Source organism: Miscanthus floridulus, chromosome 4 (genome assembly GCF_019320115.1).
Source record: "Miscanthus floridulus cultivar M001 chromosome 4, ASM1932011v1, whole genome shotgun sequence".
In the NCBI taxonomy this organism is placed as follows: Eukaryota; Viridiplantae; Streptophyta; class Magnoliopsida; order Poales; family Poaceae; genus Miscanthus; species Miscanthus floridulus.
The window spans coordinates 122,338,493-122,399,630 of NC_089583.1; the positions used below are offsets into that span (position 1 = coordinate 122,338,493).

General features: G+C 46.6%; 5 protein-coding genes and 1 long non-coding RNA gene across 6 annotated transcripts; 5 read left to right on the forward strand and 1 right to left on the reverse strand.

Moving 5' to 3' along the window:
• Positions 1-5,209: 5,209 nt before the first annotated feature.
• Positions 5,210-7,062, reverse strand: LOC136552945 (triphosphate tunnel metalloenzyme 3-like). Its single transcript, XM_066544522.1, has one exon. It carries the CDS (start codon positions 6,736-6,738, stop codon positions 6,094-6,096), a length of 645 nt encoding a protein of 214 aa, XP_066400619.1. The 5' UTR covers positions 6,739-7,062; the 3' UTR covers positions 5,210-6,093.
• Positions 7,063-34,685: 27,623 nt separating this feature from the next.
• On the forward strand, positions 34,686-37,089 carry LOC136552946 ((+)-neomenthol dehydrogenase-like). Its single transcript, XM_066544523.1, has 6 exons — positions 34,686-34,909; positions 35,414-35,458; positions 35,542-35,788; positions 35,870-35,947; positions 36,191-36,376; positions 36,511-37,089. Exons 1-6 carry the CDS (start codon positions 34,854-34,856, stop codon positions 36,889-36,891), a joined length of 993 nt encoding a protein of 330 aa, XP_066400620.1. The 5' UTR covers positions 34,686-34,853; the 3' UTR covers positions 36,892-37,089.
• A 110-nt stretch (positions 37,090-37,199) lies between these two features.
• Positions 37,200-40,745, forward strand: LOC136552947 ((+)-neomenthol dehydrogenase-like). The gene is made up of 6 exons (XM_066544524.1): positions 37,200-37,768; positions 38,883-38,927; positions 39,003-39,249; positions 39,340-39,417; positions 39,627-39,812; positions 39,933-40,745. Exons 1-6 carry the CDS (start codon positions 37,608-37,610, stop codon positions 40,311-40,313), a joined length of 1,098 nt encoding a protein of 365 aa, XP_066400621.1. The 5' UTR covers positions 37,200-37,607; the 3' UTR covers positions 40,314-40,745.
• LOC136550609 ((+)-neomenthol dehydrogenase-like) lies at positions 40,319-43,910 on the forward strand. Its single transcript, XM_066542237.1, has 8 exons — positions 40,319-40,349; positions 40,759-40,854; positions 40,959-41,340; positions 42,206-42,247; positions 42,337-42,583; positions 42,709-42,786; positions 43,040-43,225; positions 43,358-43,910. Exons 5-8 carry the CDS (start codon positions 42,410-42,412, stop codon positions 43,724-43,726), a joined length of 807 nt encoding a protein of 268 aa, XP_066398334.1. The 5' UTR covers positions 40,319-40,349; positions 40,759-40,854; positions 40,959-41,340; positions 42,206-42,247; positions 42,337-42,409; the 3' UTR covers positions 43,727-43,910.
• Positions 43,911-50,107: 6,197 nt separating this feature from the next.
• LOC136549246 (subtilisin-like protease) lies at positions 50,108-52,788 on the forward strand. Its single transcript, XM_066540489.1, has 2 exons — positions 50,108-51,903; positions 52,668-52,788. The coding sequence occupies exons 1-2, from the start codon at positions 50,108-50,110 to the stop codon at positions 52,786-52,788; spliced, it is 1,917 nt and encodes a 638-aa protein (XP_066396586.1).
• A 408-nt stretch (positions 52,789-53,196) lies between these two features.
• On the forward strand, positions 53,197-53,797 carry LOC136552948 (uncharacterized). The gene is made up of 3 exons (XR_010782893.1): positions 53,197-53,397; positions 53,476-53,584; positions 53,718-53,797. It is a non-coding gene; the product is annotated as an uncharacterized lncRNA (long non-coding RNA).
• The last annotated feature ends 7,341 nt before the right edge of the window (positions 53,798-61,138 follow it).

Below are 61,138 nucleotides of genomic sequence, written 5' to 3' on the forward strand. Positions count from 1 at the left end.
CTGAAGTTTTATTACTGGAATTTTAATCTGGACGCAGCCTTCCTAAGCTGTAACCTCAGGCCTTAAGCAACATACAGTACCTTTGAGTTGAACCATGCATGGTGCCATGCCAAGTGGATGAAATTAAACTTGTCTGCAAGATCAGGACGGAGATTTGCACCAACGTGCGTGCAGTGTCTGCTCCATCCTTTGATGTGTTTGTTCATTCATTCAAGTCAACTAGCAGACCAGCCTGTTGCTGCAAGTTGTAATCAACTAATCATATAATATATATATACCCCTCTAATTAATTAGTAGTATATATAAAGTTAAATAAATGGCAGCAATGATCAGGTCAATGCTTTACATATTATTATCAGTCTTTTCTATGATGATATGCCTCGTCTGATGTACTACACTATATGAGCACTGATTTGTTTAGCCCAACTTGACTCCCTTGAAGGCTCAGCTAACATTAATTTGATAACATTTCTTAATCTCTCTGTCTCTGTCTTTATTTTTTTTGTTTGAAACATAACATTGTCAACGACGAATATAATCCTCTCACCCGCCCACCCACCCTGTTTCCGGGGAGGGATCAACGCATGTAGCAGCAGCAGCTCGCTCGATCGCTGCACTCTGCACATGCTGACATGCATGCCGATGATGGAATTCAGTTCAGTTTACAGATAACGAGCCCTCCTTCCTTCCATGGCCGCCCGGCCTGGTGCTCCAAGAACAAGAACAGTGTTGGTGTAGGCACGCACATGCATGGGTCGCCTTCGCCTTCCGCCCGGATCGCACAGGTTCAGTGAACGACGCTGGGGGGCGGGGGCACGTGTAGGATGGGAGGGCGCGGGCGCGGGCGCGGCGGGCGATGGAGGAAGTGGCGGTGACAGGGACGTGCTCCCTGGCCGTCGGACACGCCAGGATCTGATCGGATCACGGTGGATCCGGTTCCCGTGGGGAAACCGGAGGCACGGATCTTTGGGAATTGTGGGAGTTTGGGACCTCGCGCTCGCCCGCTTCCGCTTGCTTGCATTTGCATTTGCATTGCTTCAGATCGAGTTCGTTCAGACTTCAGAGCTCCAGTGCACTGCATCTGCAATTCTGCATGGCTGAAGCAGCAGTAGTAGTAGGACGTACTACAAGTTGCCAGAGCTCCGTTGCCGTTGCTTGGATCCGGTGGCAAATCATCATCAGCATTCACCTGTCCATGTTCAAATAACTTGGGACCAGTTCTTTAGTTTTTCCCTGAATTACTACCTCACCTGCAAACACAGTGATACCTGGTAATTGGACCGACCTCTAGTAGCGTGTCGAACCCTGGCTTGCAACAAAAAAGAAAGAGTAAACTCAGTCTCTCACTGTGTACCCGTCTTCAGAGATACACGCACTGCAGGCACGTCCAAAAAAACAACCAGCTTACCCTACAATTCAAGAAAATTTATACTTAACTGTAATGTCTCGGGGAGGTCTTCCCCCAAAATGTCCAAAGTTTTTCTGAATTAATTACTACTACCTCACCTCGTCACCATACTCATAGTATAGTAACCTTGGTGTTTGCTGCCTTTTGGGCTGCGGATTCGCTGGATACGAGATTGGTTTTTTTTTTTTGAGAAAAAAGGTTGGATTTCATTAAAACAGAAGTTTTACCTCCAGCCCCCTGACAGGGCACTCCTGAAAGAAAGAAAAATTACAAATGAATTCACTGAAGGAGCACCCAGAGACTGTCGCCGTCGCCGACCATTGTTGCCGCAAGCCCGATCTTCCCCACCTCCCGCAATGAAGACGTAGGATGAAGTTCATGGCCGGATCCTGAATCGACGAAGAGTCAACTTTTAAGAAGGCCATCAGTAGCACACCGAAAGCATGCGGTTTATCCGCTGAACGCTCAGGCCAAACCTCGATTTCACCAGGATCAGACGCCGGTCGCCTCACCGGCCAACCCCAGCCGACAAGCAACTGACCCGCAAGGGGGATCGAAGAACACCAACCCGTGCAAACGAGAAGGTGGAGAAGTACCTCACAAGGCAATTTCACTCGATGCCGCAGCCATCAAAATCACCTTGAAGGGTCAAAACAATCCTCCAGGCTCCAGCAACCACGTCGAGGGCTATGGTGCCAGTGCCGCCACTGACGATATGGGCACGGACGGTGCAGTGAAACTCACAGAGGATACAAACACCAACGCAGACGAAAACATCGTTGGTGCTGATCCCTCTGTATATAATACCATCATTGTGCACCACACATACAACGACAGCCACCCGGCCCCAACCACCTCCGACATAGAAGTCCGAAAGGAAACAAAAGAGTCCTGACAAGCATCCCACCGGGAACAAATCTAACCCTGACATTATTCTTGGGAAGAACAGGAACCAAGGTACAGAACCAAGCACGTCGATGACGTCGTCGCCGGAACCGTCGACATCGCCCAATCCGCCTTGGGAAGAGAAGATCCACACCACAACCAAGCTGAAGAACTTTTCCTCAACGAGGAAAAACCCACCCACAACAGACATGGATCGGAAGGAAAACTAACATAGCTCCTAAAAAACACATACTAGAGCTAAGTATATACACCCATACCTCAACTCTCCGGTTCCCCACACCTCCAGGGCCAAGAAGGCCACCGAAGGCGCAGGGAACCGGCAAGGATGAGCCGGATCGAAGGAACTCCTTTTCTGTCACTACAGTAGCGAGCGAAGGAGGAAGAAGACTCTGGAGAGGAGAGGATAGGAGGCGACGATGGTCTGCTTCCATACGATACGAGATTGGCTGAGGGCCTGTTTAGTTCCCTCCCAAAATGCCAAATTTTTCAAGATTTCCCGTCACATCGAATCTTTGAACGCATGCATGAAGCATTAAATATAAATAAAAAATAAAACTAATTATACAGTTTATACGAAATCCACAAGACGAATCTTTTAAGTCTAATTAGACTATGATTGGACACTAATTGCTAAATAACAACGAAAACGCTACAGTAGCATTTCGCCAAAAATTTCGGCATCCAAACTAGCCCTGAGCACCCGAGCATTTGCTGTGGGCTTGGCCCATAACAACACAACGGCCAGTTGCCATGACATGGGCCCAAAGTGGAGCGATTCCTACAGAAACGGCCTGCATACAACCCCACAGAACGTTGATGACCCCCATGGCCCCTTCTCCCTTCCCTTCCCCCGGCAGAAGGACGTGCGGACGGGACTAGCGTCTGGACATCCGCGTGCATACCGCTGCGCCTGCATCACGTGGAGGCCCACACCGCTCCATTTCCCACGCCCACGCGGGGGCCACGTCTCGATCTGCGCCCGCTGCTCATGCCCCCTCCACATCCACGGGCATGCACGTGGGCCCATTAGTTGCTGCAGACGGCTATGGGTCCCACTGCAACATGTGCAACAACAGATCTACTTTGCAACATCTAGATGAAACACTTGCAACATATGTCCAAAAGAATTTTCATATACGTCTGAAACACCAGAAAAACACGTATAGCCAGTACAAAACATATGCTATGAAACACTTGCAACATATGTGTAAAGCATATGTAACATTCAGATGAAATATTTACAACATATGTGAAACATATGCAATAACTAGATAAACACTTGCAACATACACGTATAGCAATGACAACATATGCAACATCCACATGAAAAACTTGCAACATGCATATGAAACACCTGAAACACTTGAAACATACGTTTGCAACATACACTTTCAACGCAATATCTTCTTGCTGCTTGGGCAAATCAAGGCTTGTCCACGCGAAGCTCGACGCCGACACGAACCACGATGCCACGGAGGTCGCCAATGCGAGCTCACCAGCGGCACAGAGCTCACCGACAACACGCGGCTCACTAATGCAGAGCTCATCAGCTTGCCGGCGATGAGCAGGGAGCAGGTGGGGTATGGCCGCGACACGCGTGGGGCGGGTGGCTGCGCAAGTTCAAGACAGAGAGGAGATGCACAAGCTCCACGACATCTTACTTCTCCCTATTGCTTTGAAAGAAGAGACGGAGGAGAGAGATATGAGATGGAACCGGAGAGGATAGATATTTGTGTGGTGGGTACAGTACGTGGACAACATGAGGTCACGTAGCGTCTGTTGTCCGGGCACGAGACGGATGCCAACGGTGGAGCATTACCGCGGAAAAAACCTGTCAAACCCAACATCTCTAAAAAAAAAGAAAAATAAAACAAAGGTATCGTGATTGCTATTGCTACGAGATTGATGAAAACTAAAAGTACAGTAGTACTAGGCCACAAACGCTCCCCAAATCCAACAAAGGTACATCTCCCCAAATCCAACAAAGGTACATATGAACCGGAACATATGAACACATTGGGAGTACAATTTACCGGAAAAAGTCAGTCTCCACTGGATCAATATTATAAATCATGGCTTCATAGGTATTGGCTACTATCTCAATACTTGTTCGCCGAACCTGTTTAACAGCAAAGCTTATGGACACCATCTTCAATTTGACGCTGTAGGAATTCAACAAATTACCTCTCATCGATATAGATGAAATGATGCTGGCTTCCAACCTCAACCTTTCATCACAGGGCTAGAGTTAACCTAAGTTATAGGGTTACTCCATTTCCCATTACAGTTTTATAGCTACAAAACCCAGTTTCATCGAAATAGATGAGATAATGCTGGTTTCCAACCTTAACCTTTCACCACAGGGCTAGAGTTAACCTTTTTCTAACCTAAGCTATAGCATTACTCTTTTTCCCATCATTACAGTTTAAGAGCTACAAAACCCAGTTTCATCGATATATCAGGCTGTTGTATAATTTGCTCAAGGAACCAACTTTTACATTTTCAGTACAGGTCTTAGACACCACATGCTCATAAGCTTTGCTGCTAATAGGACAAGAAGACTATATGAGTTAATATCAATCTGTCCCTACAAGGCTACAACAGAATTCGCAAGATCTTTTTAGATGAGCAAGGAAAATCAAAGATGAAATTTGGATAAAAGTATGAGATTTTCCCAATGCCCATGGATATCTGGAATTGATTTTAAATCGCAATCTGTATGTCTGGTCAAAAACATCTTTTTTTTTTCCTTGAAAACTTCTGCCCTATTAAGTGCATTGGTAAATTTGTAGCATATTTCATCGAGAGCCCAAATGTTATTAACATCTATATCAACAAGGTCTTATCCTCCATGCTGCTATGTATAAAGGCAATAGCTATTCTTCACACGCCTATATTTTTTCATTTTTTTTCAGGCGATGAACAGAAGCCATTGGATGATAATCTAACAACACTAGATCAGGTTGCACTGTTGTTCTCCAACCTGCGTCTCTTCTTCCAGTGACCCCACAATCCCCCGCCTACCGCCAGCCTCCTCCCGTCACGAGTCTTCTTCGTTGCAGCATCCCTGCCACCGAGTCTGCCTCCGCTGCTCCACGCCGTGGCCGAGCTAACCGGGTGGCGCCACCGCCCTAGCTCTTCCTGTCCAGATGTCCACAGCATCCCGCGACAGGAGGCTCTCGCTGCCTTGCTGCCCCACCATCGAACCACCAGTCCTCCCTTCCCCTCCGAAACCTCCTCTCTAAGACCGGTGAATCCATTTTCCCTTGGTACCCCGGAACCTTAAATCCCTAATCTCAGAACCTCAATTGGAAGCTATACATACACGTTCTTCTGTCGACTGAAATAGGAGATGCGTATTAACAAACTTTGCTTGCTTGTGGTTGTACATTGACTCTTATATTGCACTACAACTGTCTCGGTCCATGATTATCCGTCTCCTATCAATATAGTGTTGCTCATGAAGCTATGATATGTAAATTTGCCCTCACAAGGTAACAATTCTGAGCTACAAAATGAAGGTACGGTAGCTGGTGGCATGGTCTAACTAGGGCTCTTGTACTGAAAGAGTACCAAGTTAGTACACTACACAAGATGGGTTGGCCTGCCCCCAAGGATTTTGGGAAAAATCGAATTTGATGAGGCTCAGGATTATGTCAATTTGCCACAAAATCAAAGCATTCACCAAATATGAGAAGCCACACTTATATTTTGTTATTAATCAAAGCGTCACTGCCATTCAATTCAAGTTGTTCAATGCAGCTTAATGGAATGCCTAGTCAAGGAAGCAGCTTCCCTGCCATGAAGCAAGCGAACTTGTTGCTCCGGGAGTACTCGTAGGGCACGCCGGCCACCGTGAGCAGGCGCTCCAGCACCTCCTTGACCCGGTCAGGCTCCGCGGTCTCGCACTCGAGCTCGTAGCGGGTCCCGAAGTCGAACCTCGTCTCGTCGAGCTCCAGTACGAGGCCGCCGCCACCGTCCTCGAGCTCGTAGTCGTAGACAGCGCGCGTGTTCCTGAAGCCGCCGAGGCAGACGAAGGGCGCGGCGTCCCCGCCGACGCCGTACTCGGCGGCGATGAGGCGGATGATGGGGGAGTCGAGGCCGCCGAGGCGGGCGGGGTCGTCGGCGCAGGCGAGGGCGAGCGCGGGGTCGAGTGGCTCCTCGATCTCCTCGACGCGGCTGATGCCGGCGTCGATCCGCGGGCGGCGCTTGAGCGCGAGGACAGCGCGCGAGGGGGCACGGTCGTCGGACCCGTCGTAGAGGCGGACGCGGAGAGCGGCGGTGGCGGCGGCGAGCGTGCGCGCGGAGGCGTCGAAGAAGAGGTTCCGCTGGGCGTGGGTGCGGCGGAGGCGGGGCGCGAGAAACGCGGACAGGCGGCGGTGCGCGGCGGCGTCGGGGAGGCTGAGCTTGATCTCAACCTCCATGGGGAGGATGGGGTGGTCGGGGGGCCGGGTCCGGGGCCGGCGGGGTGGAGAGGCCGATGCCGATGCGTTGCGCCTAGGAGGGCGCGGCGCCGGGCGGCGGGTGGAGGAGGTGGAGGAGGGGATTGGAGGTCTGCGGGCCCGGGCCCGGGGACGGAGTGGTGTACCCGGCCGGATCCTTGATTGTGGCTGTTGGGGTGCTCCCCGCGGCGGCGCGGAGGTGCTCTTCGAGCTCGTAGCGGTCGTCGGAGCTGAGCTCGATGCGGGTAGGGTTGCGGCGCAGCATTGGCGGATATGATGAGATCGGGATGAAGGGCGGGGCACTGGTTGGTGGTAGACTGGTCCGATTTTTTTTTAACCTTTTCTGAAAGTTTTTCACAAATATATCCACGAAGGTATCATTTTAAAAAATAGACTCTCACATCGGCACCGTCGTTATTGGCACCTATCTTACACGTCTCGGCGTCAGAGTCTTTGACGCCTAGCTCTCGGGGCCACGGCGACGTGGGGGGCTGACCTAGCAGCTAGCACGGCGCCATAGATCTTGGCATCTAGCTTGGCGCCGAGCTAGGCGCCAAGGCCATTGACGCTTAGCCGGCTGACTAATGGGCCCCCAGTCTCTATCATTTCTTTCATTCTCCCTCCACTCGGCCCTACTCCCTCCCTCTCCCTCAGTCCGTCGCCGCCGCGCCTCCCGCGCACCACCGCGCCGCCTTCCCTCGGCCACCCGCGTCCCCAGCACCAGTGACCCCACCCCGCCCGCGACCGCCCCCCACCCCCCTGCTGCGTCGGCAGGCCCACAACCGCGCCCCCCTGCTTCGTCGGCGGCCGCGATCGGCCGCCCCCTGCTGCGCCAGCCGGCACTTGGGCAACGGGGGCCGTGCCCAGGTGCCCGGGCCCTGGTGTCTGCCTCCCTTGGCCGCATGCCCCCGCCCCGCCTTGCCACCGTGGTGGCCGGCCAGGAGGGTGCCTTGGCGCACCAGGAGCGCATGACAGCTTCCCCGTCGGTCGCCTCTACCTCCTAACGATCGGCTTGTCTCCCGTGCACCGGCTGCGCCTCCCCTACAGTGAAGCAAAGTATATTAGTTTGTTAATTTTCTTCTCATTTGACAATAGTTAGTTAGTTAGTTAATGTGGTAGTGATTTAGATATGTAGAAAGATATTTAGATAGATATGTAGATTGATGGATGCTTTACATAGTTAGTTAGATAGTTAGTTAAATAGTTATATACTTAGTTACATAGTTAGTTAAATAGTTATTTGACATAGTTAGTAGTACTTAGTAGTGAATTGATAGTATCTATTTAGTTAGTTATGACGTACTAGAGATCTTGTACTTAGTATGTTTCACTTATATTGGATTAAAGGAAATGTGTTTCGTTATGTGTATGAACTAGATGGACAACCTAGTTAGCATATATCATGGAGGCACCGTGAAAAGATATCGCTATGGATATGTTGAGTTTGTTGAGATGCAAAACGTGCCTGTGTTATTCAATGAGAAGCCTTCATTTAGTGAGTTGGTTGCAATGGCTCGGGAGGAGCTATATTGCCATGGAGATGATGGCATCACAGTTGAGGGTGAACTTCACCTAGGTTCCCCTCCCAACATCCTAAGAAAGATGATCCCAATTAGGTGTGCGGATCAGTGAGAGAACTATGTGAGATCGGCTATGAAAAGCCAGTTCCAAAGTTTGGATGTGGTTGTGCGTCGGGTGGTACTTGATCACATCTCTCATGGGTTTTCCCTAGAAATGGGTCAGCAGACACACTTTAACCCTCCCATTCTGGAACTTGATATGGATGTAGAGGTTGCACCTATAGTTCCCGATGCTCAATCTGCCCCCACTGAGGTAGTTGGAGATGCTTATCGGGCTCATGATATTGTGGCAAATCCTCCTCATGAGACCCCTTTGACACAGAATCATCCAAGTAATTGTCTTATCCTCATCGTTATTGGAAGCTTACCTCCTTCCTTACATCCATTTTTCTCATTCTTTCCTCGCATTTCTACTTCTGTTGCAGGAGACATTCCTAACAATATGGATGTACCCCCTGTTGCTACTCAAGTGCACTATGGAGATGGATTCCGTGGCTCCAATAGTGTTGAAATTATGAATGATTTGGAGCCATATGAGATGGCAAGGGCTCTTAATTCTAATGATGATCGTCCTGTTGAAGAGCTAGTGGAGAGTGACGTTGGGATGCTGAGGCGTATCTTTCTCGACCATCATGATCCAAGAGTTCATGAGTTCAGCGATCTTGCTTATTCCGATCAGGCGTGTGCAGATGGACGTGATGATGAGCTGCTAGAAGCTACTGAGGCCGGCCCTAACATGGTAATTGAGAAGGGTAAGGTATTCAAGGACCTTCTAGCATTGAAGAGGCGTTTGCTGGCGTTTGCAGTGATACGAAAGAGACCTTACAAGGTCTTGCATTCATATGTGGAGCGCCCTTACACAGTTGTGTGCGACAAGGAACGCTGTCCATGGAGGGTTTGTGCAAGGAAGCAAAAGGTCACCGAAAAGTGGAAGATCACAAAAGTTGTTGGGCCACATAATTGTGCTGACCATGTGCTCACACTGAAGCATCGGTAGTTAACATCTACCCTCATTGTCAAGCGATTGATGAGAATATTGCAGGGAGAACCCAACATGAAGGTTAGGACAATTATCAGGACCGTTGAGGCGTTGTATGGATGTTATGTGATAACTTATGATTAAGCTTGGAGGTCTAAGCAGCGAGTATGGAAGATGATATATGGGGACTGGGAGGATGGGCATGAGCAGCTGCCAATACTTTTCAATGCAATCAAAGTGGTGAATCCAGGCATGCATTATGAGTACATCCCAAAACCACATGCATGGAAGGATAGGAGACATATATTCTTCTGTGCTTTCTGGTGCTTCCCTTAGTGTGTCGAGGCCTTTAGGCACTGTCGTCCTATCTTGTCCATTGATGGTACGTTCTTGATTGAGAAATACCAGGACACACATCTTATAGCCATATCCTATGACGCAAACAACAAGTTGGTTTCTTTGGCATTTGTTTTGGTTGAGAAGGAGAAAAATGACAGTTGAGGATGGTTCTTGAGGCTAGTCCGGATACATGTGGTTGGACCTGGCAGGGAGGTTGGTGTCATATTTGATATGCACCAGGGCATACTTAATGCCATGTTAGAGCAGATAGAGGGGTATGCACCTTTGCACCATCGTTGGTGTACTCGACACCTTACCGAGAATCTACTCCAATGGTGTGAAGGATAACTTTGATCTGTTCCAGGAGGATGCTCGACCGCTTGAGGACAAATACTTTAAAAAAAAGTTGGAGTAGGTCAGAACCGTATCAAATGCAGAAGGTAGACAATGGTTCACAGGTTTGATGAGAGATTTGGAGAAATAGACAAGAGCTCATGATGCTGGTGGATGGAGGTACGAGTTTCAGTATAGCAACATGGCGGAGTCATTCAATAAGTTGTTGTTGGGGATATGTTGTATGCCCATAAATGCAATCATTCAATTCACCTTCTATAAGCTTATTGCCTGGTTCAATGATAGACACGCCCATGCAATGAAGTTGTAGAGTGATGGAGAGATATGTGCTCCAAAACCAAAGGCACACCTAGAGAAGGCAAATAAAAGGGCTGGCACACATGAGATTGCATGTTTTGACCTTGCCATATGGACTTATCAGGTCGAGCATAGGGGCAGTATAACGTCCAACGATGAGGTCCAAGAGTCAAGGATGCATGTGGTAGTCCTCTAAGATTTCACATGCACTTATGGTAAACAAAGGCAGTACGACTTTCTATGTTCTTATTTGGTGGCAGCAGCTAGGTATCACAACTACAATATCGAGAGCAGGATACCTCACGAGTTCAGTGTTAACACGCTTATGCACACATGGAGCCCTCGCTTCATGCCTTTCTAGGACCCTAGAGAGTGGCCTCCATATGACGGGCCAAAGTACATTGCGGATTTAGCTTACTGTTGGAACAAGCGTGGATCTAGGAAGAGGACGAGGCACAGGATGGTTATGGATCAGATACCCGGAAGAACGAGGCGTGGGAGAGGAACCCCATTTCTTACTGACCCCGAGCAGTATGAGTGTGGCAAGTGTGGTAGACTGGGCCACAATGCACGCACTTACCATTAGCAAATTAGCGAGGTGCGACTATTGGTTGTTTTCATTATTTTATATTTATCATATTCATTCCATTAATTATCCATGTCTCAATTTATACTTCTCATTGTGTTATTTACTTGTACATATCTAAGTTTATATTTCATTGTATATTGAATTTCTATTTTATTGACTTTTTTTGTAGGATGACGCAATTCCACCTGCTCGACCCGGCGTACGAGGAGACCCACTGAGGACGTCTCATAGCGGAGGGGTAGGTAATAATCTATATGTCTTGTTCAAATTTTTGTAAGCATATATGTGTTCATGAAGTAACGGGAGACTATATTTTATTCTATGCAAGACCTTCCGCTCCTTCATCCTAGAACCCACAACAGGTTCTTGGACATACAGTACGATGACAGGTACACTCCTTTCCTGCAAAGAGCTAGCCTAGATGTCATCTCTTTTTAGGTTTGTCGTGGGTTGCCCACGTTCAACTCAGCGGCCTTAACTGCGCTGGTTGACAAGTATTATCTTCAACCATTGCCTCCATTCATAAGCATTGGTTCATGCGCTTGCATTTCTGATATGTAATCTTGCTTTGTCTAAAATGTAGGTGGCGACCAGAGACTCATAACTTTCACTTGCATTTTGGAGAGATGATAGTCATGCTCTAGGACTGTCAGAAGATACTAGGTCTAAGGATTCACTGCAACACAGTGACTGGGCCGTATAGGTCAGAAGGTTGGAGAGCACGAGTAGAGGCCTTCCTTGGACATAAGGTTGGTGAGCAAGGGGCTCGCACTTCTGGAGTTCTAATCTCCTGGCTCCGGTAAGAGTTCGCATAGTGCCCTGAGGAGGCAGACGATGAGACAGTTGGGTACTACTACAGGGCGTGGATCCTACACTTGTTTGCCTGTGTTCTCTTCCTCAATGCAATAGGGGACACTATGTTGTGGATTGTAACACCCCGGTGTTATGCCTGCACTTAGGCATTTCTAAGCATACATATCGTGCATCATCAAGCATCCTAATCATACATGCGTAATCTTGCATATAACAACTGAAACATTACTTCGAAACATACGAAACATGTTGTGAAAAGTAAATGATGCATACACTTATTAGAGTTGTTTTGCTCTGATTCTTGCTTGCTAGGGTAGTAGAGCTTGTTTGGTTATAATTATAAATCATCTAGAATTGTTTATCATAATTTTTGGAGCAAGGTTTGTATTCAAATTAATTCAAAATTTTGTTTCCAAAGTAATTTCCCAAAATTAGGGTTTTGAGTTAAAATTTAACTTTGATTCTATAATTTAAAATCTAGATAGAATTGGACTTTGGTCATAAAAGCAAAGTTGTAGGGAATTAAATTCTAAGCAACCTTCATTTTTGGTACATTTTTAAAAGAGGTCATTTTCTTGCTCAAAATAATGTTTAAAAGTGGGCATTTAAAAATATCTTGAAAATATAATTTGAAAATCTTCATTTCCTTTTTCCTGGGCCGCCGCCTCGTTTCTGGCTCGACAGCCGAAGCCGGCCCAGCCAGCCTCCCACCCGCGCGCCTCGCGCTTCTCCCGCGCCGGCCCACAGCGCCCCAGCCCAGCCCAGCGCGCCGGCTCTTTCTCCCGCTCGCCCGCACTCGCGCGCCCGTCGCAGCGCCACGCCGCGACCGCGGCAGAGGAATCCCGCCGCGTGGCGACTCCGCGCCGTCGTCGCCCGCCGCGCGGCAGCCATGGCCTGACACCGCGCCCACGCGCCCGCCTTCACCTGCTGATGCCCGCGCACTCGCTCACTCGCGCCCACGCTCCCTCTTCTCCCCTCCAGAGCCGAGAGCTCGAGCTCCGCCCTCGCCGCGCCCGCCGCTCCGCCGACGCCAAGCTCTCGCACCGCCGCATCATTTTCCGATTGCTCGCGCCCATAGCCGTGCCTCGCCTTCCTTCGGCTCACGCTCGCGCTTGCGCCGCCTTCCGAGCCCTGGGTAAGCTTTCCCCGCGCCTCGCCACCGACGTCCATGGCGCCGTCGTGCTCGGCCGCCGTGGAGCGCCCTCTTCCTCCCCTTCTCAGCCGTGCTTAGCTGCCTGCTCGCTTGCGCCATAGCCTCGCACACCTATTGCGCTCGCTTGCTTGCGCTGCCATGGCCGAAGACGGCCGCCGGCAGCTGGCCGAGCCGCGCCGTCGCGCCAGCGCGCGCCCCGGCGTGTCGCCATGCCTCGGCTGGCCAGGCCGAGCCAGGCCGTGGGCTGACGCCCTGATTGGGCCGTCTCCCCTCCCTCGCGCTCGGGCCACGCAGGCCGGTGATGGCCATGGGCCAGCTGATCCCTTCGGGCTGGCCCAGCATTTCTGAAAGGAATTGATTTTCATTTATTATTTGTTATTTGAAATCAAAAATGGTTTGAAAAATGTTTGGATGATCAAACTTGCTCCAAATTTGTTGAAACAAAATTTGCTAGGTTCCTTATCACCAGATCTACTTGGGAAAATTATTGCATGTCATGTTTGGGATACTTTTCTATGGAACTTTATTTAATCATGAATATTGCTGATAACTTGAAAAATATGTAGAAAAATCTATAGGATTCAGAAAAATATGATTCCAAGTTTGTTAATCTTCTAGTGTCATGTACTTCTTAGGAAAAATATGTTTCATGCATGTGTTGTGGGAAAATTTTGAGGTGTAGTTCAAATACCTTTAATTGCTGAATTCTGTTATTTTTGTTAGAGAGCAAACTTTGTATAAAACATGCATGTGATAATTTTTGTACAGTCATTATATGCTATTAAGAACCTAGGAAAAATACTAATTCTGTTGTTTGACACTTTTCATAGTACAAAGTAATTTCATGCTCATTTTTATGCTATAGCTTGTCATTTTTGTGTAGGATAGTTTACTTATCCAAATGCCATGAAATTTTTATGGTAGTCTGTTTAGGGTAGTAGTATGCTACTGTAATTTTCTCAGATTTTTAGGAACATTAGAAATATATGTTGCTATTCAAACCTATTATTAATTAGAGTTTAAGCAAGTGTTGCTTTAAGTGTGATTAGGAAATTAGTAAAGCTTTGGTGTATCTTTGAAGCATTTCATAAGGTATGTTAACTTAACATATTAGTAGTAGAAGAGAATGCAGTAGATGACATGTGCTTGTAGTATAGTTCTTGGATGATGTTGACTACCTTGCATTTCAACATATCCATTACATTCATCTCCTTCGATGCACCGTTTGCATAATCACTTACACGCATTGCATCATACAGGATTACAAATCGAGAACCCAGTCATCATACCCGAGGAGCCCGAGGAGCAGCTCGAGGTGCAGCAGCAGGAAGTGCCAGAAGTCGACGAGGAGGACGTTGAGGAACTTCCGGAGTGCCCCGATCACCGTCCGAGCTCCTTCGAGAGAGGCAAGCCCCGGAGCATTTTCTCCCGGTTTGCAATTATTTAATTAAATACTTTACTTTAAATTGATGCATTACGTTCAGGAGTTGTTTGCAACCGTTGCTGCATTATACCTTGCTTACCTTTGTTATACTATATCCTTGTTACCCTGGTATCCGCAGTCGAGTCAATGCTTAGCTGGCTTAGACCGATAGAAGTCGGGTGATTTCCTGTCACCTGCGAGCTATAGGTGGTTACCTGGATCTGCTTGGATGACTATGAAGTCATGGTATAACTAAGTGTTAAATGAAGTTGAGACCGGACGGAGACTTGCAGAGTTTTGGACTGTAGTGTTTCCGTCTGTGTCGATTAAGGACCGACCGTTGTTGGGCCTCGAGTCATGTTGAACGCATGCCTTACATTTAGCTGGCCGGATAAAGTACCTTCCGACCGTGAAGCTGGGAGATTTTTCGGGCTGAGTAGATTGCCCGCAACGCACTGTACCGGAGCAGGTGTGGTAGGACACGGGGGCGGGATGATAAGACCAAAGTGCAGTCGGTCGGCCCCCGGGTACATGTGGTTCCTGGCAAACTCGAGATTCCTGGAAAGTTGACTCGGTGATCAATATCTCACTTTAGCGGGTGAGTGAGGTTTGTGTAAGGAATAAATCACCAGCTGGTTAGGAATCGATTCGAATCGTCATCGCTCCTGGATAGTGAGCACTTGACTTGAGTTACTTCATCGTAGTAAATGTTATAGAACACTTGGACAGTTATAGTGAATATGACAGTATGGAAGTTGCTTAATGATCATTGATTATCATTATCTGCTTAATCACATGTTTACTCTAGTATAGGTGCAAATCTAGTTGACAGGTTAATAATAATTAACTTGGCAATAATGCTTTTAGAAAGGTTCTTGAAATGCTAAAAATGCTTCTTTCTGCAAATAAGTCAGCTACCCTACTATAAAGCCCTTCATAATCCTTGGTGTCTCTTATTTTCGGTTATGTCGGGTAAGTCTGGATGAGTACCTTCTCGTACTCAGGGTTTTATTCCCACTCTCGGTGATGCTCTCGGTGATGCTCCAGATTGGGATGGTTGGCATTTGGAGTTTGAGGGTCGCACTCCAGCTGAGGGTGCAGAGGGAGCAGCCTTCCGTGTCATCAGGGACATTATGAGCAGATTTCCCAGTGAGCTTGCTGCAGCTCTAGCTGGTACTTTTCCTAGGGATGATCCTCGTGATGCCATTTGGGTTCAGCCTCCGGGAAGTGCATTGGTCAGAGGTCCAGCTGAGGGACAGGCTAGCGACAACCAGGCAATGAGTGCTATGTTCGCCGCCATCAGAGCGTATGAGGGTCTCGAGAGTACCTACTGGACTTTGACTGGCTTGCGTAGTGAGGATAAGCTCAAAGGGAAGAAGCAGAAGAAGAGACAGGCACGAGCCATAGCTAGCTTGCAGGAGCAGTTGGCTGATATGAACTTACAGCGAGATCAGGCGGTTGAGAGAGGTGATAGAGCTATGCAGCGAGTGCATACGTTGACTCAAGCCAACAACAATGCAGACCGCATGATTGGACAGTTGGTTCAGGAAAGGAATGAAGCCTGGAACGCAAGAAACCTTCTGTTGCAGAGAGTCGATGAGCTAGAAGAATACAACGGTAACCTGCACGAGGAGTTTCACGCGCTCTACAATGGGGTTGGCCCATATGCTCCACCGAACGCCGCCGGCATGGACATCGACGACGACAACCAGAACGAGCCTGTAGTTTCACCAGGAGGCGATGGTGACGTCTCCGATCCCGACGATGGCCCCGAGGAGTAGGCTAGTTGCTTCACGCTAGTATCTATGCCTTGTCGCGATGACCTTATTTTTGTTGGCATGTAATCTATCGTATGTGGCTTCGAACGTATGAGACTTGGCATATGGTTGGAACTTGATTTTCGAATGCGATATCTGAACACATAAAAAGTCCAGTGTATGTATGCTGGCAATGTGATTGTATGGACGCAATGTTTGCCGTTGAAGTAATTCGATTAAGTGCTGTTGTTTTAATTGGAATGCGATTGTTGTGCCTCTGTTTTTATTGTATGAATTTATTCTCTCCAGTAAATTCAGTATGGCATAATTTTTCCTTCACTCGCAATTATTACAGCTTCACTCAATCATACTTGTTGCTGAAATATGCAGATGACAAACACTCGCTGAACCACGTATGAGGCCGCTGAGCCAGGTGCCAACGGTGCGGGGACCGGTGGTGGTGGTGGTGGTGGAAACCACGGCAACAATAATGAACCCCCCCATGAACCGCATTTGCCACCTCCTCCCCCGTTTACCCCTGAGATGTTCCTCACACAGCTACTCGGGAGTCAGCGCAACACAGAACAATCTCAGAAGAACATGGAGGATCTTCTCAGAACCATCGCCAACAACGTTCAACGTGGTAACAATCAAGGTGGTGGCATGGGAGTGAACCAATATAGCAGCTTCAAAGATTTCATGGACACCAGGCCACCAGTCTTCAAGGAAGCAACAGAGCCACTCGATGCTGAGGAATGGATCAACACGATGGAAGATAAATTCCGTGTGTTGAGAATGACTGAGGTGCTGAAAACGGAATATGCTGCACTTCAATTGCAAGGACCGGCGGGAATGTGGTGGAAGCACCATCGCACCACCTTCCCTCCAAATGCTCAAATTTCTTGGAGAGAGTTTGCTGAGGCCTTCCGTGGAGTCTATATTCCACCCGGACTGACAGAGATGAAGTTGGGAGAGTTTCTGGCATTGAACCAGGGCACCAAGACCGTGACACAATACCTGCATGCTTTCAACAACTTATGTCGCTATGCTCCCGACATGGTTGACACAGATGCTAAGAGAATAGCCAGCTTTAAGAGGGGTCTCAATCCAAAAATGATGAAGCATGTTGGTACCAACAACCGCGTCAGATTCAATGACTTCATCAGCGACTGTCTGAAGCAGGAGAAGAATAACAACGCCAGCACCGCAGCCAAGACACGCAAGAGAGCCTTTGAAGGAGGGCCGTCTCAAGCTAGAGCACCTATGGGAGGTCGTCCCCCATATCGCCCATCGGCACCTGGTGCTAGATTCCGGCCACCTCAGCCAAGAAGCTAGAATTTCCGTGGACCTCAAAAGCCATACAAGATGGCAGTACAGCCCAACAAAGCAGCCGCAACTGCAGTGCAAGGCAGTTCCAAGGGAGCTGTGGGATCTGCCGGGACAGTAAGAGGACCCTGCTATAACTGTGATCAACCCGGTCATTTCTCGAGGTTTTGTCTGTACCCGCCCAAGAAGAAGCAGCAGACTTATAATGCTAGAGTGCATAGTACAATAGTGGATGAAATTCCAGAGGGAGAGCCCGTCACTGCTGGTAAGTTTCCTGTCAACGAAAACCATGCAGTTGTTCTATTTGATTCTGGATCATCGCATTCTTTTATGAGTCAAGCATTTGCACAGAAACACGAACAACTATGCACAGAATTGGGTTATGGTTACCGTATAAGTTCAGCAGGTGCTGATGTTTTGACCAACCGGATGGTTCGAGGGGCAACCCTTGAATTAGGTAGCAGGAAGTTCCGAGTGAACTTGATAGTTATGCCTGGGTTAGTCTTGGATGTCATTATAGGGATGAATTGGATGAAGAATTGGGGAGCAGTTATAGATACTGGAAGTCGAGTACTTACCCTTAAGGATCCCCTAGGTAAGGGTACTTTCCAAGTACCATTGCCTCGAAGAACAGACCTTATAAGTGTTACATGCGCTACAGCAGTCATTCCTATTCACCAGATTCCGGTAGTGTGTGAATTTCCGGATGTATTCCCGGATGAGCTACCTGGTCTTCCGCCAGATAGGGAGATTGAGTTTGGAATTGAGTTAGTCCCCGGAACAGCTCCGATTTCAAGGAGACCATATTGGATGCCTCTAGATGAGTTAGCTGAGCTGAAGAAGCAATTAGAAGATTTATCAAAAAAGGGGTTTATTCGGCCAAGCAAGTCTGAATGGGGATGTCCCGCTTTGTTTGTGAAGAAAAAGAAAGAGGGCACGTTGAGAATGTGCGTAGATTATAGGCCACTCAATGCTGTGACCGTCAAGAATAAATATCCCTTGCCACATATTGATGTTCTGTTTGACCAATTATCCAAGGCCAAGGTGTTCTCAAAAATAGATTTGAGATCCGGTTATCACCAGATTAAGATTAGACCACATGATATACCAAAAACTGCATTTTCCACCAGATACGGGTTGTATGAGTATCTTGTCATGTCTTTTGGCTTGACAAATGCTCCTGCATATTTTATGTTCTTGATGAATACAGTTTTCATGCCAGAATTGGATAAGTTTGTGGTAGTATTCATCGATGACATTCTGGTGTACTCCGAGAATGAGAAAGATCACGAAGAGCATCTGAGAACTATCTTGACCAGACTTAGAGATCATCAATTGTATGCTAAGTTTAGCAAATGCGAATTCTGGTTGAAGGAAGTTCCTTTCCTTGGTCACATTCTATCAGAGAATGGAGTTTCAGTCGATCCAAGTAAGGTGCAAGAAGTTATGAATTGGAAAGCACCGACTACAGTTCCTGAGGTTAGAAGTTTCTTAGGATTAGCTGGTTATTACCGTCGCTTTATACCAGATTTCTCGAAGATCGCCAAACCAATGACAAGCCTCCTTCAGAAGGATCATAAGTTTGTGTGGACAGAAGAGTGTGAAGCAGCTTTCCACACTTTGCGGAAACTGTTGACCACTGCTCCTGTTCTAGCACAACCAGATATTGAGAAACCATTTGATGTGTTTTGCGACGCATCAAAGACTGGATTGGGTTGTGTCCTTATGCAAGAAAGGAGAGTCATTGCTTATGCATCACGATAGTTGAGAAAGCACGAGGTCAACTATCCAACACATGATCTTGAACTTGCTGCGGTTGTGCACGCCCTAAAAATTTGGAGACATTACCTACTTGGTAATGTGTGTAATATTTTCACGGATCACAAGAGTCTTAAGTATATCTTTACCCAACCAGAGCTAAACATGAGACAACGTAGATGGTTGGAATTGATCAAGGATTACAACTTGAATGTGCAATATCATCCTGGTAAAGCCAATGTAGTGGCAGATGCTTTGAGCAGAAAGTCACATTACTTGAATGTGCAGCCATTACTTGAAGATGGATTTGATCTAATGCATCCTGCTGTGTTACATAGTATTCAGATTAGTTGCTCTTTGGAGAGTAAAATAATAGAAGGTCAGAAAACTGACAAGGGGATATTCCACATCAAAGAGAAAATAAAAGAAAAGCCGTCTCAACACTTTAAAGTGGATGAACAGGGCGTGTTGTGGTTTGACAACCGTCTTGTGGTTCCTAAGGATCGAGAGCTTAGGAATAAACTCATGGATGAAGCTCACCTTTCTAAGCTATCTATCCATCCCGGAAGTAGTAAGATGTATCAAGAACTACGATCTCGTTATTGGTAGACCAAAATGAAGAAAGAAATTACAGCATATGTTGTCAGATGTGACACATGTTGTCGAGTGAAAGCCATTCACATGAAACCTGCCGGTATGTTGCAACCCTTATCAGTCCCTAGTTGGAAGTGGGACAACATCAGCATGGATTTTATCACGGGTTTGCCCACTACTAAAAAAGGACATGATTCGATTTGGGTAATTGTGGATCGTCTTACCAAGACCGCTCATTTCTTGCCTGTCAAAACAGATTATCGACCACCTCAATATGCCGAGAGATATATCGCAGAAATTATGAGGTTACATGGAATACCAAAGACCATAGTGTCTGATAGAGGCTCACAGTTCACGGCTCATTTTTGGGAACATTTGCACAAAGGCTTAGGAACTAGTTTGATTCGCAGTACCGCTTATCATCCTCAGACAGATGGTCAGACTGAACGAGTAAATGCTGTTTTGGAGGATATGTTGAGAGCCTGTGTATTGTCTTCTAAGGGATCATGGGAGTCATGGTTACCGTTAGCTGAGTTTTCTTATAATAATAGTTATCAAGAAAGCATCAAGATGGCCCCATTCGAAGCTTTATATGGCAGAAAATGTAGAACACCATTAAATTGGGTCGAGCCTGGTGATAGACGGTATTATGGCATTGACTTTGTAGAAGAAGCCGAGAAGAAAGTTCATATTATTCAGCAGAATATGAAGGCTGCCCAATCACGTCAGAAAAGCTATGCAGACAAAAGAAGGAGACCCCTTGTGTTTGAAGTTGGTGACTATGTTTATCTGAAAGTCACGCCAATGAAGAAGAAAAGGTTTGGAATCCGAAGAAAACTTGCTGCGAGATTCGTAGGACCATACAAGATCTTGGAACGAAGAGGTCCGGTAGCCTACAAGTTAGAGTTACCTGAGACAATGAGTACTGTTTTCCCAGTTTTCCATGTATCACATCTCAAGAAATGTTTGCGTGTTCCGGAGGAAAGAATAGAACCTCGAGGTATCCAACTCAAATCAGATTTGGTGTATCGTGAACAACCAGTCCGGGTGTTAGACACTAAGGAACGTGCTACTCAGAATAGTGTGGTGAAAACGTACAAGGTACAGTGGGATCATCATGATGAGGGAGATGCAACTTGGGAAACAGGAGAGTATCTACAAAAAGCTTATGAAGAATTTTATAACAAATGGTTCATAACCCAAATCTCGGGACGAGATTTTTATAAGGGGGGAGGGCTGTAACACCCCGGTGTTATGCCTGCACTTAGGCATTTCTAAGCATACATATCGTGCATCATCAAGCATCCTAATCATACATGCGTAATCTTGCATATAACAACTGAAACATTACTTCGAAACATACGAAACATGTTGTGAAAAGTAAATGATGCATACACTTATTAGAGTTGTTTTGCTCTGATTCTTGCTTGCTAGGGTAGTAGAGCTTGTTTGGTTATAATTATAAATCATCTAGAATTGTTTATCACAATTTTTGGAGCAAGGTTTGTATTCAAATTAATTCAAAATTTTGTTTCCAAAGTAATTTCCCAAAATTAGGGTTTTGAGTTAAAATTTAACTTTGATTCTATAATTTAAAATCTAGATAGAATTGGACTTTGGTCATAAAAGCAAAGTTGTAGGGAATTAAATTCTAAGCAACCTTCATTTTTGGTACATTTTTAAAAGAGGTCATTTTCTTGCTCAAAATAATGTTTAAAAGTGGGCATTTAAAAATATCTTGAAAATATAATTTGAAAATCTTCATTTCCTTTTTCCTGGGCCGCCGCCTCGTTTCTGGCTCGACAGCCGAAGCCGGACCAGCCAGCCTCCCACCTGCGCGCCTCGCGCTTCTCCCGCGTCGGCCCACAGCGCCCCAGCCCAGCCCAGCGCGCCGGCTCTTTCTCCCGCTCGCCCGCACTCGCGCGCCCGTCGCAGCGCCACGCCGCGACCGCGGCAGAGGAATCCCGCCGCGTGGCGACTCCGCGCCGGCATCGCCCGCCGCGCGGCAGCCGCGGCCTGACACCGCGCCCACGCGCCCGCCTTCACCTGCTGATGCCCGCACACTCGCTCACTCGCGCCCACGCTCCCTCTTCTCCCCTCCAGAGCCGAGAGCTCGAGCTCCGCCCTCGCCGCGCCCGCCGCTCCGCCGACGCCAAGCTCTCGCACCGCCGCATCATTTTCCGATTGCCCGCGCCCACAGCCGCGCCTCGCCTTCCTTCGGCTCACGCTCGCGCTTGCGCCGCCTTCCGAGCCCTGGGTAATCTTTCCCCGCTCCTCGCCACCGACGTCCATGGCGCCGCCGTGCTCGGCCGCCGTGGAGCGCCCTCTTCCTCCCCTTCTCAGCCGTGCTTAGCTGCCTGCTCGCTTGCGCCATAGCCTCGCACACCTATTGCGCTCACTTGCTTGCGCTGCCATGGCCGGAGACGGCCGCCGGCAGCTGGCCGAGCCGCGCCGTCGCGCCAGCGCGCGCCCCGGCGTGTCGCCATGCCTCGGATGGCCAGGCCGAGCCAGGCCGTGGGCTGACGCCCTGATTGGGCCGTCTCCCCTCCCTCGCGCTCGGGCCGCGCAGGCCAGTGATGGCCGTGGGCCAGCTGATCCCTTCGGGCCGGCCCAGCATTTCTGAAAGGAATTGATTTTCATTTATTATTTGTTATTTGAAATCAAAAATGGTTTGAAAAATGTTTGGATGATCAAACTTGCTCCAAATTTGTTGAAACAAAATTTGCTAGGTTCCTTATCACCAGATCTACTTGGGAAAATTATTGCATGTCATGTTTGGGATACTTTTCTGTGGAACTTTATTTAATCATGAATATTGCTGATAACTTGAAAAATATGTAGAAAAATCTATAGGATTCAGAAAAATATGATTCCAAGTTTGTTAATCTTCTAGTGTCATGTACTTCTTAGGAAAAATATGTTTTATGCATGTGTTGTGGGAAAATTTTGAGGTGTAGTTCAAATACCTTTAATTGCTGAATTCTGTTATTTTTGTTAGAGAGCAAACTTTGTATAAAACATGCATGTGATAATTTTTGTACAGTCATTATATGCTATTAAGAACCTAGGAAAAATACTAATTCTGTTGTTTGACACTTTTCATAGTACAAAGTAATTTCATGCTCATTTTTATGCTATAGCTTGTCATTTTTGTGTAGGATAGTTTACTTATCCAAATGCCATGAAATTTTTATGGTAGTCTGTTTAGGGTAGTAGTATGCTACTGTAATTTTCTCAGATTTTTAGGAACATCAGAAATATATGTTGCTATTCAAACCTATTATTAATTAGAGTTTAAGCAAGTGTTGCTTTAAGTGTGATTAGGAAATTAGTAAAGCTTTGGTGTATCTTTGAAGCATTTCATAAGGTATGTTAACTTAACATATTAGTAGTAGAAGAGAATGCAGTAGATGACATGTGCTTGTAGTATAGTTCTTGGATGATGTTGACTACCTTGCATTTCAACATATCCATTACATTCATCTCCTTCGATGCACCGTTTGCATAATCACTTACGCGCATTGCATCATACAGGATCGCAAATCGAGAACCCAGTCGTCATACCTGAGGAGCCCGAGGAGCAGCTCGAGGTGCAGCAGCAGGAAGTGCCAGAAGTCGACGAGGAGGACGTTGAGGAACTTCCGGAGTGCCCCGATCACCGTCCGAGCTCCTTCGAGAGAGGCAAGCCCCGGAGCATTTTCTCCCGGTTTGCAATTATTTAATTAAATACTTTACTTTAAATTGATGCATTACGTTCAGGAGTTGTTTGCAAACCGTTGCTGCATTATACCTTGCTTACCTTTGTTATACTATATCCTTGTTACCCTGGTATCCGCAGTCGAGTCAATGCTTAGCTGGCTTAGACCGGTAGAAGTCGGGTGATTTCCTGTCGCCTGCGAGCTATAGGTGGTTACCTGGATCTGCTTGGATGACTATGAAGTCATGGTATAACTAAGTGTTAAATGAAGTTGAGACCGGACGGAGACTTGCAGAGTTTTGGACTGTAGTGTTTCCGTCTGTGTCGATTAAGGACCGACCGTTGTTGGGCCTCGAGTCATGTTGAACGCATGCCTTACATTTAGCTGGCCGGATAAAGTACCTTCCGACCGCGAAGCTGGGAGATTTTTTGGGCCGAGTAGATTGCCCGCAACGCACTGTACCGGAGCAGGTGTGGTAGGACACGGGGGCGGGATGATAAGACCAAAGTGCAGTCGGTCGGCCCCCGGGTACATGTGGTTCCTAGCAAACTCGAGATTCCTGGAAAGTTGACTCGGTGATCAATATCTCACTTTAGCGGGTGAGTGAGGTTTGTGTAAGGAATAAATCACCAGCTGGTTAGGAATCGATTCGAATCGCCATCGCTCCTGGATAGTGAGCACTTGACTTGAGTTACTTCATCGTAGTAAATGTTATAGAACACTTGGACAGTTATAGTGAATATGACAGTATGGAAGTTGCTTAATGATCATTGATTATCATTATCTGCTTAATCACATGTTTACTCTAGTATAGGTGCAAATCTAGTTGACAGGTTAATAATAATTAACTTGGCAATAATGCTTTTAGAAAGGTTCTTGAAATGCTAAAAATGCTTCTTTCTACAAATGAGTCAGCTACCCTACTATAAAGCCCTTCATAATCCTTGGTGTCAATTATTTTCGGTTATGTCGGGTAAGTCTAGCTGAGTACCTTCTCGTACTCAGGGTTTTATTCCCACTTGTTGCAGATGGGTAGATGTACTATGGCTATTGTATCAACTACCTTTATCCTGCGATGGGTGATGCTTAGGACCATGGGCATGGTCATTCCTTACGTCTCCTCTAATGCTTTTGTTGGAAGATGATCATCCGCTGGCACTGTATTTAAACTCCGCGTGAGTGTGTGTGTGGTTTGAACAAATGACTTCCGCTACTTTTATTCGAACTGGTTTGTAATAACTATGTTTAAACTCTGATGTATCTGAGACCGTGAACTTTTATGTAATATGTGATGGTGACCGCTAAACTTACTATGATCATGGCTGGGACACGAGTTGGTTTGAAATCCTTTGTGATTTCACGGACTACCGGGTTATACGGGCTTAAGTTTGTCAATCGTCTGCTCTGGTGGATGATTTTCTTACTTAATGTCGTATAATTGGTCGGTTCTGTTACATGGATGTGGGTCCACTGCCTCACTGACTAGGACCAGGCGGGTCAGTACAGCTAGGGCTCTGTAGTATTGGCTTTTCTTTACCGGCAGCTTTGCGAGGCATGTCATCGGACTTTGTCCTCAGCCTCACTTGGGGGATGCATGTACCTACTCTAGTTGTGGATGTGGGCTCATCTACCAATTGGCCGTCTCGAGGTTCTGGCTCGGTGTGACTGGTTCCTAGGTTAGCCTCCATGTTGGCAGCTGACGTGGGCGCACCTTTGGGACTAGGTTAGAGTTCCATCCATGAGGTTAGAGCAGGCGTACATTGAGTTCACGGACGAGCTAGACACGCTCATACCCTCTAGTGTAAGTAAATTTTATTTCCCATGCTGGCTTAAAATGGTTTAGTATAGCATCTAACATCTTATTTCGACATGTTGCATGTGTCGTAGGAGCCGTACGATAGAGAGGGCACTTCCTTTTTGTTTGAGTAACATGTGTGGGGTGCGACTACGACTTCTACAGGATGAGGTGCCCTCTAATCTGCTTCAATGCTGTCGAGTTCCATTGTAACACCATCGGTGTTACACTGTAAATCATTTCCTAAAACATGTCATGAGCATCATGTTTATGTGTTAATGCATGTAATAAAGAGTATAGATCAATTTATGTAACTCAAAATGGTAGGGAAGTGTGAAACGAAAGTTAATTTAATAGTCATGTTATATCACTTAGGGTTTAAAACCAATTTTTATTAAGCAAAAATGATATAGAACATGTATGTGATACTTAAATATGGTTCAAAGTGCAAACTTTGTAGATGACAATGAAATACTCGCAGTCGAAAAATGATATTGCTAGCTAATATTTCCACTAGCTTAGAGATCGCAATTGAAAATCAAATTCAGCTCTAACACAGAAATTTTCAAGTCTGCCGACAGTTAGACATTGCTATGTTTGGCAATTTATTGTGTGAGATTGGGTTAAGGAGTGGTGTTGTATTATGGCTTGTTTTAGTAGCCTAATATACCCTCTAAGGTATAGCAAAGGTGGTTTGGGAATTTGATCAGCGGTTTAGGCTTCTTGAGCGCTTTAAAATCCATGCTTGGCGTGTTCTCGGGCTGTTTCTCGGTTGAGCGCGATCACCAGCACCGAGGGCACGACACCACTGCATCGGGCGTTCTACACGTGTGCGCATTGGCGCGCTCGGCTATCCACCATGGGCCGGTCAGCCTGGCTGCCCGGTGCTGCTGCCACGCAGGCCCGACGTCCTAGCCACCGTTGCCGCCCTATCGCGCGGACGTCCCATCCCGCTGCTACGCTGCTGCTCTGGCCGCATCACTGGCCTCCTCGGGCTGCCGCCGTGTGGAGCCATGGATGCTGACTCAACCCGTAGCGCTACCCCACCGCCTGCTGCTGTTGCCGCGCGTTGCTGCTGCTCACACAACCGAGCGCCACAGCCACCTACCCCACGCGCTGCTCCCACCACACGTCGCGACGCTATCGCTACCGTCGTGTCGCCGTCTTGCTCTAGCCTGCCGCTGCACCGCACTACGCCTAGGCGCTGTGCACATGGGGTCGAACCACCATCACCATGCCATTTATGGCACTACGGTGCGTGGGCCACGCCGACCTCGAGCGCGTGCCATTGGCTAGCGCCGGCCATGGGCCATACTAGTTGCGCCAGCACATCACGCCAAGGTGCACTCGCCAGCTACTGACCACGTCCTCACTGCCTCCTGTCCTCTTGTTTCTCCCCTGCCCGCCTCTATGCGTCCGACCGCCTCTGTTTCCACCATCACGTCGTGGCCACGGTGAGCCAGGGTGGAGGCACTTGCCTTCAATTTCGTGTGCCCATGTATGCGCATTGATGTCCATGTGCCCACCGTCCCCACCCCGCCTTGAATCGAGCCATGACGAACTCCAATTTGGAAGTTCCCCCTTCGTCATGCCATTAAGGCCGGGATTGGCCGTGGCCGAGGGCAGCCACCCACCACTCCACCCCTCATCAATCCATCTTCACCATGAACTCCGCCTCCACCTCCACTTCACCCCGCGCACCTCACTTACACCTCTACCGCCTCGCCATAGCCACTGACATGGCCGTGCCGTCTCGGAGCACCGCCATATCCCACCACCCGCACGTGGCCAGCCCTATTCGAGGAACCTCTGGCCAAACCACCATCGCAGCCGCAACCAGGGTAAGATAGTGATGCTACAGCGCTAGCTAGTTCACCCTATGGTGGCTTTGGGTGGCCGGCATGGCCGCGCCACTGTCGCGCATGGCCGCACACCGTGGTCACCACTTTCGCAAGCTCCGCCACTCTGGTAACCTAGGCTAGTGTAGGCGCTTGGGTTGTAGACGGGGGTTGGCCCGTTAGTGGAGCCAACGCAGGTCCCAGCTGGCCGGCGTGGCCATCTAATGCCATCGCCGCCATGCGGGTGCACGCGCGGGTGGCCGAGGACCATGCAGTTGTAAAGGAGGGAGTTTCCGAGGGTTTTGTTGCATAGTTGCTCTCTCTAGGAATAGTGACATGGACTGCGGGTTAGTTTTCCTAGAGTTTAGGGGTGTTTTTGCAAGAGTACCAGCACACGTGGGCTTCCCCACCGTGAGCCGCCTCGCGCGTGGGCCATGCCTACGGGCCACGCGTGCGCGCACTGCGCGCGTGTGGGCCACGCGGATGGGTCGTGCGAGAATTGGTTTTCCTTTTTTCTAGCGATTTAGCAAATGTTTTTATAATTTAGTTTTGAGCTGATCTTTGGAAAATTATAGCAAATTTTGTAGATGTCTAAAAATTGTGAAATTAATTTTGTTAGGTTCCTAGAATTGTGTTCTATCTGTTAGTATATTTAGTTCATATATATATTTGTTGATAGCAGCGGCTATTAAATCATTTGCGAGTGTTTAGTATTATTTAGATTAGTATTTGTAGGAATTTTTGTGATAAATTGGTAATAGCTTTGACCATAAAGTTTTTACAGTAGATTCATTGTATTATTATATGCTCACTGTAATTTTTTTAGCCTTAGAATAGGTTGATAAATAGGGTAGCCAAGTACTCCTTGTTTTAGTATATATGAAATCATAAATAAAGTAAGAAATACATTTTTGGTTGCTAAGATAATACTTGAATGTCTCATTCCTGTTTAGTGGAAAGGATGGGTAGCTTAGCATCTTAGTCATTAGAGTTAGCTTAGTAGCTTGGTAGATGCATTGTTATTTTAAGAGCTGTTGTTGCTAAAATGCTAAGTGTTGCATCATCATTGCATGCATGTAGAGAACGCGTTGGTGGAGTTTGTGACCGAGGATGAGCAGGAGTACAAAGAGGTGATTGAAGAGTACGAGGAGGAGGTCCTCATGCAGGAGGAGGTCCTAGAGCTATCACGGACTGACTGAGCTGACACCGCGCCTGCCCAAGGCAAGCCCCGGTGCATAACTTCTATTTTGAATAAGCATTTAATATATATATGATATGCATTTACGTTACAGGCATTTTATGGAAACCACCTGCATAAATATATCTATCATGTGACTCCTACTAGTACAGGTGCGAGTAGCTGCTATGCTTAGGATTTTCGATAGCGTGAGTAACCTATCGTTACTCACAATAGGTGATTATTATTATCACTCTATGATAAAATGGTGAAAGGAAAATGGAGAGCGGGTAGGGATATGGTATGGGCATTGGTAGGCATAAGAGGTTGTGTCTCGTGGCCAGCGGGGCATAGCTTGGTTACACTATTTTCTCTATCCGTGTCGGTTAAGAACCGACCGTTGCATTGGGCTCTAGTCAAGTCACAGACTTATTATCCTTAGCACATACTTATTTATGGGAGCAGGAAATGCTCGTTGTTCTCTTGTCGTGGGTTCCGGCTCTTTCTAGACCGACTGATTGAAGATAGGGATGGTGGAGGTCTAAGCACCACACTGAGTCCGAGATTCAGGTGTGGGGGCTTAGAGTCCAAGTTTGGACGAGGACCTAGACCCCTTGATAGGAGAGTGGTGGGTTGGTCCTGCTTGTGCCTGGGGTATAAGCGGGGCGTGTGTTTTGGGGTACCTAGCTAGGCACGTTGATTCAAGAATCGCCGGGTAATCCAGTATGACTTATCTACAGTCTAGCACCGTAGTAAGAACTGAAAGATGAAAGATGGTGAAATGGATCTATTTGCTCAACTCTTGCTTAAAAGTAGAACATATGCTTACATAGAATGGCTATATAATGAACTAATTATGACTGCTAATAAGAAACATACATACGGATTCACTACTAGTATTGCTTTTTGTGAAAAGAAAACCCAACAACACATAAAACTTATCATATTCTTTAGAGTCGGGAAATTATTCTCACTAGTTGGGTAAGTCTTGCGAGTACATCATGTACTCAGAGTTTATTTACCCCTATTGTAAGTGTAGTTTAAAGAGTAGCTGTTGTGTGGAGGATTCTTCTGGTGGGCACAGACGGATCCTTATATTCTACCGTTAGATGTTTATTGTAATTCCGCTGTTTAAATTCCACACTCTGAACTTAGTATTGTAATAGTATATTTCTAAGAACTCTGGTTGTATGAAATGGACTAAGTATTGTAAACTCGTCCTCATTATTAGATCCTAGAGAAAAAAACATGGATTATTCGAGTTCTCCCTTGGGGTGTGCTCGACGAAATCCGTCCGTTGTAGCTTGCTTTTGGGGTGCTTAGTGTCTGGTGGAAGACGAGCACCTCTGAAGGTGTGTTATTTCGGGCGATTCTACCACATCCACCTGCCACATAGAGTTACATGCCAATTTGGAGTAAGACAGCTTTGGCCAACGGCTCCGTTCTTGACTAGCGTTGACTTACATAAGTAAGTGTTCTGCTATTTCAATTGTCCCATTATAATCCATTTGCATTAGTTCCTATATAAGATGAAGTAATGATGACGGACATGCACTTTTAATATGGTCACATGTATATGGATTGAGATGAATGTGTGTGTATGGAATGCATATATTCATGTCATATTTTTGTTTGGTTTGCATAAAAACAAAGGAAACTCTGCTAAATTTTTCTGCACAAATTTGTATTACTTCGTATAAAAACTTCACTAACGATGGTGTACGTGACGTGCAGGTTGGATCGTCAGAAGAACAAGAAGATTTTTTATTAGGAGAAGCACCACCACTACTATATTGAACAGTGGGAGCTGTTGGACACCAACGTGGACGAGAACGACGAGCCACACACGAACCATGAGTACAGGCGCTACCACGCTTGGTACCAAGGTGCGACACGTTGCAAGCTGAGGCTACAATGGACAAAAGATGACTACGCCGACATCGAGTCCTCCTCCGACGAAGACACGACGCATCGAGTCCTCCTCCGATGAAGACACGGCGTATGACCAAACTACTTAGGTAGGAAGGTAGGTGCAGGCATGACCAATCTTGGATAGAGTGGTAAGTCAATTGCCATATTTTTCTATGTTGAGTTGAATACCAATACAATACTTTGTTGTATACCAATACTTTGTTGTAGGGTAACACCTTCAAATGCTCGGTTGAAGACATTGAGCGCTTTCGTTCGAGAGTCAGGGATGATGACACGCGTAGCTTCCTAGATGTAAGATTCTAAAAATTCTTTCAAGTATAATATTAATACGTTAAATTCTTTCAGTTAACATAATTTTGTACAACTGAGACCGTCACGTCGGCTATGCCGTGCGGCTGCTCGTTGTGGTTGTAGGATAGCCACGACGTAAGATGTGCATGTTCCTTCCACAGGCAGAGGAGGCTTAGGTTCGTCTAACCAAGCACCTATAGGGTCCATAGGCATTGCGTACGAGGATGAGGACGACGAGGAGGTGGACTAGAGGCACGAGGAGCTTGGACCGTCTTAGCTATAGGACGCTCCCTTGACTCAGCCTACACAGCCTGAAGGCACTAGGCGACGCCGTCCACCTGACCCTTTCACTCTAGGCACCTACACTCTTGGTCATAAGGATAAGGGTAAGACTAGAAGGCAGTGAGGGTTTATGGTAGAGTTTGTGGTAGATGTTATTATGTACTATTATGGACTTTGTAGATTTTTATTATCAACTATTATGGACTATTATTATGGACTGTATGAACTACTATGGACTATAATTATGGACTATGTGGACTATTAATATGCTCATGTATATGGTTTGAGATGTGGCATATATTTGTATGTTTGAACATGTTGTATTGAGGTTAAATATTCATGTCATATTTGTGTATGGATTGCATAAAAAAATAGGGAAAATTATGTCAGAATTTTATGCCTAAAGTACATTAAACTGAATATTATGACCACAGATAATGAAAACAACAATGAAAAGTCCAATACTATGACACATTAAACAACACAATAATACTAGAAGTACATGCCAACAAACTAAATAACGCAGTACATGACCTAAGTATGCCCATACTTAAAGTGCATTACATGACAACACAATGAAAAGTCCAAGAGTAGACAACATTATTCATGAATAAACCATAGAACTAGCAAGTCATGAAGACTACTGAGTGCAATGAGGCCACTTTCCCTTCCTCAGGGCATCGGGATTCTCCTCCATCGCTGCTTTCGCTCGGCGCGCATGCTCAAGCTTCTTCTCTCTCCTCCCTGTATGCAGCAACACGTCTCCTTTCATTCTCTTCCTTGTACTCCTTTTCTACAGCCTCCTCTCTGCGTCTCTTCTCCATCATCTCCTTGTCCTCTGTCTCCCACCGTAATAGTTTCTCCATCCATTTCTTATCTTCAGGCTTGATCTCAATGTCGATCTACTAGTCAAAATCACAGAGCGGTGGAGGGGTTTGCAACAAATGCAATTGTTACAAAACAAAAAAAATCATGTAAGATTTCATATGACACAAAATAATTATTACACAACATCAATTCCGCACCATCTTGTTAATGCGGGGCGCTGACGAAGTGTAGGCTCAAACGCAAAATTGGAACATATCCAATATCTCTGCATATACGTGTCCTCTTCATCGGACTTGGCTACCTTACAAGGGCTGCCGCAAAAGCACATGGGCACTGGAACACCACTAGACAGAGGCAATAGGTCGAAGGCATTTTCGGTCATCCGGCCATAACTATAATTTAACCAATTTCGTTCTAAGAACCGAAAGTAATTAACATTAAACCCTAAATCTAGGGTTTCCCATTTGATGCACAATAATAAACCCATAATATAACAACATGCGCTGAGGTTATCTTGGTTTGCTAGCTTTTCCACGTCTTGATATCCTATGGTTGTATAATACAAATATTAAAAATTACATGAAACCCTAAGTAACGATGATTCTTAGGTTGAAAAATTCGACTAATATATACCGAATCGATACGAAAAAACTAGGTGGGTGAAAGGTCCTAATGGCTAGAGGGGGGGTGAATAGCCTAATAAAATTTCTACAACAACACTTAACAAAGTGATTAGACAATTATGAGGCGAAACGAGTGTTGCGCTAGCCTACTTAAAATGTAAGCCACCTACCACAATTCTAGTTTAGATAGTGTCTATTCACACAATAGCAAAGACACTATCCTATGTTAGTGTGCTCTCAAAGACTAACTAAAGAGACACACCAACCAAGCAAGCAAGCTCTCACAACTAGCTACACTAAAGAGCTTGTCAACTAGTTTATGGTAAAGTAAAGAGAGTGATTAGGATAGTTATACCGCCGTGTAGATGAAATACCAATCAATCACAAAGATGAATAACAATGAAGACCAATCACCTCGGAATCAATGATGAACACAATGATTTTTATCGAGGTTCACTTGCTTGCCGGCAAGCTAGTCCTCGTTGTGGCGATTCACTCATTTGGAGGTTCACGTGCTAATTGGCTTCACACGCCAAACCCTCAATAGGGTGCCGCACAACCAACATAAGATGAGGATCACATAATCCACGAGCAATCCACTAGAGTACCTTTTGGCGCTCCACCTAGAAAAGGTCAAGAACCCCTCACAATCACCACGATCGGAGCCAGAGACAATCACCACCTCCGCTCGACGATCCTCGCTGCTCCAAGCCGTCTAGGTGGCGGCAACCACCAAGAGTAACAAGCGAAATTCACAGCGAAACACGAACACCAAGTGCCTCTAGATGCAATCACTCAAGCAATACACTTGGATCACTCCCAATCTCACTATGATGATGAATCAATGATGTAGATGAGTGGGAGGACTTTGGCTAGGCTCACAAGGTTGCTATGTCAATGAAAATGGCCAAAGATGTGAGCCACAGCTGGCCATGGGGCTTAAATAGAAGCCCCCACGAAATAGAGACGTTGTACTCCTTCACTGGGTACTCTGCGCTCTGACCGGACGCTCCGGTCCACTTGACCGGACCCTGGACTCAGCGTCCGGTCCACAGATGGACGCCACGTGTCATCGGCTTCAAACGTTGTTCGTCAGATTCTAACGGCTCTAAAGCTGACCGGACGCTCCGATTAAAACTGACCGGACGCTGGAACCTCAGCGTCCGGTCGAGTACAGTAAGGGTCGAAACCTGATTTTCCTCGACCGGACGCGTCTGGTCCACCTCGACCGGACACAGCCCAGCGTCCGGTGGTAAACCCTAGCCACTATACCGACAGTCAACGCGACCGGACGTAGGCAGTCAGCGTCCGGTCACAGGATCGACACTGGCATCAGCTCTGTTCTCACTTCTATCTTCTCCACCCTTGCTCCAATGTGCCAACCACCAAGAATTTGCATCCGGCGCAATAGAAAATAGGCATTTTATTTTTCCGAAAGCGCCGAATCCCGCCGAGCTTGCTCGACGGGAGGGAGAGAGGGACCCAAACCCATCTCAACCCTGCAAACACCTTGTGCACATGTGTTAGCATATTTTCACAAATATTATCAAGGGTGTTAGCACTCCACTAGATCCTAAATGCATATGCAATGAGTTAGAGCATCTAGTGGCACTTTGATAACCGTATTCCGATACGAGTTTCATCCCTCTTAATAGTACGACTATCAAACCTAAATGTGATCACACTCTCTAAGTGTCTTGATCACCAAAACAAAATAGCTCCTATAGTTTATACCTTTGCCTTGAGCTTTTTGTTTTTCTCTTTCTTCATTTCAAGTTTAAGCCCTTGATCATCGACATGACATCACCATTGTCATGCTATGATCTTCATTAGCTTCTCTACTTGAAGTGTGCTACCTATGTCATGATCACTTGATAAACTCGGTTAGCACTTAGGGTTTCATCAATTCACCAAAACCAAACTAGAGCTTTCAGAGGGGAGCGAGGATACCTTGCTCTCGAAGATCTACGGATCAAATCAAAGTTTCCAAGATCTAATATGCCGATTCGTGAGGTAGAGCAAAGTGGAGAGAGTAAAAACCCGAGAGGGAGGAGAAAGAAAAGGAAGAAGCCTTGACCAGGAAGGTTGGACGCTGATTTAAAACACCACCTCAGCGCCATAGATCTTGGCGCCAAGCTCGGCGTCAATAATCCTGGCACCAAGCTCGGCGCCAATGACATCGGCGCCGAAGTGGCTGCCAAGTCACCGCCACGTCTGCGTCGATGCCTACGTCGACCCAAGACCTTGGCGCCAAATGCTCTGGCGCTGAGATGTCTAAGCTCGGCGCCAATTACGTCAGCGCCAAGATGAGAGTCTAGATTTTAAAATCATAAGCATATTTGTGAAAAACTTAAAAAAAAAGAGAGGAAAAAAACAAAAAATTCGGACGCAGGGGAAATAGCTGCAGCGACCGAGCAGGGCCAAAAATCGACTTCTGGGCCGTGCCCCCCCCCCCCCCCCCCCCCCCCCCCCCCCCCCCCCCCCCATACAAGCGGACGGAGCGACCGCGAGGCGCGACTACGCCGGCGGTGCCGCGACCCAACACTGCTGACCTACCCCTTCCACTCCGCTCCACCACTGGTCAACGAATCTTCCTTCAGTGTCCGCCGCCGCTCAACGGAACTCCACTCCTCTCCCCACAGCAACCGCGGGTCCGACCGGATCCCACCTCATGGAGAAAGCTGCGCACGTTGCCGCCGGCGCGACGCAGGACTCGTATCCGCACAGGTCGTAGCCCTAGCTCCCATCCTCAGTTCCTCACCCTCTGCTTCATCCTCAGTTCATGCTGTAGCTGTAGACGGCACTCTTATGCAGTGCTAGTATACGGGCGAAAGACAGTCTTTCTGTGGTCTGACCCGATGGTTTATGTGCAGTTTGAATGGCCATATTACACTATAAATGTGTGCAAATTGTTGTGCCAGGTCAAGCAAAAGCAGCTGTATAGCAATCTGCAGTGCCAATTTTTCTAGTTCACCATTCAGTTTTCCTTTCAGATCTCTTAACGACAACAAGGCATTTTGAGTCACATCCTTGTTTCCTAAAACAAAACAACTTTTAGATAATGGATGAAAATAGAGAGAAGGATACATGTAGCATTGTGGCAATTTTGGGACCATGGGCCATACACCAAGATTTACGTTCCCACCTCCTGCTGTTGCATCTCTAGCCTCTAGGTATTTTTTGCCGCTTCATTCATCTGATGCAGCAACAAAAAATCACGTTCATCCGCAGGCTTGATGCAGTGAGGCATGACTCCGCTGAAGCGATTCCTGAAAGGTGATTTTAATTATATTGCTTCCATGGCCATGTTGTTCTTTCGTCAATGAACATGGATTGCTAATATTTGGCCAGTGCGCCAGACTCGCTGTGGTCACAGGAGGAAACAAAGGAGTTGGCCTAGAAGTATGCCGCCAGCTTGGTCTCCAGGGTGTGACAGTTATCCTTACAGCAAGGGATGAGAAACGAGGAAAAGATTCCGCCGAGACCCTTCGCCGTGAATCCGAACTCCCAAATATAATCTTCCATCAGCTCGATGTCAGAGATGATGACAGTGTTGCCACATTGGCCCGGTATATTGAAAGAAGATATGGGAAGCTCGACATCTTGGTAAATCTCCTATTTTTGAATTAAATGACACCACTTTGTGTTTTTGAGTACACATAATTGATGATATGGTGGGTGATACAGGTGAACAATGCAGCTATTTCAGGAATTGTAGCAGATGAGGAAGGCCTGAAAGCTCTCAACATTGATGCAGAGACATGGGTACTTAGATTTGTTCTTGAGCTCTTAGCAGCTTATCTATTGATTCTGTTTACTTTTGGTTCAGAATGCATCTGCAGTCTTTTGGAGTCAGAATCTCAATATATGATTTAATTACTTCTTGTTTTTCTGTATTGTGTCAGTGGTATTACTGTTTTTTTTTCATTATGGTTATAAATACCATGTTATTGGTATACTACAACCAATGATGAGTGCTTCGGTCACTCATAAATGTTTGTGTTTCAGACATCTGGCAGGGCGGCTAATCTTCTCAAAGAAGTATTCCAGAATACCAATGATGAGGCATTCAACTGTCTCAATACCAATTACTATGGATGCAAACGGGTAACAGAAGCTCTTCTTCCACTTTTGAAGCTATCTACATCAGGAGCAAGGATTGTCAATGCCTCCTCACTTGCGTCGGAGCTGAAGGTGCATCAGCTATATTTGTTTTTCCTTCTTTTTTCTACCCTGAAACTCCTGAATTTGTGCACGAACAGAGAAGATATCTATGTTACTCACCCTCCTTCATCGTAGCTCATGCATGCATTTGATATTGTTGCCAGAGAATGCCAAATGAGAAGCTGCGAAATGATTTGAGCAACATCGACATCTGGGACGAGGACCGGATAGAAGCAGTGCTGAACACATTCTTGGAGGACCTGAAGAGCGGGCGGCTAGAAGAGGCCGGGTGGCCCATGATGCTACCGGCCTACAGTGTATCGAAAATGGTCATCAATCTCTACACCAGGATTATGGCAAGGAGGTATCCCGAGATGCGCATCAACTGTGTGCGACCTGGCTTTGTGAAGACGGACATCAACTGGAATCTGGGGGTCTTGACGCCTGAACAAGGTGCAAGAGGGCCAGTCATGCTAGCTCTCCTCCCCGGTGATGGACCAACTGGGTGCTATTTTGATCAGACGGAAATGGTGAACGTGTGGTGAACAAACAATTGAATGCCATTGTTTCGCATTTTGTGTAACATTATTTCCCAGATTTTGTGAGAGGATAGAGGCATACTCGGATCCGTTTATGACATCATGATCAGATAACCACAGACACACTGTAAAATCTTATGGTTGAGGGTATGCTACTAATGTTGCTCAAGCAGTTGCTGTTGTTTCCATATGTTCTATGCTGCAGCCTGCAGAAATTTTCTGCATTTGCATTTTATAAACACCAATAAAGAGGCGTCTATAGAAACAACAATCAGATTGAATCCTAAAAATAAACAGTCGATGTTCTTATATTGGGATTGGCTAAGCATTTCTGTTTATCGTATCTGTGGTTTTTCGGTATCTCACTATTTTGTCGTTATTATTTAGTCTGGAAAAGAAAAAAAGGGAAATGTTCTGTTGAACAGAAAAGTCAAACCAGCCTTTGCCAAAGCCCTTCACGTCCTTGGTTCACTACCTCGTGGGCCCCTTGATCAGTTGCCGCCCAGACTCCAGAGCGCCGGCGCCGCTCACCTCGGGCGGCCGCGGCGGCACATGGCTGCGCACGGAGCCCACAGCCCCGCCGCCGGCGTGCACACTATCAGTCTACTTAAAAAAGCTAGGGTAATTAGTACTTGTAGACAGTTGGTGATACGGCGGCTAACCTCGCCGTCAATTGTGCGCTTGACTACCCTACCACACCCGTCCCACCCGGCGACCCAGAGATGCGCCACCTCGGCCTCCGGGCATCCGCGAGCTCGCCATGTAGGGTCCGCGTCCGTCCCTGCGCCCCGGCTCCCCCATTATCCCCCTCCCGCCTCCAGCAGCGAGTCACCTTCCCTGCCACGGCCGTGCGGGCGACAAGGGCATCGTCTCCGCATCACAGGTTTGCGTTCTCTGCCCCGTTTTGTTAATTTCCGCATGGATCTATTCATTCTATTGTCCTGCACATATCTCTCTCTCACCCTTTGTATCGATTCTCTTTTGAACAAGATGATGCTATACACTCTCCGAACACGGCTTTTGGATAAGCTAAATTTCAAATTTAAGTTTTAGATTTTGGTGATTAGTTTGGAGATATGGACAATGGAGACTGCTGACCACATCCATCCTGTAATACAACCAACACATGTTTCATTCTCCAAAAAAAAAGGGAAAACAACAACAACAACACATGTTTCCACATAAATGTACTTTCTTGCTGTCTTGCCTAATTTGACAGTGCATACATGTTGCCCACTCTTAAGACATAGCCACATGTATAGTCTCGGTTAGATAGGCACAAGCAGTTAAACTGAACACAAATTTGCCTTGCCACTGGAGTGGTCAGTTCTTGTTAATCTTTCCATGTCTTTTTTGCCAAGTTCTTTCAACTTGGACCACTCCCCTCAATGGGAGAAAAAGACATTTGTGATTTTTTGGATGGCATTCTAGATTCATTACAAATTAGTGACATTTTACATTTATCTATTTTTGAATTTGTACCCATATAGGCACTGGGTGCAAATCAAAGTATGTTTTAGTTTTATTTTCTTTCTAATTTTGAACATTTACTTTCTTAATGAAAGCCATTTTATTTTCTTTTATGACTTGGAGTCATTTTGTAGTATAATTTATCTCCTATGTAGCCATGAAGGATAAGTGCAGCGTTATTAAGTTTTTCCAACTTATAAAGTCCTATCTATAGTGCTAGATAAACTAAATATCTACCTGTGCTAAGCACGTGGTTCTTGTGCTCCAGATGAATATTATTATTGCCTAAGGAAAACACATAATTAAAGCTGCATTCCTACCTAATAGTCAATTTTCTTCACCTGATAGCACAGCCCGCAGCTACATTTTTATGATCCTTTATTATTTTATTTGATTGATGCATCAAAACTCATTACTCCACATGCTTGAGTTGCATTTGCATCTCTTAAGTGTTTTTTCGGATTTCGTCCAAAAAATGTGTTTTTAACTATTTTATCTGATGCAACAAAAATGCCGTTGCTCCACAGGCTTGATGCAGTGAGACATAACGATGCTGAAGCGATTCCTGAAAGGTGTTTTTTATTTGTTTCGAAAGCCATGCCCTTTCATGGATGAACATGGATGCTAATATTTGGCCAGTACGCTAGACTTGCTGTGGTCACAGGTGCAAACAAAGGAGTTGGCCTAGAAGTATGCTGCCAGCTTGCTCTCCAGGGTGTGACAGTCATCCTTACAGCAAGGGATGAAAAACGAGGAAAAGATGCAACTGAGACCCTTCGCCGTGAATCTCAACTCCCCAATATAATCTTCCATCAGCTCGATGTCAGAGATGATGATGGTGTCACCTCATTGGCCTGGTATATCAAAAACAGATATGGGAAACTTGACATCTTGGTAAGTTGTAGTCTACTACTATTTTCGTATTAAATGGCATCACTTTGTGCCTTTGAGTACACGTAATTGATGATATGATGAGTGATACAGGTGAACAATGCAGCTGTTTCAGGAATTGTAGCAGATGAGGAAGGCCTGAAAGCTCTCAACATTGATGCAGAGACATGGGTACTTTGATTGTTCTTTAGCTTTCAGGATCTTATCTATTCATGCTGTTTACTTTGGGTTCATTATCTCATTGCATGATTTGAGGGAACCTTTGTATTGATTTATCTGTAGAAGTACATTTTGTTTTTTCTTTTTGGTATGACCTTGAATAGCCTGTTGGTAGAACCATTGGTGAGTGCTTTGGGAACTCATTAATATTTGTGTTTCAGACATCTGGCAGGGCGGCTAATCTTCTCAAAGAAGTATTCCAGAATGCTAATGATGAGGCATTGAACTGTCTCAATACCAATTACTATGGATGCAAACGGGTAACAGAGGCTCTTCTTCCACTTTTGAAGCTATCTACATCAGGAGCAAGGGTTGTCAATGCCTCCTCCCTTGCGTCGGAGCTGAAGGTGCATCATCTAGACTTGTTTTTCCTCCCCTAAAATTCCTGCATTCCCACATGAACAGAGAAGACCTCTATATTATTTACCCTAATTCATTGTAGGTCATAAATTTGATTTTGTTGCCAGAGAATGCCAAATGAGAAGTTGCGAAATGATCTGAGCAACATTGACGTCTGGGATGAGGACCGAATAGAAGCAGTGCTCAACACATTCTTGGAGGACCTGAAGAGTGGGCGGCTAGAAGAGGCCGGGTGGCCCATGATGCTACCGGCCTACAGTGTATCGAAAATGGTCATCAATCTCTACACCAGGATCATGGCAAGGAGGTATCCTGAGATGCGCATCAACTGTGTGCGGCCTGGCTTTGTCAAGACGGACATCAACTGGAATCTTGGGGTCTTGACGCCTGAACAAGGTGCAAGAGGGCCAGTCATGCTAGCTCTGCTCCCTGACGATGGACCAACTGGGTGCTATTTTGATCAGACAGAAATGGTGAACGTGTGGTAATCAGATTGAATGGCATGTCGTTTCACGGTTTGTATGGTATTATTTTGACCCTTTTATAACATCCTGAATTCATGATCTCATGATCACATAAACACATCCACACATGGTAAAATGTTCTCATGATTGAGGGCGTGTGATATGATTTGTTGGAGCAGTTGGTGCAGTTTCCATATGTTTTTTGTTGTTTTTTTTCCTGTTCGCACTTGGAATATTTTTTCAGTGTTTGTGTTTTTAAACACAAATAAAGAGCTGCCCTCATCGAAAAACCAATCAGATTGAATGCTAAAAAAATTTGTTGATGTTCTTATTGTTTTTTTAGACAGAAGTTGATGTTCTTAACGTTGGGATTGGATTAATACTCATTTCTATAGTAGATGACTAGATGGTGCATAGATGCATCAGTTCTAAATCTACCGTATTTGTTTTTTTTTCTCAAATACGCAAGAGCGTTGCGTATCATTGCACTAAGGAGAAATAGAAGTTGTTACATTTTTCCGGCACAAGGCCAGCTTGGGGAATGGAAGTTTACATTGAGAACTCGGTGAGTAGCATGCTACCCCTCCGCCTATCTATCGTACTTGTGCCTTTTGGCTTTTACGTATTCTGTCATTGTATATAGCCTTGAAAAGAAGAAGGAAAATACAGGTCGGTGATTGTAACACCCTACAAGTTACTGATGAAAAGGCCCCTGATCAGTTGCCGCCGCTCGCGTCGGTCGCCGGCGGCTGCGCACGGAGCCCACAGCTCGCCGCCGGCGTCCACATTGTCAATTACCAATTGATAGCTTAAAAAAAGACAATGGGCGACCCACCCGAGAGGCAAGAGCGAGACAAGAGGTAGAAGACGACGATCCAGAGATGCGCCACCTCGGGGCGTCCGCGAGCTGGTTATGTAAGGTCCGTCCCTGCGCCGCGGCCCCATCATCCCTCTCCCGCCTCCAGCAACGAGTCACCTCACCTTCCCTGCCGCACCAATAATGGATGAGCGGCCGCGCGGCGATGCAGGCATCGCCGTCTCCACATCGCAGGTCGGTTCCTCTCCTCTCTCCCTGCGCGCGCGTGCGGCGCGCTGTATCTCGCCTTTCATGCTATATACAGATGTCTGAACTCTGAACAATGCTATTGGATAAGCTAATTTGTAAGTTCAGATTTGAATCGCGGTGATTAGCTTGGAGATTATGGAAAAGGGAGACTGTTGTTAAGTACATCCATCGTTTTAACGAGTAGATGTTTTCTTTTTCACATAAATGTACTTTCTTTCCTAATCTGTAAATGCATACATGTTACACAAGCAGAACCTGAAAAAGATCCATTTGTCAGTGGATTGTTAAGTTTTTGTCAAATTTCCATGTCTTTTTTGCCAAGTTATTTCAAGTTGTCACACTCTCCTTACAGAAAAAAAAACTATCAAATTTGTGCATTGATGATGGCTTGCTGTAAGTACTGAGATAGAAATTAGAGTACATTTTAGATGATTCATTACTAGAGTACCTTTTACATTTACTAACTTTTGAATTAAAAAAAAAGGCACTGGTTACAGATCAAAGTTATTTTTACTTTTATTTTGTTTTCTTTTAAAAGTTTAAGCATTTTCTTTCTTATTGCAAAGCCATTTTATTTATGACTTGGAGTCATTTTGTATACTTTATCTCCTATGTAGCAGTGAGGGATAAGCGCCACGTCGTTAACAATTTTTCCACTTTTTTTTTATGGTAATTTTTCCACTTATAAACTCCCGTCTGCTGTATATGATTCTTGTGCTCTTGATTTCCTCTTTTCATTATTTATAATGACAATATGTTGATGCCACAGTTTTGTTTTTTAATATACAGCTTCATTTTTAAGAGCCTTTATTAGTTTATTATCTGATGAACCAAACTCCATACTCCTCAGGCTTGAGCCAGTGAGCCGTGAGCATGAAACAAAACCATAAAGGTGATTTTTCCATGCACTGTAATTCTGTAAATGACATTCCGTTTTCCCTTCCACTTATGAACAAGGATGTTAAATTGTGGCCACCTCAGGCTTGCAGTGGTCACTGGTAGAAACAAGGGAATCGACCTGGAGGTATGCCGGCAGCTTGCTGTGCAGGGCGTAATGGTCATTCTCACAGCAAGGAATGAGAAAAGAGGAAAAGCCGCAGTCGAATCCCTTAGGCACGAATGCAACCTCTCCAACATTATCTACCATCCGCTGGATGTCCTAGATGATGATAGTGTTGCCTCATTAGTCCGGCATATTGAGAGCAGATATGGGAAGCTTGACATTTTGGTAAAGATGAAGTCTTTCTGCTAGCAGTAGCCTAGTACATATCAAGTCTCTCTCACCATCCTACTGGTTTGGTTTGAGATTGAGAACCTATCTATGAATGAGTGTGAAGTCGTTGATGCATGCAGGTGAACAATGCAGGAGTCGGAGGAGTTGTAATAGACCAGGATGGCGTGAGAGCTCTCAATATTGATCCTAGCAAATGGGTATGTACTATGTAGACTCTTCTTGACTTGAAGCATGTTTTCTTGGGTTGAGTTGTTCTTCCTCCCGGCATCTTCAGGCCTTGGATAGTAAGTAGTACAAGGTTAACAACTTAAGATGTATGATTGCAATTATCTGGATTTTGGTACCATAATATCCAGGATCAGCGATTTTAACCACCTTTCGCTGGTCGCCGCCGCCAACCCAAATCAGCGACGAGCTTCTCATTTGTTTTCAATGCCTTTGTGATTGCAGTTATCAGGTGCAGCCGCCAATCTGCTGGAAGGTGTGGTCATACAAACATATGATGGAGCTGTAGAATGTCTCAACACAAACTACTACGGAATCAGACGGGTGACCGAAGGCCTCCTTCCCCTGCTGAAACAATCTCCGTCAGGAGCAAGGATCCTGAACACCACCTCACTTCGGTCAGAGCTAAAGGTACCTATACGGCTATACCCTTATACTAGCTAGGCTCCCTAAACTAAACATAGCTAGCTATAGCTAATGTTGTGTTGTGTGCAGAACGACAACGAACGAACTCACTCTGCCACCACACCACACTGACACCAGAGGATGCCGAACGAGAAGCTGCGGGACGCCGGCGCCTGGGATGAGCAGCGAATCGAAGCCATGCTGGACGAGTTCCTGGAGGCCCTGAGGCGCGGGCGGCTGGAGGAGGAGGGGTGGCCGACGATGCTGCCGGCGTACAGCGTGTCCAAGATGGCGGTGAACCTCTACACCCGGATCCTGGCGAGGCGGCTGCCGGAGATGTGCGTCAACTGCGTGCACCCGGGCTTCGTCAGGACGGAGATCAACTGGAACACGGGCGTCATGTCGCCGGAGGAAGGCGCCAGGGGAGCCGTCCAGCTCGCGCTGCTCCCTCACGACGGCCCCACCGGGTGTTACTTCCATCAGACGGAGCTTGGGGTCGCTTGGTGAATGGTGACCAGCTGTACGTCTCGTGGCAAGTCACAGGTGTACGTACGTGTCGCCCAGTACGTGTACCATTATGGCATTATCTGCACAGCTCCCTACGTGTCCTTGTCTGGGGATCACGTACGTGTCTATCGGAGACGAGTTGAGATTGAGCAGATCCTCCATAAGAAATAGAAATCCCTTCTTCGATCGTGTTCACGGATCATCGCTGCAAGTCGAGTGCAAGCAGAGCAGCCAGTGAGCGCGGCGTAGCCATATCGACGTCGAGGCAGGAGCAGCGAGCGGCGGCGAGTGGGGCGGAGGCGCAGCGCGCGGGCGAGCAGATGGCGCACGCACGCCAGGCCGCCCGCGAGATCACGCACGAGCGCACCGAGAGCGCGCGCGTGGTCGGCGGCGTCGCCGGGGCCGCGCACGAGGAGGGCCAGCCGCAGCCCCAGCACGTGGAGGTCCACCGCGGCGGGATCCTGGAGACCGTGCACCAGGGCGCGAGGTCACTGGTGAGCGCCGTCGGCCGCAAGCTCGGCGTCGCCACCGCGGAGAGTCCGCTCGCCGAGTCCAAGGACCACGCCGCCCGGGCTGCCAAGGGACGGAGTCGGCGGCAGAGAATGCCAAGGACACCGCTAGGTCGGACGACACGGCGGCTAGATCCCCTGAGGAGAAGCTGGAGGAGTACAAGCGATCGGCGGCAGCCGGCAGGCGTGGTGTAGCCTGCACTGAGCGTTGAAGAGATTAGTCCATGGCATCTTGTTCCCTTTCTTTTTTCAGGTGAAAATCACGACGTACCAGGTGTAAAAACTTTCGAGGTTCAGTTAAACTTTGGTGGCATCTTGTTCGCTGCCCTCTACCACTAAGATTTTAAAAAATGTATCTATTGATTTGTCGATATATGTAAAATGTATGTATGGTATGGGGATTCATGAGCCTTAAATCCATATAAGCACTTCGTATTCCACTCAGATAAACCATCCATTCATGCTAAACAACTTTGATTACGAGGGGGGAAAAAACTTCGATTGAAAGCTAAGAACTTGAATTTCATTCAAAACCTTTTGACTTGTGCAAAGGAACTATTAATTTAGGATTAAGCTTTGATTCAAGACTAGGCGACTGGTTCGTCTCATTGAGAACTTCCACTGCCAAATGAACTTTAAATTTTGAGAAAAAAATCTTTTGATCAAGACTAAGCACATTGGGTTCATGGAAGAGACTTTTGATTCAAATTATCTTTCATAATTGTAGATTGGGGGATTTAGATTCAAATCTAAGGAGTTTATTTATGTATTTTCATAATGGTAGAAGTGGATAATCCAATGGTTGCCATTGATGATTAGAGACTACTATATCCTTTTCCTTTTATAAGGTACAACTTGATAGGATACGATCTTTCATATTATACATTAGTGATCTATTTATTTGAAATAAATGCCTGTGTGTTGTACCGGGAGCATGGAATTTTTGTTGACACTTGCGGCGACACATTTGCAAAAAAATAATAAAACACAATGTGCATATGTTTGACACATTGTACAATAAAATGCATGGCTGGATTATTTTGAACAATCTTTGTTGCACTGATGAGTAATTATTGTATAAAACAACACAGTTGTGTGCACCCCTATTAAGACATATATGCGAAGCAAAGCCAATTGGCCGGATGGTGCATTAACCGCTGCTAAGTGCTAATCAAGGAACGAGAAAGCAAAGCAGAGGACGTTCCAGAGCTTCACCCTGTCCTTGTCTCGCGCTGTAGGGGCGTTCTGATCAGCCGCTGCCTGCGGCTCGCCACGGCATGCCTCTGGGATAGTTGGAACCCGTGGCGCACATCTCGACGATTTGGACGACCGCTGCATCACCTTGGTCCGCTGGCTTGTTCCCGCGTGGTCGATCGTGACGACGTCCTGGTCCAGCGCGCCCGATTGGTCCATTGCATCCCCGACGCCGGGGTCACGAGCTTCACCATCAGAACAACGTATAATAAGGCTGTAAGCTGGTGAAAGAGAGAAGAAAAGAAAGAGGAGAAGCGGACCGGAAGCTTACAGCCGGTTTGGACGTAATAACCAAGAAACTCGGTAAGAAAGATAAGTTGACCATGTATTAATAATGAAAAGCTAACTACTATATAGATGGACCGAAAGAAAACTACAAAGAATATTACAACCAACAAGTGAGCTATATTATAAATTTTGCTCTCACATGTCCGCCGATCGACTCGGTGACGACGCAAAGGGCTAGGAGCTTGGTCTTTGTGACGGGGATATCGTGATTTGGACCTTGTTCGATGTTGTCCGCATGCATGGAACGCCGTGACGGACTACAGGATGGCAGCATGCCATGATTACCTTTTTTTTTTTTATAATTTGATCTTTTTTCGAAGAAAATTTACGCTTGACTTTCTGAGAGACTTAAACTCATCTTTGGACCTGGGGGTCGGCGTCATGAGTCCTGGCGCCGAGGTAACACATCTCGGCGCCACAGATCTTGGCTCCGAGGTGCCTGGATGTGCACAATAGGGAATTCTAGGTGATGTTGACATGACCGGTACCTCGATGCCAGAATCCATGACGCCGAGGTATCTTGGCGCCGAGCTCGGCGCCATGTATTCTGGCGTCGAGGTATCGGCCACGTCAACGCCACCTAGGATTCCCTGCTGTGCATGGCCAGGCACATCGGAGTCAAGATCTGTGGCGCCGAGACGTGTTACCTCGGCGCCAGGACTCATGGCGCCGACCCCTAGGGTCCAAAGATAAGTTTAAGTCTCTCAGGAGGCCAAACGTAATTTTTCTTCGAAAAAAGCCAAATTGTAAAAAATTAGGCCATGATTAGAGACTGCTATATCCTTTTCCTTTATAGCGTACAGCTTGATAGGATACCATCTTTCGTATTATACTTTAGTGATCTATTTATTTTATATTATTTTCTGGTTCCATTTAAAATTATAAGACTTTTGTTTCTCTAGATATATTATTTTTACCATACATCTAGATATAATGTATAACTAAGTATATAGCAAAATCTATGTATCTAAAAAACCAAAACGTCTTATAATTAGGAATAATGGGAGTATTGTTCGTGCTTATAAATTTATAAATGGTTGGATAGTATATTTAATTATAAATCTAACCGTATTAGTTTGTATTATGATTGTATAAAATTATTATTGATCAAAGATTTGAAAGTTTAAATCTTGATATACATGTCCTTATAAAAAGAATATGGAGGAAGTATCAAACTAGAGCAAGATCTTTTAGATTTTTGTGACAATTTCTCGTATTTATTTTTATTTTAGTGTGTCATGATAATCATATTGAAGTTTTTTTAGGGCCTCCGATTAGTAATAATAAGATAACTTGTAATTGAAAACTAAACCATTTTATCTTTGACTCGTGCTTGAGGAACTTCCTATTCAGATTTTTTTTTTTTTTGATTCAAGACCAAACAATTAGGATTCATTCAGAAAAACTTTTGACTGGTGCCAAAGGAACTTTCTATTTGAATAAAAGAAAACTTTGAAGACCTCAGGCTCTCGATTTTATTCAAATAGAAAACATTATGTTAATGTGAAAAGAAGCTCTGGTTCAAAACGAAGGACATTGGGTTGCTTTCATAAACCTTTGAAGACCTGGGACTCGCGATTTTTTATTCAAAAAAACTTTATGTTAATGCAAAAAGAATTTTTGATTCAAAACTAAGGACACTGGGTTGCTTTCATAAAACTTTGATTATTCCATGGTCACTCGGACAATAATCAATTGGTAAGGGCCGGGTGGGATTGGCGAGAACCGAGAAGGATGAAGACAATTAGACAAATCGCTTGCATTTGACTGGATTATTATGTATTAAGGGCTTCGGCCCTGTTCGCTTCTCTTATAATCTGTATTTTTCAGCTTGTTTTTTTTTTCAGCTGGAATAATATTTTTCTCTCATAATAAATCAGTCGAAACAATATTTCGGTTTGTTTTTTCAGAGAGCCTTCATGTGTTGCACGCAGGAAGCAGGATTCAAGTACCAAGCGCGCGCGCACACACTATTTCTAGCGAACTCTGAAGAACTCGAACCCATCCAGCGTATTCGTATCCTGTATCTACAGTGGGCCGCGGCGATTCATGGGCCACAAATCTAGAGACAATCCTAGGATTTAATAACGTTACCCGATAGACGACCTGATTCAAATTATCTTTCATAATTGTAGATTTGGGGATTCATATCCAAATTTAAGGAGTTATTTTTTTGCGAATTACACGGTTAGAGACGCAGACGCTCAACACGCACGTAAACTCACCCTTATGAATACACGTATGCAAATCCTACTCCTTATGTATTTTCATAATGGTATAAGTGGGTAAACCAATGGCTATCACTAATGATAGATGGTGATTAGAGACTTGGAGCCCATAAAATTAGAACTAGATCTTTTAAATTATTGTGATAGTTTCTTGTATTTATCTTTTTAGGTGTCTCATGATAATCATATTGAGGCTTGGGCTTGGCCTCAGCTGCCTCCATGGCGCGGCTACGCGCGTGCGAGGAAATGAAGGTGTGGGGAAGGAGGAGAACGCGAGGGAAACCCAGATACACGCGACCTAGGGTGCGTGTATTTTTCTGTGCGTGGAAAAAGTTTTTTCAAGTGCCAAAACATCGGGAAGTGGGTTTGAGAATTGTTGGAGATGGATTTTTTTTCAATCTTGCTAAAAATATGGATTGGGGTAGTGTTCTGGGTACTCTTGGAGATGCTAGTAATTAATAAGAGCATCTCGAAGAGTTCCTAAGAATTTCTTCTCAAAACCAAGGAGTTTTCCAAGTCACCAAAGACCATCTTCACTAGTTCCAATAAATCACTCCGAAGATATCAAAAAATTGGTCCCACAAAAAATTGCAGGTGATGTGTATCAACCAGTAACGATAATCTCTGAGACTCTGAACAACGAGGTCGCCGCGATGGGTGCGCCGCCGTAGCTCACCGCCTTGAGTGTGGCCATGCAGGCAGTCGTTGCGTCCTCCTCGGTGGCCCGCACGATGGCCAGCAGCGCGAGGCACGTCACTCCGAACCTCCCTACCGCATCCAGGACCGCCGCGGCATCGAACCTCCTCCTCGCCGTGTGCAGCACCAGCGTGTGCACCGCCGACGCCGCCCTGAGGCAGAAGGTGAAGCCGTAGACGTGGAGGAGGGGCATAGCGAGAATGAGCGTCTCCCCCGCCGCGGGCGCCCACGTGGCGTTGCAGGCCATGAGGTTGCAGTGGGCGAGCACGACCGCCTTGGCACGCCCCGTGGTGCTAGACGAATATAGCGCCGCCGCCGCCGCGCCCGCTCCATCGTCGGGCTCGTGCAGGAACGAGAGGAACGTCGGGGAGTCGAGCAGCAAGGTAAGGGGCCCGAGAGGGAGCTTGCTCCTGGTGGCCGCGACACCGAATATAATGCGACGCGGGGGTTAGAGAGCGCAAGCTGGCGGGCCGTTAAGAGCCAGGTTGGCCGGGGACACGACGGCGCCCACGCGAAAGTGCCCGACGAGAGCGGCATCACGAAGGCACGTTTGGTTGCTTTCATAAACCTTTGATTGTTCCACGGTCACTTCGACAATATTCAGTTGGTCAGGGTGAGATTGGGAGGAAGGATAAAGACAAAGTTGCTTAAGTATCTCCAAAAGTTTTCAAAACTCACTTCCAATCTTGATTTGTTTTTGGCAAGATTAAAAAAACCGCTCTCCATGTGTCTAGAAATTGTAATAAGAAACGTGTTCCCAACTTCCTTTAGTCACTTGGAAAACTCATTAATTTACCAATAAACTTTTTTTAAATTATTGGAGATGCTCTTACGTGACAGTAATATGTTTGGCCGGATTTGCGTTAAGTGCTCCGCGTGTTGCACGCATGATGTAAAGTGTAACCAGTAACCACTACAGTACAAACTTTTCTAGCCACCTCTTAAGAACTCGAACCCTTCCAAAGTAATGATATCTGAAGTGGGCCGCATTGTTTCCTGGGCTATAAAGCTAGAGACCATTCTTGCCCATGCGGAGCCCAACTATGCTTACAGTGAGTTTGGTTTTTAAAAATGCTGCTGTTGCTGATCAGCATACGTCATGCGATATGCCTGCAGCTCAAGCATAAATGTCAGCAAAAATTGTACTTTTTCCTGAAAGACTTATCATACCTATACCATTCAATTTCAAAGTATGTTATCAAAATCTTCCTTACACTTTGAATGAATGCTACCAGAACGTCAGCAAAAATTAGCACCAAGTTATCTGCTACTTACATCCGGATACGTTCACAGTTTTGCCGAAACCGCACACCACAAATCATGGTGTCTATAAAGAGCAGCTAACCTACGCATCGCCATCACCTTCACTTCACCTCGATCTCGTAGCTGGAAGCATCACACAACCAATGGCATCCTCTGCACACGCCTTGCTGCTGCCGTTGTTCATTGCCACCACCGTCCTCCTCTCTGCAGCACCTGCGCTCTGCTACGTCAATCCGGGCGCAAACCTCCACCATGACAGGCACTCTTCATCAGGGTATATGGTGCTCATCCGCCCACCATCGGACGCTGAAGCCGCCGACGAATCCGTCCACCGGCTGTGGCACGAGTCCTTCCTACCCAGCTCCCTGACCGACTCCGGCGAGCCGCGCCTTGTCCACTCCTACCTTGAGGCGTTCAGCGGCTTCGCGGCAAGGCTGACGGACACCGAGATCGACGCGGTGGCCAAGAAGCCGGGGTTCGTGCGCGCGTTCCCGGACCGCATGCTGCAGCCCATGACCACGCACACGCCGGAGTTCCTCGGCCTGCGGCAGGGCCGCGGGTTCTGGAGAGACGTCGCCGGGTACGGGGAGGGCGTCATCGTCGGGCTGCTCTACGTCGGCATCTACGGCGCGCACCCTTCCTTCTCCGACCACAGTGTCGCGCCGCCCCCGGCGAAGTGGAAGGGCTCGTGCGCGGGTTCTGCCTCCCGGTGCAACGACAAGCTCATCGGCGTCAGGTCCCTTGTCGGGGACGACGCTAGGGACGACTTTGGGCACGGGACGCACACCTCGTCTACGGCCGCGGGGAACTTCCTCGCCGGCGCCTCTAGAAATGGCTTGGCCGCCGGGATCGCTCCCGGCGCGCACGTCGCCATGTATAAGGTGTGCACTGGCGCCGGGTGCACCGACTCGGCCGTGCTGGCCGGGATGGACGCGGCGATCAGGGATGGGGTGGACGTGATCTCGATCTCCATTGGTGGCAACGTGACGTTCCAGTTCGATCACGACCCCATCGCCATCGGCGCGTTCAGCGCGGTGGCCAAGGGCGTCACGGTGGTGTGCGCGGCCGGCAATAACGGACCCAAGCTCGCGTCCGTCGTCAACGACGCTCCGTGGCTGGTCACCGTCGCTGCAAGCTCGGTTGACCGGAGCTTCGTCGCGGACGTGGACCTTGGCAAGGGCGTCAGCGTCGCCGGTGAGGCGATTAACCAGGTGACTAACGCGAGCATGAAGCCTTCTTATCATCCTATCCTTTACTCCGAGGAGTGGCGCAACTGCATCTACCATGGCGAGGAGGAACACAGAGTCGCCGGCAAGATCGTGATCTGCGAGGCCGTCGACAGCCTTCTACCCTACAACACGTCCGAGACGGCCATCCTCCGTGACATCAAGGGCGCTAGCGCGGCCGGCGTTGTGGTGATCAACACCAAGGCTGACGGCTACACCACCGTCCTCCACGACTATGGCTCCGACGTGGTCCAGGTGACCGCCGCCGACGGGGCCAAGATCACCAGGTACGTGACGTCGTCGCCGCCGTCGAGCTCCGCATCGGCTGTCAGGTTCAGCTACAGGACGGTGCTCGGCGTCCGTCCGTCTCCTACCGTGGCCTCGTTCTCGTCCCGCGGCCCAAGCACCGTCAGCCCCGGCGTGCTCAAGCCGGACGTCCTCGCTCCGGGGCTCAACATCCTCGCAGCGTACCCGCCGAAGACCCCGCAAGGCACCGGTCCTTTCGACGTCATGTCTGGCACGTCCATGTCCACGCCGCACGTCTGCGGCGTCGCCGCGCTCATCAAGAGCGTCCACCCCAACTGGTCGCCGGCGGCCATCAAGTCGGCCATGATGACAACGTCTAACACCGCCGACAGGAGCGGTGGCCCAATCTTGGACGAGCAGCGCAGGAAGGCAAACGCGTACGCTACCGGCGCCGGCCATGTGAACCCCTCGATTTTTTTAACACTTTTTAAACTAATTTTAAATCTAACACGGTTTATTTTATTTTTTTCAAAACTAACACTTTTGTGCGCGCGGCGGTGAGAGGGATGACGTGGCGACGACCGGGCCGCTGACTGGTGACGTGGCAGGGTCTGCCGCGCCACCGATCTTGACGCGGCAGTGACGTGCCATAGCCCACGGCGCAGCAGGACCAGATAAATAACGCCCGCGAGCCACCCTCCCTCCGGCTTGCCCTCCTGTCCACAGCGCTGCCGCCGCCGCAACTGCATGCCGCCCGCCGCACCTGGCGCTGCTGCGCCTGCATGCCGACCGTCGCGCCTGCCGCGCCACGCACGCCGGCGCGACACGGACGCCCTCACTGCAGTTCAACCCTCGCTGAGGTGAAATTTGGTGCCTATTTCTTTATAATCAAAACTCTCATACATTCACTGTCCCTTTATATTAATCGTTAGCCATTAGATTGATAGATTCTTTTAAAATATATTTTAGCCGTCTAATTTATCTTACATTGTATTATTATGTATATACTTTAATTGTTAATTTTCTTACAATATATTATTAATTATAGCGAAAACAAATATCTAATTAAATGACACGTGAAATATAAATCTATTTATGTGTTTTTTGTGCACTAGACATACATATATATAGCGACAAATTTGGTTGGTTGAGTTTTTATAATTTAAATTGTTATATGCTTGTTTTCTTACATGAAAATATTAATCCAAATGATCATTTTACTCAAGCATATATTGAAAGCACTAGAACCTCCAAAATCATGCACAACATCGTCGATATCGTACTGCTATGAGTCCATCATAGCATTGCGCGAAAAAAGTAGACAGCTTGTATTTTTAGACATATTAGTATAGAGTATAGGACTAAGTATGACACACATGATAGTTCTCAATCAATTCATTTTATACTGGGCTACTCATCCCTAGATTAAAATTATAATAAGCTCCTCTAGCAGATGCAGACAAGCTATTGTAATAATTTAATAAAAAACACTGGTGGACAGCAGGTCTATACATAGAAGTTGCTTATTTTTCTAGTGAAGTTATTTAATATGTCTGTTAATGTTACTTTAAATATATACATGTGCTTTCATATTATGTTCCTATTGCATAACAAGTAGTTCAAATTTATAATGCTACATAATGTTAATTTGAATATTGTTAATTTGAATACTCTAACCCTTTGTTTATCAATTTGTAACAGGATGACTCCTCCCACGCAGCACCCGTTGTATCCCTTCTTAAGGTGGAGTACGACGAGCCGCACCGAGCACACATCTTGAGTGACACCGACGAAGAGGTGCCCTTGCCTCCTTTGAGGCCCTACACGCACACCAGTGCGCACTAGTGGGACGAGTGTTACGCACCGTACATACGACGTGCCGGCTTTCTCAAGCTTGTCCGTATTGTCAACTACGGTCTTCCGTCCTTTGACCCATCACTACTTACTGCAGCTGTAGACAGGTACGAGTGCCTTTATTGTACATAAATATTTTTGTAACAGATTTGAGGCAACTAACAGTCGTTCTATTTTTATAACAGGTGGAGACCTGAGACGCACACATTTCACCTACCTTGCGGCGAGATGACCTTGATCATGCAGGACGTAAAGGCTATCTTTGGCCTTCGATTGGGGGGCTTTCAATGACAGGTATAGTTGACAACGATCACTGGAGGGAGCTGGTGGCTCAGTTCACTGGCTTTCTTCCACCGAGTGATGATGTTTCAAAGAAAAATAAATGAGCAATTCAAGCCTATTTAATACTTGCATTGCTTTTCTGCAGCCATCGGATCTTATTTTCTTTAGTGAATTTCAGAGAAAGTTCCGGTATTTCGTCGTCGTGGATCACAGAGCGCTTTGATTACTTGGACCCACCGACCGATGAGGCTCAGATCGACAGGTCACAAGATCCTCTTTTCGTAGTCACAAGCTTTTTGTCAATTTTGAGCACGTCTTCTAATTTTTTCACGGACCACTCTTTTCACTTGTTTAAGCTCATATTTTCTGTGGTTACTTCTTTTGTGCTCCTAAGCGAAGAAAAATATAAAAAAATAAAAAGAAAAAGTCAAAGAATCTCCAAAAAACAATGACAGCCCAAAAATAAAGAAAAAAGAGAGGAGCAAAAGTGGAATAATATCTCGAGGAGCACATAGAGAGCGTCGTTTGAGCTGTGTTTGCGTGTGCTAATTTTCGTCTGGTTCCTAATCATATTCCTGTTGTTTACATCACTTGATACATCTGATACTTGGAACGTTAATAGGCCAGCAACTAAGACAAGTACTCAGGATACTTATTCAGCTTTACTATTTAGTTGCGAATATTGCTATTCCTTGCTACTATATTGTGCATATCCAAGTTCCACTTTCTTCTAACCAAGTACAGGTTCGCCTTGCAACTGTTACACTCAAGCTACAACGGTATCACAGTCACCGACCGATTGCACCACCTGTTACTTTAGTAAGAACACTTATAAGACCGTGATAAGACACTTGAGAGTGTGTGACTTTATTCCTTGACCACATCCTATACTAGCTGATAGGAAAATACATACTTGCGTGTTTTCTTGTTTGATGCTAACAATGACAAGTTACAATACGTACCGATATGAGACATCAATGATGTATGAGTCACGCACTATTGCTGATACACCTCCTCCCGTAGGTCAATCTATTCTTTCTTCCCCGCCTACTTATGATGGTATTGGTGCTAATAGGTACAATGAGTGAGAAACTAAAATAGATAATATTTTTGCACAAAGTTATATGTGTGAACGAAGGAAAATTAAAAATACAACTGGTGTTTTGAGACAATCTGCATCAACTTGGTGGGAGTCTTTAAGTTTTTCAGATAAACCTCACACATGGAATGATATGAAAGGTCTTATGAGAGAAAATTTGGTTAATCCATCTCTTGTAATTAATTCAAATAATGAGGTGCATCAACTAGATCAATCTCTTGTTATTCCTCCTGTTATGCCTAACCTTTTGCAGGACAATGTATAAAAGAGCGAGGATAACGAGATAAAAAATAAGGTGCTCACAGCATCATGTGAAAATTCAGAACCATCAACTATTACTCCTGCTGAACATGAGAGCAAAGGTAATGCCCATGTTGCTAAACTCACGGAAGGTGAGAGTTCTCTTGATGTGCTGAATTTTTTCACCAATCATGCTATGATAGAGCAAATTTTAGTAGAGCCTTTGCTTAATTTATCTTTGTCACAAGATGATTTGCTTGATGTTCCTTGTGACAAAGATAACTTGCATGATGATATTTATGTTATACCCATGCAATCATTGAAGAATGATCATGCTATATATGTGCTAAAATCGAATATTTGTGTTGAAAATAGACTTGTTATTTATAATGCTAGTGAAGTTGATGATTTGAAATTATTGTCTTCTTTAAATACTTTGGGTTACATTGAATTTGATGTTCCGTGTAATCTTAGTTCTTTAAAGGAGAAACTTTATGCATATGCTGATTTGCCATGATTCTCTAGACATACATATAATGTTTTTGGCAAATATAACAACCAAGGATAATATTTGATACAACAAGTTTACATTTGTACAAATCCAAATTCTTCTTTTGTTGTGCAAAGTAACGATCAACTAGAAGATAGTAAAATCAACACTGTTGTTATGTCATATTCCTCTAGTTTTGCTTTTCGAACACAAGTGGAATCCAAATAAAGAGAGCATTTATTTCTTGTTAGTACTAATCTTTTGCAGGATAGTATTGGCAAATATCATGTGTATTTCAATCGAGCATACTACATGTCTGTAGGACAAGACATGCTACAAACCTGAATATGTGGTCATACTCTTTCTTACAATATTGTTCATTCCCATTATTTTAAAAACCTCGTTTATTTTCATGTTGTGCAGGTTCAACTTCAAGCAAAATCGACGCCGATGACGGCTTTTCATCAAGAAAGAAAGGATGATGAGGACATGAGCTCCATGCATACAACCATGCTTAGAGATAGATGACGAGGAGAACAACGAGGGTGTCCTAACCGAGAAGGAGGCCCAAAGCTTATCTAGTTCGAGTCACCAAGGTGGAGGCCCAAATCAAGTTTGAGCCCATCTCGGGTTTCAGGACCAGTCTATCATAAAACTGGTCACATGGGCGCATCCGGGCTTCATTTTCGATGATCCACATATGGATGGAAAGCTAATTAGATGAGAAAGCTAATGCAAGTGGTCTTATGTCAAAAGCCCTTCGGAATCAACAGGAATTGTCAAAACAAGTCAGCGTCCAGAATCTACCTAGGTGCTGCGACACCGTCTTTTAGTCCGTTGGACCGTGTATCGTCTTAGAGCTCATTAGGGGGCTCGTCCAGGGGGGTGACGCCCAAGACTCTATATTATAAAGTTGTCACTCTCGTTAGGGTTTTGTGTTTTGTTTAGTTCTTGATTTTCTCATAAAACGGACGTCGTTTTGCTGCAACTGTGCTGCCAAGGCCGCTTGCTATGAACCAGGACCCCAGTTCTTGATCTTGTTCGCCTATGGCGATTAGTTATTTCGAATAAAGACTTGAACTCCTTCTTGTTATCATAAGCCTCATATTTATTTATAATTTCAGATTACGTTCATTCCTTTTTTACTTGTGTTCTCGATTCGCTTGTAGGAAAGCCTTCTCGGCGAGGTCAATCGCGTTCGCGTGGTTGATAACCAATAGAGCAGTGGTGTAACGGTTGCAAGGGTCCGAATCAGTCTTGGTTCGAAGCCTACATCGTGAACGTCGAGTCTCCATCAATCGACGCTATCGTACCTATCGGAAGATCGGGCCTTGTCTACATCAAAGATACATGCTAAAGAAGACTCAAGGAGGGAGAAGGGATGAGGCAAGAGATGTCACGGCCGTTCAAATGGGACCCATGTTAAGAAATGATTGGTTAGAGCTGTAGTTTCTAATAGATAGTATCTTGTTGGTGTGGCAGAGATGAAAACTAACATGTAGTTTCATGGTTAGGACTGCCTAGTCCCATTTAACTTTTTTTAATTAACTGACGTGGTTGACTTAAACCGCACACCACAGGCTAGAAAGCTAGCCGCTGCCCGCTGGCCTTTGGAGAGCTAGGTCCTCTGACCTCTGGGTGCAAGGGTTGCGAACTCCGTTGTCGTTGCGTCCGGCAGAAAGCCCCACCCAAGACGCCATCCAATCCAGCGCCGTGTTGCTCCCGCCATCCAGCCGACACTCCCCACACACACCACTCCGATCCATCCTATTTTATGTGAACAAACCATCGGAGGACCAAGGAGACTCCTCAGGAGGCGAGACGAGGAAACCGCCCAAAAAGGGAAGACCCATAGCGTCCCAGCCTGTACCACGCGGAGAGAGGCCCCCACCTGGTCCACCGGTGAAGGGTCGAGATGGCGACTAGAGGGGGGGTGAATAGTCTTTTCTAAAACTTAATCGTGTCGGCTAATCGATACAAATACGGAATTTAAACTAACGGTCTAGCCAAGACTACACCCCACTATATATGTTCACTAGCACCTTGCAAAGATAACAATTAAGCAACAAAGGTGCCGGGCTAACTAGAGCTCTCCTAAACAATTCTAGGAGCAATGTTACACAAACCTATGCCACTAGTACTTTAAGCGACAAGGGAGCTCCTACACATGCTAGTAAGCAAAAGCACAAAGCTAACTAAGCTCACTAGCAATGCTCAATAACAAGGCAACCAATGCCTAATTAGAGAGCGCAAATACTTAGCTACATAAACTAAGCAATGTGACTAACAAGGTTACTAAAACCAAATTAGCCACGCAAGGGAGCTACTTCTATGCTATACAAGCAAGAAGGTAATTAGCAAGCTACACAAGCTATCTAATTACAAGAGCAACAACACAAGCTTAATGTATATGAATGTAAACGCAAGCTTGTGTAACGGGGATGCAAACCAACGGGAAGAACAAGGTTGACACGATGATTTTTCTCCCAAGGTTCACGTGTTTGCCAACACGCTAGTCCCCGTTGTGTCGACCGCTCACTTGGTAGTTCGGCGGCTAATTAGCATCACCCGCTAAGCCCGCACGTCGGGCGCCGCAAGAACCTACCCCTTGAGTGAGGGTAGCTCAATGACACGCTTTACTAGAGTTGCTCTTCACGGCTCCCGTGGGGCGAGCACAATGCCCCTCACAAGCACTTCTCTAGAGCGCCGCACAAGCTTCTTGCGCGCTTCGACGAAGACCACCACCAAGCCGTCTAGGAGGTGGCAACCTCCAAGAGTAACAAGCACCATCGGCTTGCAACTCGATCACCTAGTGCCACTCGATGCAACCTCACGATGCAATCGCACTAGAATCGCTCACTCACACAATCGAATGATCACTATCAAGTATGTGTGTGATGGAGGGCTCCCAAGCACTCTCAAGCATGGACACAAAGTCCCCCAAGGTGCTCAGCCCCAGCCATGGCCGAAGGCCACTTCCATTTATAGCCCTAAGGGCTAAACTAGCCGTTACCCCTTTCACTGGGCAACGGTCGGGTCGACCGGACGCTCCAGTCGTGTTGACCGGATGCTAGACCTCAGCGTCCGGTCGCCCACAGACGACCACGTGTCCCGGTTCCAACGGTCACTTGACCTGACCGGACGCTCCAGCTTCAACTAACCGGACGCTGGACCCTCAGCGTCCGGTCATTTCCAGTAAGCTCCTGAGCATGACCGGACGCATCCGGTCGAACGTGATCGGACGCAGCCAACGTCCGGTCACACTCCAGCTTCTGCGTCACCGTACGTCAGCCTGACCGGACACAGCCTTCCAGCGTCCGGTGCATTCAGATCTAGCGTCCGGTCAGTTGACCGACGCCAGCATCTTTGCGACCAACACGTTTTCACTTCTAACTTCTTCACCCTTGCTCAAGTGTGCTAACCACAAGAATTTGCATCCGGCGTAATAGAAAATAGGCATTCCATTTTCCCGAAAGCGCCGAATCCCGCCAAACAAGCTCGGCGGGAGGGAGAGAGGGACCCAAACCCATTATTGTGTTTACTTTTCTTATTTCTCATCATCAATCATGTATCCATTAAGGGTTTGCTTGGAACACGAAAAAAATTCATGTTGCTACAATTTTTATGTGAAATTGGACTAGTTCCTATAATATTCCTATATAATTCTTGTGAAATTCCTATGTTCTAAACATGCCCTAAACCTAGGCAATGCTCTAGCATGCGTGGGTATGAAAGTGGTGGGAAAAAACAGAGCGGAGGAGCGCGCTCCTTCGACAGACACATGTGTTTCCGTGTATGCAAGGATTGTTTCGTCATGGTTCCATCCCTAAGATACATGCTGAAGAAGACGCAAGGAGGGAGAAGGGACGAGGCAAGAGATGTCACGACCGTTGAAATGGGACCCATGTTAAGAAATGATTGGTTAGAGCTGTAGTTTCTAATAGATAGTATCTTGTTGATGTGGCAGAGATGAAAACTAACACGTAGTTTCATGGTTAGGACTGCCTAGTCCCATTTAACTTTTTAATTAACTAACGTGGTTGCCTTACACCGCACACCACGGGCAAGAAGACAGCCGCTGCTCGCTGGCCTTTGGAGAGCTGGGTCCTTTGGCCTCTGGGTGCAAGGGTTGCGAACTCCGTCGTCGCTGCGTCCGGCAGAAGGCCCCACCCAAGACGCCATCCAATCCAGCGCCGTGTTGCTCCCGCCATCCAGCCGACACTCCCCACACACACCACTCCGATCCATCCTATTTTATGTGAACAAACCATCAGAGGACCAAGGAGACTCCTCAGGAGGCGAGACGAGGAAACCACCCAAAAAGGGAAGACCCATAGCGTCCCAGCCTGTACCACGCGGAGAGAGGCCCCCACCTGGTCCACCGGCAGCCTCACAGCTCGCGCTAGGGCACGAGGCCCATCGCCATGGGCCGCTAGCCCATTCAATCCGCGTTCGCAGGCACCAGACAGACCCCTCCAGTTCCTCTCTCTCTATGGGTCGAAGCCTAGAAGCCCCTGTCCTCTCTCCCCGGCTTGTCGTCCTCTCCCCGGCTTGATCTCATCGAATATGTTTTTGCTGATATTGGGGAGCCTTGATGCTAAGGCTAGGCGCCCCTTTTGGCTCATGCGAAGTGCTCAGAGGCGAAGCCCACTCGTCAGTCCCTCTAGGCCGGGGCTTCTTGCCAGCCAAGGAATCCTTGAGAAGGCTCACCCGGGGGAGACCGTGTTGCAGCCGGCACTGTTGGCTCCTCCCTACATGACAAGGCTGCGTCCATCAACGCCACGACAGAGGACTCATGCACCTGGTGCATAGACCATAGACTAGAGCTGAGCCAACTTGTACAATATGCCCTCTTGAGGATATAAGGGGAGGCATGGGTCCTTATAGAAGGTATCGAACACAACTAGTTAGGGAGATCGGATTCTTGCTCATTCGGAGGAAGAAGATGGATGAACTCTAGGATAGCACCGAGCGATCCCCTACCAATCTCTCTTAATTTCCACCATTGTTACCCCGATTGGGAATTCCTGACACGAAGATCACCATACTGCTAGATGTCGGGCTCAGTAGACCGAACCAAGATAAATAAAGCTGGGTTCCTTCCGTGTTTTGAGTGTCCGAGCCACCGAAGATCCACACATCAACTTTCGACGAACAACCACGATACTCGCCGTGGTTATGAACCCACAACAGGAGTCCTCCTCCATGATTCCTGTGTTCTTTGGCACCACCAATGTCGTGTACTTAACGGAGTCAACCTTGATGGTTCGTCTTTTGGCCCGCGCAAGTGATTGGGTTCGTATGGTTGTCTACAAGGGGAGTACTCGTAGGGCTGATAGCCAATCCTTAACCGTGTCGCACGTGCACTCGGAACTATTGTACTCGAATGAGCTTCTGCATGTATATGTGAGCATCCCCTTATGGGAACTCAGAAAAATCGGACCAAGTACGCAGCTCAAGATTCGACCATGAGTTAATAGCGTGCCCCCAGCTTGCGCTATGGAGCTGGGTACTTAACGACGAGTACTCAGACGCCACTTGTTCATCCCGTTATTAGCTCGACGAGCGTAGACATTGCTGCTCAAGATGGCAAAATGTCTATTCACTACTACAAAAATGGTCATCGCTGCATCGTTATCACCGCTGTTTTTTTCTAGAACCAGCGCAAAAAAAAGTTTCACCGCTGGTTCCGGGGTTGTTTTCACCATCAGCTCATCGTATGATTCAGCGATGATAA

What these genes read in the sequence shown, in the direction of transcription:
- LOC136552946 (XM_066544523.1), top strand. Translation starts at nt 34,854, where the DNA reads ATGGAGAAAGCTGCGCACGTTGCCGCCGGCGCGACGCAGGACTCGTAT. An exon ending in CAGGACTCGTATCCGCACAG is followed by an intron (nt 34,910 to 35,413) that starts GTCGTAGCCCTA and finishes GTTCATCCGCAG; the next exon opens with GCTTGATGCAGTGAGGCATG. An exon ending in CACTTGCGTCGGAGCTGAAG is followed by an intron (nt 36,377 to 36,510) that starts GTGCATCAGCTA and finishes TATTGTTGCCAG; the next exon opens with AGAATGCCAAATGAGAAGCT.
- LOC136549246 (XM_066540489.1), top strand. Translation starts at nt 50,108, where the DNA reads ATGGCATCCTCTGCACACGCCTTGCTGCTGCCGTTGTTCATTGCCACC. An exon ending in GGCGCCGGCCATGTGAACCC is followed by an intron (nt 51,904 to 52,667) that starts CTCGATTTTTTT and finishes ACTCAAGCATAT; the next exon opens with ATTGAAAGCACTAGAACCTC.
- LOC136552947 (XM_066544524.1), top strand. Translation starts at nt 37,608, where the DNA reads ATGCGCCACCTCGGCCTCCGGGCATCCGCGAGCTCGCCATGTAGGGTC. An exon ending in ATGGGAAACTTGACATCTTG is followed by an intron (nt 39,250 to 39,339) that starts GTAAGTTGTAGT and finishes TGAGTGATACAG; the next exon opens with GTGAACAATGCAGCTGTTTC. An exon ending in CCCTTGCGTCGGAGCTGAAG is followed by an intron (nt 39,813 to 39,932) that starts GTGCATCATCTA and finishes TTTTGTTGCCAG; the next exon opens with AGAATGCCAAATGAGAAGTT.
- LOC136552945 (XM_066544522.1), bottom strand. Translation starts at nt 6,738, where the DNA reads ATGGAGGTTGAGATCAAGCTCAGCCTCCCCGACGCCGCCGCGCACCGC.
- LOC136550609 (XM_066542237.1), top strand. Translation starts at nt 42,410, where the DNA reads ATGGTCATTCTCACAGCAAGGAATGAGAAAAGAGGAAAAGCCGCAGTC. An exon ending in ATGGGAAGCTTGACATTTTG is followed by an intron (nt 42,584 to 42,708) that starts GTAAAGATGAAG and finishes TGATGCATGCAG; the next exon opens with GTGAACAATGCAGGAGTCGG. An exon ending in CACTTCGGTCAGAGCTAAAG is followed by an intron (nt 43,226 to 43,357) that starts GTACCTATACGG and finishes CACTGACACCAG; the next exon opens with AGGATGCCGAACGAGAAGCT.